The sequence below is a fragment of the Rutidosis leptorrhynchoides genome, chromosome 2 (genome assembly GCF_046630445.1).
Source record: "Rutidosis leptorrhynchoides isolate AG116_Rl617_1_P2 chromosome 2, CSIRO_AGI_Rlap_v1, whole genome shotgun sequence".
NCBI classification, from domain to species: Eukaryota; Viridiplantae; Streptophyta; class Magnoliopsida; order Asterales; family Asteraceae; genus Rutidosis; species Rutidosis leptorrhynchoides.
Genome location: NC_092334.1, coordinates 557,372,524 through 557,444,612, shown reverse-complemented (window position 1 = coordinate 557,444,612; position 72,089 = coordinate 557,372,524). Strand labels below are relative to the sequence as shown.

Below are 72,089 nucleotides of genomic sequence, written 5' to 3'. Positions count from 1 at the left end.
ATAGCTCACCAACATTCATGTTGACTTTTTAAGCATGTATTTCTCAGGTGCTTAGACATTGTTGCTTCCGCTATTAGACTTGCTGCCTTGGTGTTATAAACTTGCTGTTATAGACTTGCTGTTACGGACCTGCTGTGCTAGATTTCCGCTGCATTACTTAGAGATGTCTCATTCATGAAACTTTTCTTTTGCATTCGTAATTTATGTTATTTTCAAATAATGACTTTGTAACAACCTTTGTGTCACGTTATCTTTTGTAAACGCTATCTTTTTATGAATGCAAAACTGGTTTTCAAACAGCATATAGTGTTTGACCTTGTAATGATCCTGTTGTTGATGATCCGTACACGATGGTTTTGTACGGGGCATCACATTTGGTATCAGAGCATTGGTTGTAGAGAATTAGGTTGCATTAGTGAGTCTAGACCAGGTCGAGTAGGATTCGCTAATAGGACTAATCTACAACTTACTTGTTTACTTGTTTCTGCAGAACTTACTGCATGCTACTGTTTACTTTTACTGCTGTATGAACTTGCTGCATGCTACCGTTTCCTTTTATTGCTATGTAAACTTGTTCTATGCTTTTGCTTATTCTCGCTACTGCATGCTACTATCTGCTTTTTGCATGATACTTCTGTCCATACTGTTATTACTGCCATGCTATGTACTGCTGTAGACGATCTAGGCTGCTGTAGTTATTATGCCTGATTACGCTCTCGCTACCCGTCTGCTATCCGCTGTACCAACTTGGAAAAACTTATCTTTCCTAGTTCAGATGTTTTTCTGAACCCTTTTCCCACTCGTCTAACCCTAAGGACTAGTATTGTAATCCACCTGTTACCGTCATTCCACCATTTCAAAGATCGAAACATTACTTCACGCAATCTAGGAGGGGTACCCCTTGGATTACACGCCCACTAAAGTTGATCCTCGGAGGAGGAGATATGTGAGGACTTGTTGGAGTAACCGCACCCCGGAGCTCACTCTAATTGGCCACGTACAATGTATGAACAATAGAAGGTTGTTCAGTTTCTGCAAGATGACCCTTATCACGTACGCTTTCATGACCGTCACTTATCTCTTCCATTCTCCACCACTAATCGACGATCTAACGACACTTCTGGACTTAGGTCCCTAACACCCTTAGGCATTGGAGAAGTCGGGAGGACATCTCCTTTCACAAGGTCATAGTGTCTTCTACTGATGCTCAGCCATACCCAAAGACTTGAGAGTCGCCTCAAGATGTATCATATTACTACTTGCTACACGTACAACTCGACGCGAGACCCAGAAAGGAACCTAACGACGTTACCCGAACCCGAACATTTTGAAGAAATTTCGGGACAATTAGGCATTGATGCATGACCTAAGGAACCTACGCACCCACACCAAGAAACCGTGAGATTAATTATGTAGAATTTGTTTTGAGATAGCATAGCTAAAGCGCCGTTAGATGAAATTGAGTAGAACTGGAAGTGATCACGTTACATTGACCATATTGAGTGGTTGGAATGAACCTACGATTTAGTACAATATAATGATGCCAGGCCAGCGTGGTTATATTGAAGTAAATCATGCAGAAGCCCCAATGTTACTACATAAGGAATATGAAGCGATTCGGAGAAAATTTTGGTAGGAACCACTTGAGTATACGCATTATGGTCTGTTAGAGGTAGGAATAACCACTAAGCCCAAATACTGTACAAGAAGGGCCTTGATTGAAGAATTGATAACCCGAAAATCTGTTATAGATATAGACACCCTGGAAACTTAAGGAAAAAGTTCTCAAATAGGAAAGACTTTGGACTTACTTGCGATAGAGCAATTGTTATCTCGGCCATGGAGACTCGCATGGATCCTGATCATAATTAGGGTACGTTTCGTCACAATGATTTATTGTCTCGAAGTTGTTTAATACTAGAGCGATAGAAACCTTATATCTAAGAACCTTAGTGTTATGACTAATAAGCCATTAACAACCATGAGAGTTAAGTATTCTATAGGACAAGCTAATGGTAAGCTGGCAGAGATAGGGGAATAATTTAAGGTAGTACCTTAAAATTAACAGGTGGGTCATTTGGAGATGACCTCATGTCAACAAAACTTGGAAGTTTAAAGTAGTAGTTGGAAAGGACTAGTTACCTACGCACAAGCAGATGTTATCTGAGAAGATTGATAGAATTTTTTTTCACAGTAGTATAGTAAGATTTGGTTGGAATGAACCTTAAGATTAACCTAACACCCATCAATGTGGGAAGCTTGATGTAAAAGTTGGAATGGACTTAAGGGTTAACCTAATACTCATCAAGTTAGGAAGCCTTGATGAAACAGTTTGAATGGACTAGTTTTCAAGGATGAAAGCGAAAGTTATTTATAGTGAGAAGATTATTCGTATACCTCGCGAGAATGGTGAGCCAAAAACCATCTGGGTTACTTCAACGACCCGAGATCCCACAATGGAAATGGGAAGGGATGACAATGGATTTCATCCCGAAGCTACCAAAAATAGTAGGCAGTTATGACACTATCTGGGTTATCGTTGATCACCTCACCAAATCTGCTCACTTTTTAGCCATGAAGGAAACCGATACAATGGACAAACTTACACGACGATACATAAAGGAAATTGTATTCCGTCACTTCGGTAATTCAAATTCTATCTTAAGGACTAGCCAGGAATCTTATTTGATACTCATTCTTACGCGACTCTAAATCCTAACTTAATCCGAGAGATTTCTTATTTGATGATAATCACACCATCACCCTTCTTACGTCAATATTAGTCATACCAGTTCGAAATTTCCAAAATCAATAGGTAGTTAATTCTCATCCTCATACTCTCCCTTTCGTATCTCACTTATAAGCAACAACTTTACACTTAAGCATTTTTGGTCGAAGGACTTATGCCCTACTAATAACCATCAACCACATTTAAATTCAATAGTTTTCGTTACCTCAAATATCACTTGAAATTTTCAAAAATCTTTTACTCAATCCTCATCAATCTTTTTCCAACTTGTAACCTTCGAAATATGAAAATTTTGTCTGCCAAAATTTTTCACATACTATGTTACTGTACAAATTTTATTGCCAAAATTTTGTCTGTCAAAGTTTTATAAAAATAAATTTATTTTATTGCCATCCGTACAAATTTTAGAAATCGTATATGATAAAGTAAAAAATTACTATTTTTGACTAGTACATGTGAAATTTTACTTTCACCTTTAAAAATCAATTCTTTTAATCAAAAGATATTTTACTCAGAGTAAGTCTATATTTACTAAGAACTTTGTTTCTTTTCTTACATTGCCACCCTAACGATTTCTATATAATTTTCATTGCGTATTATATAAAATTATTCGTTGCTTATTCGTATCTAAGTCATCATGAAGACTTTACAACCGTCAAAATTGAGAGATTCATGTGTGTGTGTGTGATGAAGGTACTTACTACCACGTCATGCAGAGCTTTCTGCCACACCCGTTGGAGCGATGCTCTTTCTTACATAACTCTAAGTCCTGACTTATTCCAAGGGATTCTCATTTAGTGATATTAACACCACCAGTATTCTGACTTTAATATTAGTCATAACTTGTTTGGCATCTTGCAAAGTCAAGAAGTGATTAACTTCTCATCCTCATACTCTATCCTTCATACCTCACTTTTTTGCAACGTCTTCACACGTGAACATTTTTGTGCCAAAGACTTAAGTCCCTGATAATCATCAAAACTATATTTAATTCATTAGTTTTCATTACCTAGTAACATGTCAACCGATGATTCAAAGATTTTTCACTTTGACCTTTTTTTAACTCGTAACCTCCGAAATACGAAAAACTATGTTTATCAAAATTTTTACACGTTGATTTTTACACGTTGTTTATTTGTGCGGTCCTCACGAGATTTATGGACAAATGAAAGTAATAAAGTTTTTTTGTCGCTTATGCGTTTTATAAAATCATATATGTATGTATATAATGAAGTTAACAAATTTACCCTTACTTATTTTGGGTTAATACATACTAAGTTATACCTTCAAATTATTTAAAAATTGCTCCTTTATTGAGCTGTTTAACTTAAGTCAAATAGTTTTGTGCAAACTGGTACACGTTGTACATACTTCTAAATTTACTAGGAACTTCGTTCCGTTTAGGTTATCACCTCAAACGTTTAAAGGTTTTTCAAAACTTCTTTGGTTGATTTTATTAAAGGTTTTCGTATTAGACTGAAATGTCCCGTTCATATTGATTATAAATGTTTCATATTAATTGATTTCGTTGCGAGGTTTTGATCTCTATATGAGACATTTTTCAAAGACTGCATTCATTTTTAAAACAACCATAACCTTTATTTTATCAATAAAGGTTTTAAAAATATTACGTAGATTATCAAATAATGATAATCTAAAATATATTGTTTACACACGACCATTACATAATGATTTACAATAGAAATATATTACATCAACATATGTTTCTTGAATGCAGTTTTTACACAATATCATACAAACATGGACTCCAAATCTTGTCCTTATTTTAGTATGCAACAGCGGAAGCTCTTAGTATTCACCTAAGAATAAACATGCTTTAAACGTCAACAAAAATGTTGCTGAGTTATAGGTTTAACCTATATATATCAAATCGTAACAATAGACCACAAGATTTCATATTTCAATACACATCCCATACATAGAGATAAAAATCATTCATATGGTGAACACCTGGTAACCGACATTAACAAGATGCATATATAAGAATATCCCCATCATTCCGGGACACCCTTCGGATATGATATTAATTTCGAAGTACTAAAGCATCCGGTACTTTGGATGGGGTTTGTTAGGCCCAATAGATCTATCTTTAGGATTCGCGTCAATTAGGGTGTCTGTTCCCTAATTCTTAGATTACCAGACTTAATAAAAAGGGGCATATTCGATTTCGATAATTCAACCATAGAATGTAGTTTCACGAACTTGTGTCGATTTTGTAAATCATTTATAAAACCTGCATGTATTCTCATCCCAAAAATATTAGATTTTAAAAGTGGGACTATAACTTACTTTCACAGATATTTCCTTCCTCAAAAATAAGACTTGGCCACGGATCGATTCACGAACCTATACAAATATGTACATATATATCAAAGTATGATAAAAATATAATTACAACCATTTTTATTATGTTTTAAAGATTTGAGTGTATTAAGTCAGATGTCCTCGTTAATAACCTACAACTAGTTGTCCACAGTTAGATGTACAGAAATAAATCGATATATTATCTTGAATCAATCCACGACCCAGTGTATACATGTCTCAGGCTAGATCACAACTCAAAGTATATATATTTTTGGAATCAACCTCAACCCTGTATAGCTAACTCCAACATTACTGCATATAAAGTGTCTATGTTTGTTCCAAATAATATATATACATGGGTCGATATGATATGTCAAAACATTTGCATATGTGTCTATGGTATCCCAAGATTACATAATATATTAGAATACATGTATAATACAATATAAGTTAGCTAGGATATGATTTGTATAGATTTGTTAAACATTTCCCGTACCTAAAAAGATCAAAAATATCCAATCTTGTTTTACCCATAACTTCTTCATTTTAAATCCGTTTTGAGTGAATCAAATTGCTATGGTTTCATATTGAACTCTAATTTAAGAATCAAAAAAGAAAAAGTATAGGTTTAAAGTCCGAAATTTAAGTTACATGTCAATTACTAAAGAGGTAGTCATTTCCGTCGAAAGAACGACATCTTGATGACCATTTTGAAAAACATACTTTCACTTTGAGTTTAACTAAGATTTTTGGATATAGTTTCATGTTCATATGAAAAATCATTTTCCCAGAAGAACAACTTTTAAATCAAAGTTTATCATAGTTTTTAATTATCCAAACCAAAACAGCCCCCGGTTTCACTACGACGGCGCATATCCAATTTTATGGTGTTCATCGTGTTTCCAGGTTTTAAATCATTAAGTTAGAATATCATATAGATATAGAACATGTGTTTAGTTGATTTTAAAAGTAAAGTTAAAAGGATTAACTTTTGTTTGCGAACAAGTTTAGAATTAACTAAACTATGTTCTAGTGATTACAAGTTTAAACCTTCGAATAAGATAGATTTATATGTATGAATCGAATGATGTTATGAACATCATTACTACCTCAAGTTTTCTGGATAAAACTACTGGAAATGAAAAAAATGGATCTAGCTTCAAAGGATCCTTGGATGGCTTGAAAGTTCTTGAAGCAGAATCATGACACGAAAACAGTTCAAGTAAGATTTTCACTCGAAATAAGATTATTATAGTTGTAGAAATTCAATCAAAGTTTGAATATGAATATTGCCTTGAATTAGAAAGATAACCTACTGTAAATAACAAAGGTTCCTTGATCTTAGATAATTACTTGGAATGGATTAGAAAGCTTGGAAGTATACTTGCAAACTTGGAAGTATTCTTGATTTTTATGAAACTATACTTATGGAATTTATGAAGAACACTTAGAACTTGAAGATGGAACTTGAGAGAGATCAATTAGATGAAGAAAATTGAAGAATGAAAGTGTTTGTAGGTGTTTTTGGTCGTTGGTATATGGATTAGATATAAAGGATATGTAATTTTGTTTTCATGTAAATAAGTCATGAATGATTACTAATATTTTTGAAATTTTATGAGATATTTCATGCTAGTTGCCAAATGATGATTCCCACATGTGTTAGGTAACTCACATGGGCTGCTAAGAGCTGATCATTGGAGTGTATATACTAATAGTACATACATCTAAAAGCTGTGTATTGTACGAGTACGAATACGGGTGCATACGAGTAGAATTGTTGATGAAACTGAACGAGGATGTAATTGTAAGCATTTTTGTTAAGTAGAAGTATTTTGATAAGTGTCTTGAAGTCTTTCAAAAGTGTATGAATACATATTAAAACACTACATGTATATACATTTTAACTGAGTCGTTAAGTCATCGTTAGTCGTTACATGTAAATGTTGTTTTGAAACCTTTAGGTTAACGATCTTGTTAAATGTTGTTAACCCATTGTTTATTATATCAAATGAGATGTTAAATTGTTACATTATCATAATATTATGATATATAATATATCTTAGCATGATATATATACAGTTAAATGTCGTTACAACGATAATCGTTACATATATGTCTCGTTTCGAAATCATTAAGTTAGTAGTCTTATTTTTACATATGTAGTTCATTGTTAATACACTTAATGATATATTTACTTATAAGTTAACATAATTAACCAAGTGTATCAATATCTTAATATGATTCATATGTACCTAGTAAGACGTTGTTATAACGATAATCGTTATATATATCGTTTTCGAGTTTCTTAATTTAATAGTCTCATTTTTATGTATATAACACATTGTTAAAATACTTAATGAGATACCTACTTATAATAAAATCATGTTAACTATATATATAACCATATATATGTCATCGTATAGTTTTTACAAGTTTTAACGTTCGTGAATCACCGGTCAACTTAGGTGGTCAATTGTCTATATGAAACCTATTTCAATTAATCAAGTCTTAACAAGTTTGATTGCTTAACACGTTGGAAACATTTAGTCATGTAAATATCAACCTCAATTAATATATATAAACATGGAAAAGTTCGGGTCACTACAGTACCTACCCGTTAAATAAATTTCGTCCCGAAATTTTAAGCTGTTGAAGGTGTTGACGAATCTTCTGGAAATAGATGCGGGTATTTCTTCTTCATCTGATCTTCACGCTCCCAGGTTAACTCAGGTTCTCTACGAGCATTCCATCGAACCTTAACAATCAGTATCTTGTTTTGCTTAAGTCTCTTAACCTCACAATCCATTATTTCGACGGGTTCTTCAATGAACTGAAGTTTTTCATTGATTTGGATTTCGTCCAACGGAATAGTGAGATCTTCTTTAGCAAAACATTTCTTCAAATTCGAGACGTGGAAAGTGTTATGTACAGCTGCGAGTTGTTGAGGTAGCTCCAGTTGGTAAGCTACTGGTCCGACACGATCTATAATCTTGAATGGTCCAATGTACCTTGGATTTAGTTTCCCCCATTTACCAAATCGAACAACGCCTTTCCAAGGTGAAACCTTAAGCATGACCATTTCTCCAATTTCAAACTCTATATCTTTTCTTTTACTGTCCGCGTAGCTCTTTTGTCGACTCTGGGCGGTTTTCAATCGTTGTTGAATTTAGATGATTTTCTCGGTAGTTTCTTGTATTATCTCCGGACCCGTAATCTGTCTATCCCCCACTTCATTCCAACAAATCGAAGACCTGAAATTTCTACCATAAAGTGCCTCAAACGGCGCCATCTCAATACTAGAATGATAACTGTTGTTGTAGAAAAATTCTGCTAATGGTAGGTGTCGATCCCAACTGCTTCCGAAATCAATAACACATGCTCGTAGCATGTCTTCAAATGTTTGTATCATCCTTTCACTCTGCCCATCAGTTTGTAGATGATAGGCAGTACTCATGTCTAGACGAGTCCCTAATGCTTGTTGCAACGTCTGCCAGAACCTTGAAACAAATCTACCATACCTATCAGAGATAATAGAGACGGGTATTCCATGTCTGGAGACAACCTCCTTCAAATACAATCGCGCCAACTTCTCCATTTTGTCATCTTCTCTCATTGGCAGAAAGTGTGCTGACTTGGTGAGACGATCAACTATTACCCAAATAGTATCATAACCACTTGCAGTCCTTGGCAATTTAGTAATGAAATCCATGGTAATATTTTCCCATTTCCATTTCGGGATTTCAGGTTGTTGTAGTAGACCTGATGGTTTCTGATGTTCAGCTTTGACCTTAGAACACGTCAAACATTCTCCTACATATTTAGCAATATCGGCTTTCATACCCGGCCACCAAAAGTGTTTCTTGAGATCTTTATACATCTTCCCCGCTCCGGGATGTATTGAATATCTGGTTTTATGTGCTTCTTTAAGTACCATTTCTCTCACATCTCCAAACCTTGGTACCCAAATTCTATCAGCCCTATATCAGGTTCCGTCTTCCCGAATATTAATATGTTTCTCTGATCCTTTGGGTATCTCATTCTTCAACTTTCCTTCTTTTATAACCCCCTGTTGCGCCTCCTTTATTTAAGTAGTAAGGTTAGTACGAATAATTATATTCATAGCTTTTACCCGTATAGGTTCTCTGTCCTTTCTACTCAAAGCGTCGGCTACCACATTCGCCTTCCCCGGGTGGTATCGAATCTCAAAATCATAATCATTCAACAGTTCAATCCACCTGCGTTGTCTCATATTCAGTTGCTTCTGATTAAATATATGTTGGAGACTTTTGTGGTCGGTATATATAATACTTTTGACCCCATATAAATAATGCCTCCAAGTCTTTAATGCAAAAACAATGGCACCCAATTCCAAATCGTGAGTTGTATAATTTTGCTCGTGAATCTTCAATTGTCTAGACGCATAAGCAATCACCTTTGTTCGTTGCATTAATACACAACCGAGACCTTGCTTTGATGCATCACAATAAATCACAAAATCATCATTCCCTTCAGGCAATGACAATATAGGTGCCGTAGTTAGCTTTTTCTTCAATAACTGAAACGCCTTCTCTTGTTCATCCTTCCATTCAAATTTCTTCCCTTTATGCGTTAATGCAATCAAGGGTTTTGCTATTTTGGAGAAATCTTGGATGAATCTTCTGTAGTAACCAGCCAATCCTAAAAATTTACGTATATGCTTCGGAGTTTTTGGGGTTTCCCATTTTTCAACGGTTTCGATCTTTGCTGGGTCCACCTGGATACCTTCTTTGTTCACTATGTGACCGAGGAATTGAACTTCTTCCTACCAAAATGCACACTTTGAAAACTTAGCGTACAGTTTTTCTTTCCTCAATACTTCTAGCACTTTTCTCAAATGTTCTTTGTGTTCTTGATCATTCTTTGAGTAAATAAGTATGTCATCGATGAAAACAATGACAAACTTGTCAAGATATGGCCCACACACTCGGTTCATAAGGTCCATGAACACAGCTGGTGCGTTAGTCAATCCAAACGGCATAACCATAAACTCGTAATGACCATAACGCGTCCTAAAAGCAGTTTTTGGAATATCATCCTCCTTTACTCGCATTTGATGATATCCAGAACGTAAATTGATTTTCGAATAAATCGACGAGCCTTGTAGTTGATCAAATAAGTCGTCAATTCTCGGCAGTGGATAACGGTTTTTGATGGTAAGTTTATTCAACTCTCTGTAGCCAATACACAACCTAAATGTACCATCCTTCTTCTTGACAAACAAAATAGGAGCTCCCCATGGTGATGTGCTTGGTCGAATGAAACCACGTTCTAATAGTTCTTGCAGTTGGCTTTGCAGTTCTTTCATCTCGCTGGGTGCGAGTCTGTAAGGAGCACGAGCTATTGGTGCAGCTCCTGGTACAAGATCTATTTGAAATTCAATAGATCGATGTGGAGGTAGTCCCGGTAATTCTTTCGGAAATACATCGGGAAATTCTTTTGCGACGGGAACATCATTGATGCTCTTTTCTTCAGTTTGTACTTTCTCGACGTGTGCTAGAACAGCATAGCAATCTTTTCTTATTAGTTTTTGTGCCTTCAAATTACTAATAAGATGTAGCTTCGTGTTGCCCTTTTCTCCATACACCATTAAGGGTTCTCCTTCTTCTCGTACAATGCGAATTGCATTTTTGTAACATACGATCTCTGCTTTCATCTCCTTCATCCAGTCCATGCCAACTATTACATCAAAACTCCCTAACTCTACTGGTATCAAATCAATCTTAAATATTTCGCTACCTAGTTTAATTTCTCGATTTCGGCATATATAATCTGCTGAAATTAATTTACCGTTTGCTAATTCGAGTAAAATTTTACTATCCAACGGCGTCAATGGACAACTTAATTTAGCACAAAAATCTCTACTCATATAGCTTCTATCCGTACCCGAATCAAATAAAATGTAAGCAGATTTATTGTCAATAAGAAACGTACCCGTAACAAGCTCCGGGTCTTCCTGTGCCTCTGCCGCATTAATATTAAAAACTCTTCCGTGGCCTTGTCCATTCGTGTTCTCCTGGTTCGGGCAATTTCTAATAATGTGGCCCGGTTTTCCACATTTATAACAAACTACATTGGCATAACTTGCTCCGACACTACTTGCTCCGCCATTACTCTTTCCGACACCATTTGTTCCTTTCGTTCTGTTAACCGCTGGTCCGTAGACCTCACACTTCACCGCGCTATGACCATTTCATTTACACTTGTTGCAAAATTTGGTGCAGAACCCCGAGTGATACTTTTCACACCTTTGACATAGATGCTTCTGATTGTTGTTGTTGTTGCCGTTGTTATTGTTGTTGGGATGATTGTTGTAGTTGTTGTTGTTGTTGTTGTTGTGCCGTTTGTTGTAGTTGCGATTAATGTTGCGATTGTTGGGATAGTTGTTGTTGTATTGGTGACTCTTATCACCGTTTTCCTCCCACTTTCTTTTGACTAGCTTCACGTTGGCCTCTTCGGTCGCCTGTTCTTTAATTCTTCCCTCAATCTGGTTCACTAGTTTGTGAGCCATTCTACATGCCTTTTGTATGGAGGCAGGCTCGTGTGAACTTATATCTTCTTGGATTCTCTCCGGTAACCCTTTCACAAACGCGTCGATCTTCTCTTCCTCATCTTCGAATGCTATCGGACACAATAGGCACAATTCTGTGAATCGTCTTTCGTACGAAGTAATATTGAATCCCTATGTTCGTAACCCTCTAAGTTCTGACTTGAGCTTATTGACCTCGGTTCTGGGACGGTACTTCTCATTCATCAAGTGCTTGAATGCTGACCACGGTAGCGCGTAAGCAGCATCTTGTCCCACTTGCTCTAGATAGGTATTCCACCATGTTAACGCAATACATGTGAAGGTATGCGTAGCGTACTTCACTTTGTCTCCTTCAGCACACTTACTTATGGCAAACACCGATTCAACTTTCTCGGTCCACCGTTTCAATCCAATTGGTCCTTCGGTCCCATCAAATTCTGAAGGTTTGCAGGTAATGAATTTCTTGTAGGAGCATCCTACACTATTTCTTGCGCCGTTAGCTGTATTGCTAGATTCAGAGTTATTGTTGGTATGTAGCGCGGCCTGTACTGCGGCTATGTTTGAAGCAAGAAAGGCACGAAATTCCTCTTCGCTCATATTCAAGGTGTGTCGAGTAGTCGGTGCCATTTCCTTCAAAATAGTCAAATGAAACAATTTAATCATACAGAATATTAAGAGTAGTCAATACTATCTCGTAGCATAATATGAACTCATTTATAAAAGCTTTTTCTTCATATTAGCGTTTTATAAGTTTAAATTCGGGTACTACCTACCCGTTAAGTTCATACTTAGTAGCTAATATACAATTCAACTACTACAATTCCATATGAAAAACTGATTATAATAATATATCACATACAAATATTCTTTAAACTTACAACTTCGCTATATTACATATAACATGAAATATAGTACACTATGATACAGGACAGTTTTGAAGATAAATCTAGTTAATACGCAAGTTGTTCGGCAAAGGAAATAAAGACACGTAATTCATAAGTCCAGAAACAAGTCATGCATTCTGGTTTTACTAAGACGACTTCCCATCCTTAGTCTTGTGGAAAATAACCGTTATGACCATTAGCTAGGCAGCATGTTGTAATGTCATCAAAAGGACGAGGGTTTCGTAATGTCCAACAGCCCCGTAATAATCTAAAAACCTTGTTTCTCACCCCAACTACTGAATCCGTCACTTGTGGGAAAGTTTTATTTAAAAGCTGTAATCCGATGTTCTTTTTCTCACTTTGGTAAGAAGCGAACATCACTAACCCGTAAGCATAACATGCTTCTTTATGTTGCATGTTAGAAGCTCTTTCTAATTCATGAAATCCTATGTTGGGATATGTTGAGTCAAAATAGGTTCTTAACCCATAGCGTAAAATTGCATTTGGGTTCCCCGCATTTAACGCTTTAAAGAAAACACGGCGTAACTTAAAGTCTCCCCAATGTGATATACCCCACCTATCAAAGGAAATCCTTTTATAAACTAAGGCATTTCTGGAAAGTCTTTCAAATGTTTGACAAGTTAATTTCGCCATAACTAAATGTGCTGATGAATTCTGACCGACTCTAGACAAGATTTCCTCAATCATTTCCTCTGGTAGGTCTTCTAAAATATTCGGTTGTCTACCCTTAACGTCCATTTTGTTTTTATACTGTAAAATAGACAAGGATTAGATTCGTAAAAACAAACAATACAAGCAATTTTTACATAGAACATAAAAGTACAAGCACACTACAATACATTTATTACACAACATGCTCACACCCCTCTAATCTGAATCACTAGTTTCTTCTTCTTCGGACTTGGTTCTTTTTTCTAATCTTCTAGGGATATATGATGTTCCTCTAATACGAGTCGTTGTTTTCCATATTGGTTTAGAAAAACTTGGTGGTTTAGAGGGTTCCCGGGTTATTGTCACGATATTGAAAATACGGGTGTTGATGGTACATATAAAGTTCATCACGGTCGGAATCAGATTTCTCTATTTTGATACCTTTTCCCTTATTATTTTCTTTTGCCTCATTAAATTGGGTCGGGGTAATTTCTATAACATCATCGAAATCCTCATCAGGATCTGATTCATCGAAAAATTGGTAATTTTCCCAATATTTTGCATCCTTAGTGGAAACACCATTGACCATTATTAACTTTGGTCCATTGGTTGAGGATTTTCTTTTATGTAACCAGTTTTCTATGGTTCCTACTATTCTCCCCTCCGGAACCTCTTCTTCTTCCGGTTCCTCTTCTTCCGGTTCCTCTTCTTTCGGTTCCGTTTCCTCTTCTTCCGGTTCTTCGGGAACTTGTGAATCTTGCCAATATATATTCGACTCTTCGTTATTATTAGGTGAGTCAATGGGATTTGTGCTAGAGGTAGACATCTATCCCACAATATCAAACATGTTAAGAGATTAATATATCACATAATATTTACATGTTAATAATATATAGTTTCCAACAAAAATGTTTAGCAATCATTTTTAAAGAAAACACGTTCGAATTCCAGACTCACTAATGCATCCTAAAAAACTCAATAAGACACACTAATGAAAATTTTCTGGTTCTCTAAGACCAACGCTCGGATACCAACTAAAATGTCCCGTTCATATTGATTATAAATGTTCCATATTAATTGATTTCGTTGCGAGGTTTTGATCTCTATATGAGATGTTTTTCAAAGACTGCATTCATTTTTAAAACAACCATAACCTTTATTTTATCAATAAAGGTTTTAAAAACATTACGTAGATTATCAAATAATGATAATCTAAAATATACTGTTTACACACGACCATTACATAATGGTTTACAATAGAAATATATTACATCGACATATATTTCTTGAATGCAGTTTTTACACAATATCATACAAACATGGACTCCAAATCTTGTCCTTATTTTAGTATGCAACAGCGGAAGCTCTTAGTATTCACCTGAGAATAAACATGCTTTAAACGTCAACAAAAATGTTGGTGAGATATAGGTTTAACCTATATATATCAAATCGTAACAATAGACCACAAGATTTCATATTTCAATACACATCCCATACATAGAGATAAAAATCATTCATATGGTGAACACCTGGTAACCGACATTAACATGATGCATATATAAGAATATCCCCATCATTCTGGGACACCCTTCGGATATGATATAAATTTCGAAGTACTAAAGCATCCGGTACTTTGGATGGGGTTTGTTAGGCCCAATAGATCTATCTTTAGGATTCGCATCAATTAGGGTATCTTTTCCCTAATTCTTAGATTACCAGACTTAATAAAAAGGGGCATATTCGATTTCGATAATTCAACCATAGAATGTAGTTTCACGTACTTGTGTCTATTTTGTAAATCATTTATAAAACCTGCATGTATTCTCATCCCAAAAATATTAGATTTTAAAAGTGGGACTATAACTCACTTTCACAGATATTTCCTTCCTCGGAAATAAGACTTGGCCACGGATCGATTCACGAACCTAAACAAATATGTACATATATATCAAAGTATGATCAAAATATAATTACAACTATTTTTATTATGTTTTAAAGATTTGAGTCTATTAAGTCAGCTGTCCTCGTTAATAACCTACAACTAGTTGTCCACGGTTAGATGTACAGAAATAAATCGATATATTATCTTGAATCAATCCACGACCGAGTGTATACACATTTCAGGCTAGATCACAACTCAAAGTATATATATTTTTGAAATCAACCTCAATCATTCCTGTATAGCTAACTCCAACATTACTGCATATAGAGTGTATATGTTTGTTCCAAATAATATATATACATGGGTCGATATGATATGTCAAAACATTTACATACGTGTCTATGGTATCCCAAGATTACATAATATATTAGAATACATGTATAATACAATATAAGTTAGCTAGGAAATGATTTGTATAGATTTGTTAAACATTTCCCGTACCTAAAAAGATCAAAAATATCCAATCTTGTTTTACCCATAACTTCTTCATTTTAAATCCGTTTTGAGTGAATCAAATTGCTATGGTTTCATATTGAACTCTAATTTTAGAATCAAAATAGAAAAAGTATAGGTTTAAAGTCAGAAATTTAAGTTACATGTCAATTACTAAAGAGGTAGTCATTTCCGTCGAAAGAACGACATCTTGATGACCATTTTGAAAAACATACTTTCACTTTGAGTTTAACCAAGATTTTTGGATATAGTTTCATGTTCATATGAAAAATTATTTTCCCAGAAGAACAACTTTTAAATCAAAGTTTATCATAGTTTTTAATTATCCAAACCAAAACAGCCCCCGGTTTCACTACGACGGCGTATATCCGATTTTATGGTGTTCATCGTGTTTCCAGGTTTTAAATCATTAAGTTAGCATATCATATAGATATAGAACATGTGTTTAGTTTATTTTAAAAGTCAAGTTAGAAGGATTAACTTTTGTTTGCGAACAAGTTTAGAATTAACTAAACTATGTTCTAGTGATTACAAGTTTAAACTTTCGAATAAGATAGCTTTATATGTATGAATAGAATGATGTTATGAACATCATTACTACCTCAAGTTTTCTGGATAAAACTACTGGAAATGAGAAAAATGGATCTAGCTTCAAAGGATCCTTGGATGGCTTGAAAGTTCTTGAAGCAGAATCATGACACGAAAACAGTTCAAGTAAGATTTTTACTCGAAATAAGATTATTATAGTTGTAGAAATTGAATCAAAGTTTGAATATGAATATTACCTTGAATTAGAAAGATAACCTACTATAAATAACAAAGGTTCCTTGATCTTAGATGATTACTTGGAATGGATTAGAAAGCTTGGAAGTAGACTTGCAAACTTGGAAGTATTCTTGATTTTCATGAAACTATACTTATGGAATTTATGAAGAACACTTAGAACTTGAAGATGGAACTTGAGAGAGATCAATTAGATGAAGAAAATTGAAGAATGAAAGTGTTTGTAGGTGTTTTTGGTCGTTGGTATATGGATTAGATATAAAGGATATGTAATTTTGTTTTCATGTAAATAAGTCATGAATGATTACTAATATTTTTGTAATTTTATGAGATATTTCATGCTAGTTGCCAAATGATGATTCCCACATGTGTTAGGTGACTCACATGGGCTGCTAAGAGCTGATAATTGGAGTGTATATACCAATAGTACATACATCTAAAAGCTATGTATTGTACGAGTACGAATACGGGTGCATACGAGTAGAATTGTTGATGAAACTGAACGAGGATGTAATTGTAAGCATTTTTGTTAATTAGAAGTATTTTGATAAGTGTCTTGAATTCTTTCAAAAGTGTATGAATACATATTAAAACACTACATGTATATACATTTTAACTGAGTCATTAAGTCATCGTTAGTCGTTACATGTAAATGTTGTTTTGAAACCTTTAGGTTAACGATCTTGTTAAATGTTGTTAACCCATTGTTTATTATATCAAATGAGATGTTAAATTGTTACATTATCATAATATTATGATATATAATATATCTTAGTATGATATATATACAGTTAAATGTCATTACAACGATAATCCTTACATATATGTCTCGTTTCGAAATCATTAAGTTAGTAGTCTTATTTTTACATATGTAGTTCATTGTTAATACACTTAATGATATATTTACTTATCATTTAACATAATTAACCAAGTGTATCAATATCTTAATATGATTCATATGTACCTAGTAAGACGTTGTTATAACGATAATCGTTATATATATCGTTTTCGAGTTTCTTAATTTAATAGTCTCATTTTTATGTATATAACACATTATTAAAATACTTAATGAGATACCTACTTATAATAAAATCATGTTAACTATATATATAACCATATATATGTCATCGTATAGTTTTTACAAGTTTTAACGTTCGTGAATCACCGATCAACTTAGGTGGTCAATTGTCTATATGAAACCTATTTCAATTAATCAAGTCTTAACAAGTTGATTGCTTAACACGTTGGAAACATTTAGTCATGTAAATATCAACCTCAATTAATATATATAAACATGGAAAAGTTCGGGTCACTACATAGACTACACCATGTATGGACCACACTTTTTCTCGTCCTCTGTTAGGGATGAAACTGACCATCAGGATCTTTGTTAAAAACTCTTGAGCCACTTTGGATGGCAGATTTACAAAATTTGTTAGGAAGTCTCTGCGCTCGTAAAATGTTCCTTTTAAGGTTAGACAAGACAAAAATGCGGGTCGATAAATCAGTTTTCTGAGGTATACTTAGTGGTCACCTTATCATAGGAAAGGTACTAGGCGGGTTTCTACTCTCAATATTTCACGACTAATCACAACACCCTCGTAAACGTCATCTCTAGGATTCATTATTTTGAGGTACAAGAAATCATTTTTGGGGATTCTTTCCACTTGGAGTAAACCATTCTTTATGACCTAGGGTTCACATATCTTCTAATTCGCGCATCCCCTTAAGTATAAGGATAAATTCAGGACAAACCACTCGAAGAGTTCACTCTCGTTCAAAGATCACACCTTTCGTGCAATTTTCTTTCGGAAATGTAGTATAAAATACCTTAAGAATCTATGAATCTTGTTACCCTCTTGGAAGGGACTGCTTAAAATGTCTATAACACAGATGTGGTTACTCTACACATTCCTTCCTTTGTTGGTTGCAACTATATGTTTTTCTAGTTGATGTTAACCATAACTTTAACATGTAACTAAAAGGATAAATTTACGTTATGGAACTGTGCTTCCATTCCATCCAAGGATAAGTTCACACGTAGTATGTTGCGATCGCCATGTTTTCCACTCTATCTGTCAGCTTTGTATTGCAACATGAGCACTCAATGTTTTAGATGTGTTTAGAAACATTCATGATGTATTTCATGCATCCGGCTTACTGAAGATGCCTGTAGGGCTAAAAACATCATCTTTTCTTTTGTGGGTATATATATTCGGATGACATATTCGTGTTAGCAAGAAATGAAATCAATTTGTTGATCTCTTAGGACAAGAGACTTAATTAATAGCATATACCTATTCTTACTATTATACGCCCGAGTACCTTTCAAGGTAAATAGCTCACTTTTGAGCCCACGAATCTTTCAGAACTTTGATACGCTACTTCTTATTTAAATACGGTACCATTTTTAGTCACTCCTCAAATTTCGGGACGAAATTTCCATTAACAGGTGGGTAATGTAACGACCCGACTTTTTCGACTTGCTTTTGTGCCTTGTGTTTTTGCGACACTGCGTATTTGTGCGTACTATGCTATCTTATACTCTGAAATCTTAATACACGTGGTTTACTTTCATTTATATGTTAAAACGTGCCTTTGATTACGTAGGATACTTAACTTGATCACCAGAAGCCTTTATGACCGTTAGTGTCACTTGACGTTTCGAACAAACTGCGTACTACGTACACATTTAACTTTTGTCGTAATCGGAATATTATGACTACGAAATATTAATTGTTATTTTATAATAGCAATTACTTGGGTTTTTGGATGCTTAATTACGCTTAGTAATTTACTTATGCTTACTAGTTAGTCTTGTTGAACTTTCTACCTTGTTAGACTTTAGCCCACCCTATACTAGTTAGTGGACTATTTAATTAGCCAAATTATAAGTAACTAGTCACCCATTAATAAGTAAGACAAATGCCCATTTATTAGAGGGAACATGCTAGCATTTTTGTCAAGTATTATCCTTAATGTTGCATGGGTTCCTAACATAAGCACCAACTTTAGACAACCATTAACTAAAAAGCAAAAGTTTGTCTCCCTTGTCCCCCCTCCAAAATCACGACCAACTCACCCCTCCCACACCCTCATTCACCTATAAATATAAGCCTTATTCCATCCATTTTACACTTGCTTTCATTTGTAATTCACACACACTCACTCTCTAATTCTTTCTCTAAGTTCTTTCTCTCTCTAAAAAGTGTAAGTATTGATTTTTTTTCTTCTTCTTCTTCCTCTCTCTCACGAATTCATCATCATCATCATCATGGGTCTAGCTTTTTAAATTTTGATCTTGATTACATCTTGTAGATTCAAACATGGATTTGAATCCTTCAAGAACATGGAAGATTCAAGCTTTCTAGCTTTGAATCTTCACCTACTTTGTAGATCTATATCTTTTAACTTTAATCTTGCTATTTTGTTATAAAGATTCAAACTTGTGTTTGTAATCTTCATGTAACTTAAAGATCCAAGCTTTATGCTTCAAGGTCTTCAAGAACAACCAAGATGCAAGCTTTCTAGCTTGAATCTTCATATCTTTTGATGGATCTAAGTTTTCTAACTTATGATCTCATTACTTTGTTATAAAAATCAAAACTTGTGTTTATGGTCTTCATATAATTTAAAGATCTAAGCTTTATGCATCAAGTTCTTCAAGAACACTAAAGGTTCAAGCTTTCTAACTTTGTGACCATATAACTTGTGTGAAAAGGATCCAAGCTCTCTAGCTTAGGGTTCCATCACTTTATTTGACTTAGATTATGTTCATACTTGCTTGATTAAAGTAAAGTTTGTAGCTTTAGTTGTAAATGGAACTTGTAATTGTGTTAAGACTAAGGATATGATGTAACCTTGGTTCATCATCCATCTAAGACTCTTAAATGAGTTGTGTTCTTACTTAGTCTTAACATATTGTGTGTTGATGGTAGAATCTTGATCAAGGTGATGCTAACCCATCAACGAGTTGTACACTTGAAGGTACAAGCATCAAGGATGAGAACCGTGATGAGCATCAAGCACCAAGAACCCCACAGGAGCACTTGTTTACTGTTTTTCGGGATTTGATCAGATTCCTGGACTTCTGGAAAATTGATTTTCAGTTAGTTCATTTCGAGTAGATGACTTTTCGTTTAGGCCTTGTCTTAATCTGATATACGGTTTAGGATTTATAGCCCTCCGAAAGTCACTACGTCTTTGTAATGTTGTGCTGAAATTTATGACTTACTCGCACTTAAACCGTCGCCACTGTCAAATGAAGATGAGTTAGGTTCTGAAAATTGGTCAGCGGTTATAGGACTCATATACGGAGCCATAGCCACTGACTACGCATCTTCTCGTTTTGTATATAGGTCATAGCAGCTGACCGAAGTCAGCCTATTGTTTCGATCTCTATTCTTGTCAAACTTACTTAGCTTTTATGATGATGAATGATGATGATGATGACACTTAAACTTAATTTATTCACTTTTAACCTTTTGGAACAACATACTGACCTAGTGATCTTTGACTTAGGTTGACGACATTTTGGACCGACTTACTACTTGCATACTTTCATTATCGGCTTTACCGCTTTCATCACTGTGAGTTATAGCATCCCTTTTTACTTTAATTATTTTGGGACTGAGAATACATGCTTTTTTTACATTTTACATACTAGGCACGAGCACTTAAACTTTATATATGTGTGGGTTATACAATGGTATAAACTTTCCCTTAGCTCGATAACGTTTAGTCATTGGTTTTTGAACCGGTGAACGCGAATCTTAGATATGGATCCATAGGGTTTGACATCCCCACTCCGGCTAGTCGCGCTAGTATTTAACGGGTGTTTAATACTTCGTAAACTTATGCACTCGCCAAGTGTACTTTTAGGGAGTAATATTACGTTAAGTTAGTTACCGGGTGCCCACGGATAAGCATATACTTTATCATACTAATTTGAAATACTGATTTGAAATGCTAGTTTGAAGCACTGAAATCTCGTGGCCTACATTACATTACTGATTACAAACAAACTATAGCTCACCAACATTCGTGTTGACTTTTTAAGCATGTATTTCTCAGGTGCTTAGACTTTGTTGCTTCCGCTATTAGACTTACTGCCTTGGTGTTATAAACTTGCTGTTATAGACTTGCTGTTACGGACCTGCTGTGCTAGATTTCCGCTGCATTACTTAGAGATGTCTCAGTCATGGAACTTTTCTTTTTCATTCGTAATTTATGTTATTTTCAAATAATGACTTTGTAACAACCTTTGTGTCACGTTATCTTTTGTAAACGCGATCTTTTTATTAATGCAAAACTGGTTTTCAAATAGCATATAGTGTTTGACCTTGTAATGATCCTGTTGTTGATGATCCGTACACGATGGTTTTGTACAGGGCGTCACACTAATTTTAATAGGATATGGAATGCGACTTCGTTAATCAAAACTTATTGTTATGTTTAATTATATCATTAAACGAATGTGTGGAATAAATGTTGCAAATTGATGTGGTTTTTTAAAGCTTCAAATATAGCACTAACAGTAAGATTGCTACAGTATATGAACCGATTCGATTTAACCTGTTTATTGATGTAGTTTTTTAAAAATTCATATGTAACGATAACACTAACATTGACATCATCCATGAATTGATTGGATATAAGCATTGCCTTAATCGAATACGCTTGTTATGCTGCCATGAAAAATTGAAATAGAAGCTGTATACCAGATGAAAGTTGAATAAATACAATTAAGAGATAACCTGCGAAATCACAATACACTTACTCCAATCACTACGGAAACCAAATTGTCGTCGACATCCGGAAACCGATTAATTCACCGGAAAAGCTTCCATCGTCTGGCAGCAATTAAATCATTTTGGATTGCTATTTTTTTAAAGGATAGGTTTTACTGGTCGTCCTCCGCTGTTCGATTATCCAACGGTATAAGTTGCAAGAGAGATCAAATTAACTGAGTATATTACATAAGAATTATACCGTATGTGTATAAAATCGCGACAGATAAAGTACTGATACCTGCGGCCTCTATTACGGCGGATCTATGGTGATAATCTTCGGTACCAATTCTTTGGGGGTTTTCTTTTTTAATCGGTGGAGCAATCTGCAGATCTGAGTTGTTAATTTTGAAACCCTAATGCAGAATGCGCAGGAGCCCTAAAACTGCTAACGAAATTATGCGTTTTCAATCCTTCAGGCCACATGTAATTTTTTGTTGTTAATATAAACATATGTTGACAGATTGAATCAGTTCATGGATTATGGTTTGTAGCAGATAGAATGGTTTAGGAGATGAAACTGGTGAACAAATACTGTCTGAATTTTCCTTCAGCAATGATATGGCCACGTCGATTTTGAAGTGATTAATTAGTGCTAATTGTGATTAATTAGTTAATTACACCTCAGCAATCTTCATTAAGATGTAATTAGAGAGTAACACATAGGATTAATCTTCATGATTTATAAGATGTAATAGATATAATAGTTCAAAACCATTGCCTTATTGGATCTGTATAGTACACCATTATTGTCTAGTTATATTCTAAATTTATTTTGAAATGCATGTTGTCGGCATCACCCGGAGGAATATTAACCATCTTTGCGATCATTTACCATGCACGCAAGCAATCCAACGGTCTATTTGAGTTACCTATTGAGCTAGACCTGAATAATTTTGAACAAACAATAAATAACAATAAAATAAACAATTAGAACACTAAAATCGCGTCTTCACACAACAACCGAGTAATTCATCAAGAAGTAAATCATTGACTTGCACTTGATGGCGAGAACATTTGCTATTTGATGAAAACAAAAATAGCCTTAAATACTCTAGTCATCAATCTCACTTAACACCTAGACACGAAAATATGGGCGGATCACCATCAAAGATATTAAGATAGTCGAAACCCGAACCTCCAAACTGCTGTCAAGAATACTTATTCAAAATTAAAAGGGTCAAAAATCAAAGGAGTTCTCTTATAAGTCTCGGTCAGGTTAGGCGGTAACCGCTAGAAAGGTTGTTGGGAAGGTTTCATGATCGAGTTCCAGAGAAAAGAAGGCTTCCCTAACCGAGGATGCTCTTGGACGCCCTTGATGAGGTTCTGGTTGGTTTGTTGTGTTTGATTGTCTCTCAGTTCTCCTTTTCTGGTTATGGTGTTGTTTTGTAGGTTTGTCTAGGTCATTGGTTGTTTTTTGGTTGGTTGTATTTTTGTTCGGTTTTTATCTTGTTTGTTTACGTTGTTTGATTGCCCAGTTTTGTTTGTTTTGATCAGTTACTCACCCTTCGATGGTTGCAACTTGCAAGGTTTTGAGGTTTAGGTTTTCTTTCTAAAGGCAAGGCGCTCGTAGCTCTATATTGGTTATTGTTTGGTTCTTTCATTTTCTGATGGAAATACATGGTTATGATTGCCAAAAATTAATTATGTAAAAAATAACATTCATCCATTGAGAAATAAGGAGAAAAAAAACCTAGAAACTCGATTTTCACTTGAAGGACAAGCGGTGGGTACAAATGTACAGTTCCTTTTGGATCCCTTAGTAGTTTTCGGCAGTGGCGGAACTAGGAATGTTTTTCACCAAGGACAAAAAAATAATATAAAAACGTTAACATTCACTGTAAAAAATTTTCTTCCATGAAAATACAACCTTTTGGGGTCATGTATATTACGTCCGGGCAACTCATGAGGCTTTTGATAAAATACAACCTTTTGGGTCATGACTTTTGGGTTTGGGGCAGTATATGGAGGCGTTTGGATAAAATACGACATTTTTTCTACGAAGTAAAGAGAACAAAAATGAAAATTATGAAGGATTTTGGGTCATGGACTTTTAAGTTTGGGGCAAAATAAAAAAATCCAGAATTTTAAAATTAAAAATTTCAGATCCACCGTAGTCACTCACCCGCCAGGCCTACTCTATTTCTACCCCTGGCCGGGGTACATTTCCAAGAGTAAAATGCCTAAATCAAAAGCAACCCACTTATGGAACCTTTATTTTAAACACTAATTAAAGTATTGTGTCTTAGGTCTAGTCATTCTTGCTTTGAAGAAACATGGGGCTCTGATAGTGCTCTAAATGATCATATATTTATCCTTCCAATATGTAAAGTTTTTAGTTGTAATTGTTCTTGTAGTGACCCGTCCTAATCCATCTGGACGAATACATTACATTTTGTTACATCGCGAGGTACTTGACCTCTATATGTGTAACATCCCAGGTAAACGTTCCCCGTAGCATGATATTGTCCGCTTTGCCCGTAGATGCACGGATTTTTCTTGGCAACCACACACGACGAGCACTTTCCCAGGAGGTCACCCATCCTGGTAGTGCTCTCGCCTGAGCACGCTTAACTGCAGAGTTCTCATGAGATTTGATGCGCTTATGGTCCCAAAACGCGTCATGCTAGGAAAGGTTTCGACACCCTTATAAGGCATGCTTCGTTCCCCTCTCTAACCGATGTGGGACTGATGTAACACGGATGTTACAATCCTCCCCCTAATGGGACACAGCGTCCTCGCTGTGCACGTTTGGTCCGGGGCCAGGCTCTGATACCATTTGTAACATCCCAGGTAAACGTTCCCCGTAGCATGATATTGTCCGCTTTGCCCGTAGGTGCATGGATTTTTCTTGGCAACCACACACGATGAGCACTTTCCCAGGAGGTCACCCATCCTGGTAGTGCTCTCTCCTGAGCACGCTTAACTGCAGAGTTCTCATGAGATTTGATGCGCTTGTGGTCCCAAAACGCGTCATGCTAGGAAAGGTATCCACACCCTTATAAGGCATGCTTCATTCCCCCTCTCCAACCGATGTGGGACGGATGTAACACGGATGTTACAATATGATACATTTTACAAACATCGCATTCGTTTTTAAAAAGACAAACTTTCATTACATCGAAAGTTGACGGCATGCATACCATTTCATAATATATCCAACTATAATTGACTTAATAATAATCTTGATGAACTCAACGACTCGAATGCAACGTCTTTTGAAATATGTCATGAATGACTCCAAGTAATATCTCTAAAATGAGCAAATGTACAGCGGAAGATTTCTTTCATACCTGAGAATAAACATGCTTTAAAATGTCAACCAAAAGGTTGGTGAGTTCATTAGTTTATCATAATCGATCATTTCCATAATTTTTATAGACTACAAGATTTTCATTTTCATTTCTCATAAATATACGTCCCATACATAGAGACAAAAATCATTCATATGGATTGAACACCTGATAATCGACAATTACAAGATGCATATAGAATATCCCCATCATTTCGGGACTCCCTTCGGACATGATAAATTTCAAAGTACTAAAGCATCCGCAACAACGGATGGGGTTTGTTAGGCCCAATAGATCTATCTTTAGGATTCGCGTCAATTAGGGGCTCGGTTCCCTAATTTTTAGATTACCAGGCTAAAAGGGGAATATTCGGCTTCGATCCATTCAACCATATAATGTAGTTTCAATTACTTGTGTCTATTTTGTAAAACAGTTATAAAACAACGCATGTATTCTCAGTCCCAAAAATATATATTGCAAAAGCATTTAAAAATGGAGCAAATGAAACTCACAATACGATATTTTGTAGTAAAAATATGCATGCGAATGAACTGAACAATGCAAGGTTGGCCTCGGATTCACGAACCTATATCATTTATATATATATATTAATATCTATAATCGTAATTGAACAATTTCATATATTATAACTTATATTATATATATTTAATTTGTGTATATACATTTATAATGACTAATATTTATATAGTTATATTAATATATATTTGGTTAATATTATATTAAAAATACTTAATTTGTTATATATGAATATCTATATAAAATGTTAATGTGATTAATACTTACTTATATGTAATATTACTAAAAGTATATTTTTATATACGAAATGTTTATTTGGTAACATAATATCAGTAATAGTAATAAAAGTTGTTTTTGATTATAATGATAATACTACTAATAATAATAACTACAAAAATAATAATTTTACAAATAATAATAATACCAATATTTATTTTGATATCTATAATGATAATAATACTACTAATAATAATACTAGTACTTATGATAATAATAAAAATAATAATGATAATACTAATAATAATAATAATAATAATAATAATAATAATAATAATAATAATAATAATAATAATAATAATAATAATAATAATAATAATAATAATAATAATAATAATAATAATAATAATAATAATAATAATAATAATAATAATAATAATAATAATAATAATAATAATAATAATAATAATAATAATAATAATAATAATAATATAACTACCTCAATAATAAGCTTCCAAAAATAAAATCCACAGCCCGGGCTCGAACCCGCGACCTCACGCTAACACAAATCACCTCTTAACCATCCAACCATTCCTGTTTTTCTGAAAATATCCGAACCTGATATCTATATATCTAGTATCTTTCTGTTTTCATCTTCCTCTCCTAAAACCCATTTATTCTTCATCGTCATCATCATACTATCTTCATCGTTTCCTCTCATCACCATTATTATTCATTTCATAACAGTATCATCATACATCACAGTCTGCTATTCATCATCATCGTGTAATATCTTCACCTTCCTCGTTCGATTATCATAGCAGTCCACCAAAAAGTCATGAGTTGGGTTACGGCCCACTACTAACTTAAATAGCAATTCGGCCCAAGCACAAAAAGGGATCCCAGCCCAACATTTTACGGCTCAAATAAAGAAACAGAAACAATTTCACTAAATTTATATGCATCTGTTAGTGGTACATCCATGAGCCTCTTTTTTTTTAATTAATATATTCGACATATTAACTTTACATCTCATCTTATCTTATCATTACAACTAATATACCGTTTCATCATTTTCAATATTTATTTCTATCATCGATATCAATCAGAACCAGGAACAGAAATAAACGCGAGTTGTGGGTTTGTTTGATGGTTTTGGGTTACGTAAAAGGGGCAGCAATAGTGGGATTTAACGGTGGTGTCAAATGGTGTTTGCAGTTTGAAGGGAGTGGCGGTTACAGCAGGTGAGCAGAAAAAGTAAAACGGCAGTAATAGTTGAAACAGAAAACGTAAATGGAGGTGGTTGATCAAGCTCATAACCGAGACAGTAGCAGCTGAAACCGGTGGCTGTTGAGTGATTGTTCAAACAGAAAAGATAAGTGTAACATTAGCAAAGTGATCAACCCATAGTAGCAGTATATCGAGCAAGAGATGTGTTTTGTTATCGGATGAAAACAAACAGAATTATATTAGAGAAGTGTTCATGGTGGTTTGTGATGAATATGGTGATCGACTTAGTGGTAGTTCGTGGTGGATCAAGGATGGTGATTGTGGTGGTAATGGATTTCTTGCTTATCGAATTGATACAATATATATATATATATATATATATATATATATATATATATATATATATATATATATATATATATATATATATATACACACACACGTATAGATGATGACCGTGGTGGTGGTTGTTTGCAAAGTGGTGTTGGTATAGATTGAACCCGAAGCAATAGTACAAATGGGTTGATGATCTTGTGTGATTTTTGCTTGACGGGAAATAGATACAAATGAAATGGGTTATCAGTTGTTGAGGACGGTGAGTGTGGCGATTGGTTATTTAGTTCATGGTGTTTCTTGAATGATGGTGAAAGGTGGTGGTGTTTGGTTGTAGAAATATGTGTGAGAGAAATATATAGAGGCAGACGGCCGTTAGTAGTGTTGGCTCACGATTGTTGGTGGTTATGGTGATTCACGTAGGATGGTGGTGGATTAAGGTGGTAGTAGTGTTGTAGTGGTGGTCTCCGATGACCATCAAGGTGGTGGAGGTTAGATGGCATCGGGTTACAGAGATAACTCGAGGATATGTTGAGGTGATGAAGTAATACTATAATTGAGTTTGTGTGTGTGTGATTAACCATGTACTATGAATGTATCCATAAATAATTAGATTGGTTAGTTAACAAGAAAACAACAGTGACATAAATTAAATTCACGTGAGACTTACTTGTCTATATGTTACCGACAGAATTCCACGGATATTATATCATGCTCCATTGATAATTAGTGGCGGACAAAAAGGTCTCAGAAAATTCCCAAACTTTTAGATTAACTATATTTATTTATTTTGTTCATTATGGTATAAAATTCGATCTTTAATTTGTTAAATAAAAATTACATCAACTGTCCCTCTCAATTCTGGGTAAAATATAAAAAGTTCTAAAATTTAACAAACAGCTTCTAAATACATTCTTAATAAGTCTATAATTTATAGAACTTCACATAAGTCCAAATTTAACTTGCTTAATATCAATTGAATGACAATTGAGTGTTACAGTCGTTTACTAAATAGATTCGAAATCACAAAATATATATTCAATATACTTTATTTATATAGATGTATTTATAAATAATAATTATCATAATATCATATTTTTATTCTATTTTACATAATTAATTTTAATAACAACAACATATAATATTTTAAATTATATTTTCAATTATTATATATATATACACACATATCTATTTACAAATAGTTGTTCGTGAATCGTCGAAAATAGTCAAAGGGCAATTGAATAAATGAAACAGTTCAAAATTTTTTTGAGACTCAACATTACAGACTTTGCTTATCGTGTCGAAATCATATAAGAATAAAGTTTAAATTTGGTCGAAAATTTCCCGGTCGTCACAGTTCAATTTTTAAGTTGTAATCGTTTATATTAAATAAGTGCGAAGACGGAAGACGAAAATGACGATTTGAAGACGCAAATGACCAGAAAGCTCAAACGTACAAGTTAAACTCCAAGTGGTTCAATTTGTTGATGAATAACGTCTAAAAATTGACAAGAGTACTAGCCGCGAAACGTAAAGTACAAGATATTAAATCATACAAACAGACGTTCGAGAAACCGGAACCGAGACATAAACGGGGCGTAAATGTACGAGACAGCGGAGCTAAAATTACAAGTCAAATATGCACAAGAATATAATATTATATATATATATATATATATATATATATATATATATATATATATATATATATAATTAATAATAATATAATAATAATATTAAAAATAAATAAATGATACGTACTAGCATCACTTTCCAATTCAATAATTCATTCCAGTGGACAACAATTTCAACCAAGCAAGCTGGCACCAATCAATCAAATTACAAATAGTGATTCAAATGGCCTATAAATAACTTGAGCATTTTGTCGATCAAAACACACCTTCACCTACAACAATTCAATCTCAATCTCTCTGTCTCTATAATGTGAAATATATATATATATATATATATATATATATATATATATATATATATATATATAATATTTATAATATATATTAGTTTAGTTTTATATTAGTTAGTTTGGGTAATGTAACGGTTAGTTTACGGGTTTTAAAGTCGAAGTTCTGTCCGTGTAAAGCTACGCGATAAATAATCATTGTAAGTTATGTTCTCCTTTTTAAATTAATGTCTCGTAACTAAGTTATTATTATGCTTATTTGAGCCGAAGTAATCGTGATGTTGGGCTAAATATTAAGACGGGGTTATTGGACTTTGGACCATAATTAGGGTTTGGACAAAAGACCGACACTTGTGGAAATTAGACTATGGGTTATTAATGGACTTCATATTTGATTAATATAGAGATTTGCAATTTGAGGTATTTATAAATAGCCACATACGCTCGATCTGAAATGTCCCGTTTATATTGATTATAAACGTTCCATATTAATCGATTTTGTTGCGAGGTTTTGACTTCTATATGAGACGTTTTCAAAGACTGCATTCGTTTTTAAAACAAACCATAACCTTTATTTTATTGACAAGTTTAAAAAGACACCACCCAGATTATCCAGAAATGATAATCTAAAAATATCACACTTACACACTACCAATACATATTGGTTTACAATATTAATATGTTACAACAAAGTAAATCCCGAATGCAGTTTTAAACTATATTATACAAGCATGCTGACACCAAATCTTGTCCATATTTTAGCATGCAACAGCGGAAGCTCTTAATAATCACCTGAGAATAAACATGCTTTAAACGTCAACAAAAATGTTGGTGAGTTATAGGTTTAACCTATATATTTATCAAATCGTAATAATAGACCACAAGATTTCATATTTCAATATACATCCCATACATAGAGATAAAAATCTTTCATATGGTGAACACCTGGTAACCGACATTAACAAGATGCATATAAGAATATCCCTATCATTCCGGGAAATCCTTCGGACATGATAAAAACGAATTCGAAGTACTAAAGCATCCAGTACTTTGGATGGGGTTCGTTAGGCCCAATAGATCTATCTTTAGGATTCGCGTCAATTAGTAGATCGGTTTACTAATTCTTGGGCTACCAAGGAAAAAGGGGCATATTCAGCTTCGATCATTCACCCATATAATGTAGTTTCATTTACTTGTGTCTATTTCGTAAAACATTTATAAAACTGCATGTATTCTCATCCAAAAATATTAGATTTTAAAAGTGGGACTATAACTCACTTTCACAGATTTTTACTTCGTCGGGAAGTAAGACTTGGTCACTGGTCGATTCACGAACCTATAACAAATATGTACATATATATCAAAGTATGTTCAAAATATATTTACAACATTTTTAATACGTTTTACTGTTTTAAGTTTATTAAGTCAGCTGTCCTCGTTAGAAACCTACAACTAGTTGTCCACAGTTAGATGTACAGAAATAAATCGATATATATATTATATTGAATCAATCCACGACCCAGTGTATACACGTCTCAGGCTAGATCACAACTCAAAGTATATATATTTTTGAAATCAACCTCAACCCTGTATAGCTAACTCAAACATTACTGCGTATAGAGTGTCTATGGTTGTTCCAAATAATATGTATACATGGGTCGATATGATATGTCAAAACATTTGTATACGTGTCTATGGTATCCAAAGATTACACAATATATTAGAATACATGTATAATACAATATGAGTTAGCTAGGATATGATTAATATAGATTTGTTACCAATTTTCACGTAGCTACAACAAGCAAAATTATCCAATCTTGTTTTACCCATAACTTCTTCATTTTAAATCCGTTTTGAGGGATTCAAGTTGCTACGGTTTCATATTGAACTTAAGTTTATGAATCTAAATAGAAAAGTATAAGTTTATAGTCGGAAATAAAGGTTACAAGTCAATATTATAAGAGGTAGTCATTTCAGTCGAAAGAATGACGTCTTGATGACCATTTTGAAAAACATACTTTCACTTTGAGTTTAACCATGATTTTTGGATATAGTTTCATGTTCATAAGAAAAATCATTTTCAAAGTAGAACAACTTTTAAATAAAAGTTTAACATAGTTTTTAATTAACTAACCCAAAACAGCCCGCGGTGTTACTACGACGGCGTATATCCGGTTTTACGGTGTTTTTCGTGTTTTCAGGTTTTAAATCATTAAGTTAGCATATCATATAGATATAGAACATGTGTTTAGTTGATTTTAAAAGTCAAGTTATAAGGATTAACTTTTGTTTGCGAACAAGTTTAGAATTAACTAAACCATGTTCTAGTGATTACAAGTTTAAACCTTCGAATAAGGTAGTTTTATATATATGAATCAAATGATGTTATGAACATCATTACTACCTCAGGTTTTGTGGATAAACCTACTGGAAATGAGAAAAATAGATCTAGCTTCAAAGGATCCTTGGATGGCTTGAAAGTTCTTGAAGTAGAATCATGACACGAAAAAAAGTTCAAGTAAGATTTCCACTCGAAATAAGATTGTTAAAGTTATAGAAATTGAATCAAAGTTTGAATATGAGTATTACCTTGTATTAGAAAGATATCTTACTGTAAATAAGAAAGATTTCTTGAGGTTGGATGATCACTCTAAGTGAATTTGCAAGATTGGAAGTAAGCTAGCAAACTTGGAAGTGTTGTTGGTGTGTTCTTGAGTAGTTGTTTTATAACTTAGTTTATGTATGGATTTATGAACTAGATTGAGCTAGATTTTTATGAAGGTGATGAAGAACACTTAGAACAATGGAAGAACACTTGAGAGAGAGTAGTTTGATGCATGTAAGTTGCAAAATGAAAGTGTGTATGTGTGTGTTCATTCATGTGAATATGGTGTCACCATATTGTAACGACCCAACCCATATGCAATCGAAATATGCAAATAAATAAATAAATAAATATTTTTGTACAGCATAGTGGCGCGGCGCGCCAAAACGGCCTGTCCAACTTTCCTTTTTTTGCGAAAAAGATCTCATGCTTCCCGACACTTTTAGATCAAACGCTTTTCACAACATTTTATATTAGTTAAAACTAACACGTTCCAATAATAAAATGAGTTTTACGAGACCGGGCCCACATCGGCCGTTTTACGACTTTCGTACAAAATACAAGTTTTCAACCACGTGATTTTTAACACAAAATAAAGCCGAGCATGGCAATTGGGGATACGCTACCCAAATCCTAATCAAATCCAAAAGCAAGCCTTCTAAAGCAACTACGCGAGTCCACTAGTTCCCACGCTTACCCGAGCCGCCGCATCCATGCAATCTATAAAAAATGTCAACAACGAGAGGGTAAGCTAACGCTTAGTGAGTGAGAATATACTACATACATATATATGCATAAAATGGACACGACACACAAATAACCAAATACCGCATATCGGAGCATCCAAGCAAAAAGGCAAGCTAATCTAAGCATACCGTACGATCACTAAGCAATAAGCTAACAACACCAACAATATAGTAAGTTCGCAAACAACGTTGTGAACAATGCCAATAAGCTACAACCAGAAGGTTAGCTACATCACGACAATACAACATTATACGTATACAATATATATATATATATATATATATATATATATATATATATATATATATATATATATATATATATATATATAACAACGCGTAAAACATCCAAGGTTAACCATAACGCTATGCTGCTACCGGCTCGTGGTTCACACCATATGCATTTGAGTCATACTCTTTTATAGTGCTACCGGCTCGTGGTTCACACTCGATGCTACCGGCTCGTGGTTCACATCTTAGTTTATAGTGCTACCAGCTCGTGGTTCACACTCGATGCCACCGGCTCGTGGTTCACATCTTATCGCACACATGTTATGGCACTACCGGCTCGATGGTTCATACCATAACACCCACAAATAAATACGCCATATACACGTACGTATAAATACTCCACTCACAATATTAACCCTTCGCCATTGGGGTTATATAATCCACATCACACGCCCATGTGATAACGCACACACAAAGTGTGCACCTCGTCAAAGGTGGTTAACTAAAACGCACAACCGTGCCAATTAGACCTATACACAAGTCCATCAATCCACCTATATGTGAAGTGAGCTCTATGACCGAGAACCACCTCACCCGACCCGCACCCATCCTACACATACATATGCATATAGGATATTAACACTCACCTTGTCGCCTTAAAGAATGCCACCGAATAATCCGCAATCGCCGATGGAATGTACCTATTCCATTTATCACATAACAAGTAACACAATTAGGGTGGATATACAAATCAACCCAAATTGACTACTAGTGCAATTTCGACCCAGATGCACTTCCAAGCACAAATCGCGCCCAAATTAACCAATAATCACTAACACAAGTGAGAATGGTCCTAATACGCCAATTAAACCCAATCATAGGTGTTAAACACCTATCTTGCCCATAATGACACTTAAACCCTAATTTGACCCATAAGAAGTCAATATCACGCCATTAGCAAGTTTTGACACCAAAACATATTTAACTCGGTTCTATGCTTCAACTTAATCAATTTTAAGTTTATAAACCTTATTAAATCGGTAATTGAGTCATAATCATCAACAAACCCTAATTTTGACTCTAGTCAAAATTAGTCAACCACAAGAACCCTAATGGTTTCCAAAACATCAATAATCACTAATACTAGTGATTATACACCATTTACAAGTCTTAAACATGGTTAAATCATTAACCAACCCAAAACCCGCCAAATATCAAAATAGCAAGTTTCCATAAACTCTCTTCATCAACTAAGTGGGTTTTACAACTAACTATCTCAAACCCTAACATTGAATCTCAAATCAAACAATGAAATTCGGAGTTTGAACCTACCAATACCGCCAAAATGATGCCGTTGACGAGATGAACAACTTTAATATTTGAGACTTGACCCGAATCAAACTTCTTCTTCTCCAAATGGAGCTTTCTCTCACTTAAAATGGGTTTCTCACTCTAGGGTTTGATGAGTGAAATGTGATCCAAAATGATCAATGGATCAGTTTTGATGACCCCAAACCGACTCCAAGTGAAAAGACCAAAGTACCCCTCATTTAAACACTTTAAAAAAGCTGAAAATTGCATCAGACGGGATCGGAGCGCCGCTCCAACCTTCAGGTCAGTTTTCAGTTTCTTGTTTTGGCCATAACTTTTTTACCGTAGCTCCGTTTTCGATGAATCAAATATCGTTGGAAACGTAATAAGATTTTCTTTCCAATGGTAAGGCTTTGAAACATCAACTCAAACTTTATTTGGGGTTGAAAAGATACGTACACACCTTGTCACTTCAGACAACGTCCAGTTTCCTTCGACGTTCGAACAAGCAACAAGTACGTGCTTCGTATTCTTAATACACACATCGTACACCATAAATACATTATGTACAATAAATATTTGGGTCTTACACATATCATTGTTCATACCACTGTATCAAAATCACTGATGTATAAAGTGTGAGAATAAAAAAGTGATTCGAGTGAAGTGTGATTTAATTTCAAGTTTTGTATTGCTTGAGGACAAGCAACGTTCAAGTGTGGGGATATTTGATAGTACTCCAAATGATCATATATTTAGTAGTAATATCCTTCTAATATGTAAAGTTTTTAGTTATAATTGTTCTATTTTTAAGTTGTAATCGTTTATATTAAATAAGTGCGAAGACGGAAGACGAAAATGACGATTTGAAGACGCAAATGACCAGAAAGCTCAAACGTACAAGTTAAACTCCAAGTGGTTCAAGTTATTGATGAATAACGTCTAAAAATTGACATGAGTACAAGCCGCGAAACGTAAAGTACAAGATATTAAATCATACGAAAAGACATTCGAGAAACCGGAACCGAGACATAAACCGGGCGTAAATGTACGAGACAACGGAGCTAAAATTACAAGTCAACTATGCACAAGAATATATATATATATATATATATATATATATATATATATATATATATATATATATATATATATATATATATATATAATTAATAATAATATAATAATAATAATAATATTAAAAATAAATAAATGATACGTACTAGTATCATGTTTCAACTAGCATCACTTTCCAATTCAATAATTCATTCCAGTGGACAACAATTTCAACCAAGCAAGCTGGCACCAATCAATCAAATTACAAATAGTGATTCAAATGGCCTATAAATAACTTGAGCATTCTGTCGATCAAAACACACCTTCACCTACAACAATTCAATCTCAATCACTCTGTCTCTATAATGTGAAATATATATATATATATATATATATATATATATATATATATATATATATATATATATATATATATATATATATATATATATATATATATATATATATATATATATTAGTTTTATATTAGTTAGTTTGGGTAATGTAACGGTTATTTTACGGGTTTTAAAGTCGAAGTTCTGTCCGTGTAAAGCTACGCGATAAATAATCATTGTAAGTTATGTTCTCCTTTTTAAATTAATGTCTCGTAACTAAGTTATTATTATGCTTATTTGAGCCAAAGTACTCGTGATGTTGGACTAAATATTAAGACGGGTTATTGGACTTTGGACCATAATTAGAGTTTGGACAAAAGACCGACACTTGTGGAAATTGGACTATGGGTTATTAATGGACTTTATATTTAATTAATATAGAGATTTACAATTTGACGTATTTATAAATAGTCACATACGCTCGATCGGGTACGGTGGGCGGGATATTTATAAATACTAATAATTGTTCATTTGACCGGAGGCGGGGATGGATTAATAGTCAATCGACTCATTAAAACTGGGGTGAATTACATACAAGGGTAATTGGTGTAATTGTTAACAAAGTATTAAAACCTTGGATTACACGCAGTCGATAACCTAGTGTAATTATTAACAAAGTATTAAAACCTTGTTACAGTCCGAATCCCTAATTAGTTGGAATATTTGACTTCGGGTATAAGGTTAATTTGACGAGCATTTTATAATTATGACTGATGAACTATTATGGGCAAAAAAACCAGATAGGTATCAAATAAATCCAGGACAAAGGACAAGTAACCCAGAGAAATAAATTAAAATTAAAATGTCAAACATCATGATTACGGAAGTTTAATTAAGCATGATTATTTTATTTTTACATTTCCTCGTACTTTTAATTACATTTTATTTATTGTCATTTAATTATCGCCATTTAAATATTGTTATTTTAATTATCGTCATTTAAATTTACGCTTAAAATATAAAATCGACAAACCATTTATTAAACGGTAAAACCCCCCTTTTATAATAATAATAATAATTGTAATATATATATATATATATATATATATATATATATATATATATATATATATATATATATATATATATATATATATATATATATATATATATATATATTTGTACAAATATAGTTGTTTAAAATATAGTGTAAAATAAGTCGTCTCCTTGTAGAACGAACCGGACTTACTAAAAACTATTCTACTCTACGATTAGGTACACTGCCCATAGTGTTGTAGCAGAGTTTAGGTATATCTCATCTGTAAATAAATAAAATAAAACTTGTGTAATTTGTATCGTATTTAGTAATAAAAATATAGTATATTTCGTATACACTCCGCTGCATCATCAAGCTCGCAAACTTTTGGGTTATGTGAATAGCTACTAGTTTAAGTGCAGCTAATTAATAGGCTCTGCGAATGCGAATGGCCAGATGTAATTTATTAGTGCACAGACGAGCTAGGTAAAAAATTAGAAGATAATTTTTCCGTTTAGAAGGTTCTAGATGAACTTTTTTCGATATACAAGTTTTTCGTTTTTTTTGCAAAAAAGAAAAAATGAAGATAGAACAAAATGACTTGTTTTCCATTAATATACAAATAGAACTTTGTTTCATGTTAGTGACTTGTTCCGTATTAAAGAGATAACTTATGCGGCCACTCGAAAAGCCGACTAGTCGGTTTGATGACAAGCTCGTTCCATTTCGCTCAAAAACATCTAATTAATTGGTCAAACGCCAGGTCAAAGTTAGTCAGAGTCTGTCGGAGTTTAAGTCAATTAGGGGTGTGTACGGTTCGGGAAAAATCAATGAACTGAACTGAACTGAAAATAAGGAACCGAGTGAATCCCAAACCGAGCTATTTCGTTCCGGTCACCGATCAACATTTTGCAAGTTTTTCGATTTTCGGTCCAGACCCCGAAAATAACTGACGAAAAATATATGGTTCCGTCCTCGGTCCGTCATTTTACTACACAATGGGACCCTGGACAAAATTGAACTACTTTGGTCCGGTTCTATACCATGCACACCCCTAGTCAATCAAAGTCAAGTTGTGTCAAAGTTATGTCAAAATTATGCCTGGAAGAACGAGTCGGATTGGGTCGAAACGGGTCAGAATTTACATATACTAAAATTCAAAGTTTTACAGTTCGACCGGTTGGACCCATATACAAGACCCGTTGGACCCGCCTCTTTTTGTTGGACTGGGTGAATTTGAACCCGATCGACCCATTCTTATTTTTTGTCTAAGACCGAATGTGTTTTATAAAAATCTCATTAGACCAATTTTTAGGCATACGAATCTCAAAAACTAGAAACTTTACAACTCGACCCGTTTGACCTATGCAAGACCCATTAGATAGAGATGGCAATGGCCACCCGATCCGATGGATATCCACCCGATCCACCCGCTTCGTGATGGATATGCATGAACCTAAATGGATATGGATACGGATATGGATGAACCTTAACGGATATGGATATGGATATGGATGAAAAGTTTTTATCCATGGATATATCCATTACCACCCGAAATACATATACAAATATATAAATATGGATACATGCGTACATATTTATGATTACAAATTTATTTACCGTTAAATTTACATTTTTCTTTCAACCCATGATGAAATAACTATAATTTTTTTTTTAAAAGCAAGATAATTTTATTGATAAGGAAATGATACAAAGAGGATTACAACATAAGTAACACTAATTTGAGCGAAACTCGAGGACCTATACTAGATATAAAGAAGAAAACTAACAAGATGTAGAATACCCTAATTTCGGAGCAGTATTATCAAACTTAACATCAATCACCATCACCCTCATCATCTACTAATACATAAAAAGGATTGTTTGTTTCAATTCTATCTTTGGAATATATCTTATTATTACCTTCACCATCAATGCCCTTCCCTTTATCTCTTTTCCTTAAAACATTATGATTTCGACTTTTCTGGGACTCCACATTCCAATCTGTTTCCTCCACAGCAATATTGTCTTTAATACCATAATTATTCTTAACTGCATTTTGCTTGATACCTTTTGCTTCTGTTGACTGCCATTGACTTTTATTATTATCAAAATTCAACTTATGAAATACCCTTCCTTTCTTACCAACAACTTTAGAGCCGTCCTCAACACACTGGTTATTTAAATCAACTGTTTCACCATCATTGTTGATTTTCAAAGCGTCTTTTAACACTTGTGCAGATACTTCATCTTCTGTTTTAGGCCTAATTTTACAAGTATTAAACGAGTGCCCAAACACTTTGCAATGAGTGCATAAAGGCGGTTTCCATTGATAAGTCACCTCAAGTTTACCCACTTTGGCTGGAAAAGAACCAATCACAGGATAGGAAAATTCGACAAAGCTAGGAAGGTCATCAGCTGCATTGACTTCAGTCAAAACTCTAGCAAAACCTAGTCTTCCACTTTTACTCAAACATCTCTCTGAAGTAACTTTGTCCATCAACATAGGCCTACCAATACCACTAACAAGTTTACCTATACTTCTGCCACTCCATAGTTCAATGGGTATATTGTGAATGCAAATCCAAATTGGAACTTTTTCAAGTTCAATTTTTTCAAGCCAAACCCCAGGTTCCCACTGATGAAATAACTATAATATATTATAATAAAACATGTATATCTAATAAAGTAAACTTACAAATTTCATATTTAATTTTTCATAATCCATGATTTATATTAAAAATAAAAAAATTTATTATATCTTCGACAAAGATTACATTTTCTTATGGATAGATTTTAATTATGTCATGTCATATTTATTTTTTCTATAGTACGTTTTTATTTTAATCATATATTAGAAAATATTATAACATTTTTTGACATCCATTGGATATCCATTAACCCGCTAAATCCATTGGATATGGATATGGATATGGATGGATGACTTGAAACTAAATGGATATGGATCTGGATGAACAAAAACTAAATGAGTATGGATACGGCATCACCCGATCCATATTCGATCCATTGTCATCCCTACCATTAGACCTAAATTGAATACTTTGGGTTTGGTTGGATAGGTATAGTAAAAATATTAACATTTTTTATACTCAGATTTTGTGCACTACACACACGTTTAAAATATTTATGTATATATATATATATATATATATATATATATATATATATATATATATATATATATATATATATATATATATATATATATGGGCAGGATCAATGGCGAAGTAACCAATCGGGGGAAGCGGGGGGAAGCAAATTTTTTTTTGTTTTTTCGTTTTTTTGGAATTTTTTTTTTCCGGCATCAAGGTCACACAAAAATATGAACATTTAGAAGAGACACTTCGTGATGAATGTTATTATTTAGGCGGGAAAACGATCGACAAAAATAACATTCAAGATAATATTGTTCGTGAAGAATATGAACGTTTTTTTTCATGTTTTGTGAAGTAAAATTTAGCCCGATTTAGGGTTTAGGGTTTAGTGTTTTGGGTTTATTCCATAAACTCAAAACACCAAACCCTAAACCCTAAACCTAAACCCTAAACTTTAAACTCTAAACCGTTCGTGTTAAAAACTCAATCTAAATCCTAAATCTAAACCCTAAATCTAAACCCTAAACCCTAAATTTCTAAACCCTAATATCTAAACCCTATAAACCCTAATATCTAAACCCTAATATCTAAACCCCAATAGCTAAAACCTCAACATACGCTCGAAAAACACGATAATTGTTATATATTACTTCTTCGAGCGTTTTCCCGCCAAAATAAAAACATTTATCACAAAGTGTGTCTACTAAATGATCATATTTTCATCCCATCTATAATGTTCGTGAACAAAGTTTTTTCAAAAAACGAAAGAAAAAAAAAATTTTGCTTCCCCCTGATTGGTTACTTCCCTCTTGATCCTACCACTATATATATATATATATATATATATATATATATATATATATATATATATATATATATATATATATATATATATAGTCAACGTTAGTTAACGCACAACACGACCCCGACTAGACAAGTCAAATATGCAGAGACCTTTAATGCTAAATAAATGAGTCATAAATTGCATCCCTCTAAGTTTAACATCATCAAAACCACAAGAAGAGATGACCACTTAAACATGACACTATATATATTTAAACCTTTTGTTTCGAGTTTTTGTACATGTATCATATTGCACAGTTAATACAAGATACTTATTTTTGTTCAACCAAACCACAACTCCGAACAGGAAACCTTTAAACATTATCATCCTTCAAAAAAACAAAAACAACTATGACTCACTGGTAGAGACAACATCATCCTTATGCTTGACAACGCCCGAATCCACGAGAATTGGTATTTCTGCTGCAAGCCATGGTGCAAGTCCCAAACAAAGAGCATGCGCTATACCAAACCTAGGCCTGCAGTACACAAACATCTCCATTAGATAACACTCAAATTTGAGTAAAAAAGAACTCTAATCAATACAATCAAAGTGTCTAGCTAAAGGTGGTCAAATGGTCTCAAACAATTGGGTGAAAACAAATAAGAAGTAATAATAATATATAAATGGTTAGTGTATTAGGCAAGACTACCAAAACTATAGTATTTCAATAATTAGTTTTTTATTTCTTTTTAATATAAGGTTTTGTGCATTAGAAATACACTTGGACATCCTCGACTTGTTTGAAAAGCTTACTCCATAATTCTTCAATTGGTAGATGCACTACCAGAGGAGGACGGCGCCGGACGACGCGGACGACGACGACGACGACAAAACCCAATCCCACAAAAGTGGGGTATGAGAGAGGTAAGATGTAATCCTTCCCCTATTCTAGAATAAAGAGAAGTCATTTCTCCACCCAGAGCGAAACACCCTAAGAGTAGAGAAAGTCCTCCTCTCAATGTTCTATGGATAGAGAGATTGCTTCCGAATGGACCTCCGGCCAATAAGTAGGTTAAAATAATATATAAAAAAATGTGAGACGCCATGAAAATGGTAGAATCAAATTTTCATGGGTTTTAAACCTGCCTGAACTTCAATTTAGGCTCTAAACGACAAGTCGCCAATAAATCGACGCTTGTTGTTAACTCGATCAATAGAGCCATAATAAATAGGAAATAAATTATAAGTCGTTGATACCATCAACCAATTAGGTAAAAGGGTTATGGCTTGATTAGTTCTTAGTGTGGAATTTCATCCTTGTTTGAGTTGCGAATCGACTTTCATATTAAACATGATTACTATTACTATATATGAGCAAATAATTTACACAACAACAACAAAACTCAATACCACATAAGTGGTGTATGGGGAGGTGAGATGTAGACAATCCTTCCCCTATACGAGAATAAAGACAAGTCATTTCTCCACCCAGAGTGAAAACACTCTCAAAAGTAGAGAAAGTCATCCCTCTCTCTATTCGGCGGATAGAGAGATTGCTTCCGAGTGGACCTCCGGCCAATAAGTAAGAAAAAATTCTTAAAAAAAAAAAAAAAATTGAGACGCCATGAAAATGGTAAAATCAAATTTCCATGGGTTTTAAATCCTGCCTGAAATTTAATTTAGGATCTAAGAGTCAGTCAAGTCGCCAATAAATCGACGCTTGTTGTCGACTCAATAACTAGAGCCGATTGAGCAAATAATTTATTTATTTATTTATTACATGATGAATGAATGTATCTAGTAAAATTTGAAAAGAGGTGGAATTAATGGAAGATGCTTACGAGTTCTTGGCCCAGAGTGGCTTGAAATGCACAGTCAAGCAAATTTTCCCACCTCTATACATCTGCAACCACAAAATAAACAACAACTACGTAAATGCCAAACAATAATAATTTCATTTTGTAAACAACGGTACAATATAGACAAAACTAATAAAAAAAAGTATATACTTTCTCAGCTTTTCAACAAAATTGTAGTCGGAACAACGAGATTTTGTTGTTAAATAGGTATGTCTAGCATTCATTTTAACCAGATACAGGTATGTCTAGCAACAACTAATAATCATGATCTCCCTATTGATCAATAAACAGCCAAAACCATCTAAACAGGGAACATGTGTACCTCTTACATATCAAGTTTTCAAATTTTACATGTCACTGAAACTTTGAAGAATATTTAAAAGTCAAAGCAACAAGTAAGTTGTTTATTTTGGTACATGCGTCATCGTTTAGTCAAAACACAGTCTTTTCACTTGGATATGCATTATTCAAGGAAGCATTCTTAGGCAGGTTGAATAGTTTGAAAATGAATCGCAGCCCAACAATTCAATCTCGCGTTTTACTACTAGTTTAAAACTTTGATGAAAATCGGCCTAAATAGAGTTAAAAAGTCGGTCAACAAGTCAATCTCGGTCAAAATCCGATTTATTTGGTTAAAGTTTGGATTTTTTGGTCAAGTCAGGTAAAAAAAGTCAAAGTCAAAATTGGTCAACATTTTAGTATGGCTTAATATTTGGGTTTTGCAAGTCCATTTGAACACTGCTGGGCCACTACTTTTCTTCTGTTGTCTGTTGTCTATTGTCTGAGATACCATACCTGGGTATCTTATCTACACAATTATGTTTATGTATGTGTATATGTATATGATATAAAACATTAAGTTTCACTGGAGCCAACTAAATTAGCCTACATATTGACGAGATCCTGGCTTATTAGTTCCTGCCTAGAATTTTACAACCTTGGTTTCAATAATCAAATGCAGGACCCATAACTGAAGTTTCAATTCTACCTCAAGTCCATAATACTACTACTGAGCAAGAAAATCTGCTTTTCCTAAAGATGTTATTGGCATATTTGCTATTTAACATTTGCTACTACTAAGGGTACCCACCTACTGATCAAGTTTTTATTCCTATTTAATTAATTAAAAGCAATAAAAAAAACTCAATAATACTTCTCTTTTAGAAGGTTGATGCTTATAACAAAAGCAAATCTTTTAAGCAAAAATAAAAGTTACAAGGTTTTCCCTGTTCGGGTTACCTGGGAGGGCAAGTATTGACCTCATACTCTGGCGTGCGCACGGATTACACCGTGGCCTCCCACAAGATTCGGACCTGAAACCTTTTGCATGGTTTGACACACGGAGTCATGTAGGGCCGATCATAAATACTGTGTCTCGAAAGGATATTATTCAAGCCGGTTTTAATATGAAGTTCATGGGTGTGATCTTGTTCAACGTCTTGGTAACAGTTTGCCTATTGGATGGTATCAAAAGTATCCCATGTTACCAGGTCTTATTTTGCCTAGTCTAACTGATGCAAGTGATAAAGTTGGATGGGTTGGTTTTGATCAGAATATTCATGATGTATCGGTGAGGATCATTTGGGATACTATTCGGCCGTGCGATGTTCGTGTTCCATGGGTTGACGTGGTATGGTATTCTCAGTGTATTCCACGCCATGCCTTCTTGTTATGGTTGTTAATGGGCGAGCGGCTAAAAACTCAAGACAAGCTAAAACCATGAGATATTCGCCCAAATCAGCCTATGGTGTGTTTCGTATGTTCTAATGGTATGGATTGACACTCATTTAGTTTTTGAGTGTGTATATTCTCGTCGCATATGCCAGCTGATTCTGGTTTTTATTCGCATCCCTCTTGGAAGTTATGAATGGCGTTCAATTGTGGGGCCGATTGTGCCTGTTGCTAGGCGCAACTCTTCAAGGGTTATTGTTGCTAAGCTTTGTCTGGCGGTTTCGGTGTACTATATTTGGCAAGAAAGAAATACCCCGTTGACAAAACAAGCTCCTCGCACAGCGACTCAGTTTTTTCAGCTTATCATCTCGAATGTCCGTTTAAAATTATGAGTCTGAGAATTAAACCTTCAAGGCTAGTGGATCAGTTAAAGATTGATTGGCACCTTGGATAAAGAGTTGTTTGTTTTCCTTGCTTGTTATAGTTTGTGTCTGTAATAGGTGTGGTTTGCTGATTGTTTTGTTTTGGTTGTTTTTGCCTGGCTTCAAGGCTTGCTTGAAGCAGTTGCTCTTCATAGTATCATTCATTTAATATTTTTAATAAAATAATATTTGCCAGAGTAACCCTTTACCAAAAAGAAAGGACCCCAACCACTGGGATAAAGAGTTGTTTGTTTTCCTTGCTTGTTATAGTTTGTGTCTGTAATAGGTGTGGTTTGCTGATTGTTTTGTTTTGGTTGTTTTTGCCTGGCTTCAAGGCTTGCTTGAAGCAGTTGCTCTTCATAGTATCATTCATTTAATATTTTTAATAAAATAATATTTGCCAGAGTAACCCTTTACCAAAAAGAAAGGACCCCAACCACTGGGATAAAGAGTTGTTTGTTTTCCTTGCTTGTTATAGTTTGTGTCTGTAATAGGTGTGGTTTGCTGATTGTTTTGTTTTGGTTGTTTTTGCCTGGCTTCAAGGCTTGCTTGAAGCAGTTGCTCTTCATAGTATCATTCATTTAATATTTTTAATAAAATAATATTTGCCAGAGTAACCCTTTACCAAAAAGAAAGGACCCCAACCACTGGGCTATCTTGTGATGGTTCTTTTAGGATGAAATGTAATCCCAAACACCCTCTAGGCCCTAGGCCATAAAAGCTGAGATCATTTTCCCAAAATTGGTTATTCTTTTTATCACACTTCATTTATCCTGAGTACCGATTGAAACAATCTAAACCTTGCAACGGCTATAATCTACCCCAACTTTGAATTGAAAGCTTAAAACTATGCAACCTACCACTTTCTTTTTAAATTATAAACAACAAATTTCATAGAAGAAATACTTGATCTTAAATCAATATACAGCAACAATATTTAAATACATTATACATGTATATCATATCATATTATCATATAAAAAAGAGCATATTGCCAACAAAGGTAACCAAAGAACCCTAATTTAACATGTATAGTGAGTGATTTTCTCTTAAATGTCAACTTCAGGAAGAAGAAAATAGAGAAATTTAAGCAAAAGAAAACTATTTCTAATCCTTAAACAAAAATTACTCTTTCACTCTTTACTTTAGGGATGGCATCGGGTAGGGTTTGGTCGGGTATAGGCAATACCAAACCCAAACCCGATTAAGAAACTCACTCCCAAACCCGGTACTATACCTGGCGGGTAACCATTAACTAATTAACCGTCGGGTAACGGATTTCCCCACGGATAATCGGGTAACCATTTAATTCAAATCAAATTAAATTAAATGTTAAAGAATTTACAAACTACATTACTAACTGAGATTAAAATGTTAAAGAATTAAATGTTAAAGAATCTTGTTGTGCAGCTTGTTCATAGTAGCATCCAATGATTAATCTCAGTTACATGTCTGTACTCGGATGTAATGTATGCATGTTTTTCTTGTCCATTTTGGTGGGCCTTATGAAGTGGGCTAGTAGGATATAAGCTCAGGTTAGTATTTATTTGTAACTTTCAATGTAATATATAGAATAAACTTATCGGGTATATGGGTCGGGCATACGGGTCGGGTATATGAGTTTTTATTTAAAACCAAACCCGAACCCGCGAAAAAAAGTAAACCTATACCCATACCCGACCCTAAACCCATATACCCGAACCAAACCCGGACCAATAATATCGGGTTTCGGGTTTACCCATCGAGTACGGGTATTTTTGCCATCCCTACTTTACTTGTGCCAAAATTTAATTTTTTAACTCCTACACATGTAAAAATTGAAAATTACTCTTACCACATTGTGAAAATGGTAACTCTATTCACCTTTTACAATTCTAAGCAAATTACCCCAAAATTGATCACAAAACATAATAATAAAGATCATCAATTTAGCTTTCAATTCAATAAACTATAATAAGCTAATTAAAAACCTAACAATAACAATTAAAATCATGAAATTACGGTTTTTTATAACCAACCTTGTGAGTCTGGCCATCAAGTTGTGGCAATTCAAGTTCAGGAGCAGTAGCAGGGTAAGTAACTGGAATATCAAACTGCAGATCAAATTCATATTTATGCAAATTATGAACATACCAACATTTTCCAGTCCACCTTGTTCCTTCTGGATTTGCAGCTGAAATTCGAAACCAATCGTTATCTTTTGATTTGTTCATAGATGTGTATGCGATCAAAGCTTTGTACTCTTCCTTCAGACGTTGTGTCCAAACGGCGCCGTCTCGTGGACCGGCTTTGACTGTTAAAAGAGGGATTTGGGTTAGTGTTGATTTTGTTGTTGGATCCCATCCCTCCATTGTTTATTATTAGTTACTGTATTATTTTGAAGTCCTAATAACCTAGCAGAGGAAGAGGATAGATAATAAATCAGTTCTTACAGAAACGGCCCCTAACCCAATAAAAGAAAATTATGCCTTTCTGACATACGCACTAGGTTAAGCACTTAAGCATAAGAAAATATTGCGTGTATACAAGGTTGTAAAATTTAGTATTCCGCGACTTTTGAAGGGAGGAATCGAAAATTTGGAGATAAATCCGGGATTAATCGCATTCTACTTTATACATTTAAATATTAAATTTTAAAAATTATAGGTGTAAATATAAAAGTAAATCATAAACATAAACATAAATTTTAACATAATTGTCTAAAATTGTTTATTAGTTCAAAAGCTTTAAAGCTCTAGTTTAAATTCATGTTATGATGTTAACCAATTTTGACTTTGACCGACTTTGATTAACAAATTCGATTTTGACCTATCAAACGACGTTGACCGATTAATTAAACGAATTTTGAAAAGTTATAACGGACTGCTCTTAAAAATGAGTGATCGGGAAAAAACGGGAAGTATGGGTTTTTTACAACAGAGCGTGTATAAATACTTCATTCTTCCGATAAAAAGAGTTAACATAATAATAATAATAATAATAATAATAATAATAATAATAATAATAATAATAATAATAATAATAATAATAATAATAATAATAACTAGCAAAAGGTCGGCCGCGCGATGCTGCGGCAGTAGCACCTTTTTTTAACGTAGCGTTATGTATTTACAAAATTAAAAACGCGTTACTACGGGAGTGTTTGGAGACACGTGGTTAGTACCTAGTGTACCTAATGGAATCGCGTTTTTAACGAAAAGAAAATTCGCGTAAAAAAAAGGGGAGAACCATCAATATGATGCGGTTAATTTGGGTTGATTATTATACTTCTATGTATATGTATGAGAGATAGCCCGAAAAATTTAACGTTTTCTAAAATGTGTCCATTTTGCGTATAGTTAGTTGCGTTGTGTTCGTAAGATTATTCCGAGTTGAACGGTGGTGTCGGAAAAATTTAAGTCGTCGCGAGCGGGAAGATATGCCCCATTAAAAATGTGAGTGAAGTTTATGTAAGTGTTTTTATTAAAATATTGATGTTACATTTGACCCCCTATTTTGAGGGGTGAAAGTGTATGTTAGTTAAAGTTTGGGGGTGGAGTTGTTTTTGTTTTGTAGTGTCGGTTGGACAGCTCATTTGATTAAAAACGACAAAGAAGACATGTTTTGTAGAATGTAGGGAAAATAGTAATAACAATAACAATATTATTATTATTATTATTATTATTATTATTATTATTATTTACAAAATAAATATTTTTTATATAAAATAGTGGGAAATTATTATTATTTTTATATACAAAATAAATATCTTTTATATAAAATATTGAAAATTGACCAAGATACATTTTTTTGAAAGTCTTCAAACAATAAACATTTTTTATAAAAAAATTTGATAATATACATCATTGGGTCGACCATCATTTCGATAGACCACTTTACAATGATGTGAAACAACCCAACCCGTATTCCATACGATAAATTTTTTTTTTTTTTTAAATAAGAAGCCATTAGCGCCCAATTAAACGGTTACATGTAACCCATTCAAATAATATCACAATTAAATGTTTACAAACGGCACGAAGGCCCTTAACCAATGTAATACAAGTTTGACCCATTCACAACGGTAGTTTTAATCCAAACAACACCTCGAGCATGGTTTGGGGCTAAACTACCCAAAACACTAGGCCAACTTCAAAAGCTTCAACAAGCATCACCAAAGAACACCTAGTGCCCAACAACCCCTTTTCCCGTATCCGCACCTACATCTAAAAAGATAAACAACGAGAGGGGTAAGCTAATGCTTAGTGAGTGCAACAATTATACGAATACATATACAACCTACTTACTTGCAATCACTTACGCATTTACCGCATACATGTTAGCAATATAAATAATCATATCATCACAAGTATAATAACTAAACTTCCAACCACACAAGCTAGCATAACGTTAGCATATAACTCGAACAATATAATATGCTACAATACAACGCACAACCATAGTTAACCAATCGAACGAGGGAACGGTAGTTAAAAGACCGTCGGAGTTCATAACAACCATTAGTGCACTTAACACGTCGTACACTAACCCCACGGGTGGCATCTTAACATGTCGATACTTCACCCCGGGTGGTGCCTTAACACGTCGACACTTCACCCCGAGTGGTGTCTTAACACATCGACACTTCACTCGTTACATCTCTCGGAGTGGCATCTTAACACGTCAATGCTTCACTCCCGAGTGGTGTCTTAACACGCCGACACTTCACTCGCCACGTGAGAAGTGGTGTCTTAACACATCGACACTTTACGACTCATACCACACAAATAAATACATCATATATGCACGCATATAATTATTCCACTCACCTTATCACTTCGGTGGTGATTTATTACTCCCGAATGCTTCAAGCAATGTATCTAATACATAAGTACACATTCAATACACAACAAGTGGAATTAACCACCTTACTCACTCTTGAGCATTTAATGTGTTGTGACCCAAACTTTTCCATGTTTATATATATTAAATGAAATTGATATTTATATGATTAAGTGTTTCCAACATGTTAAGCAATCAAACTTGTTAAGACTTGATTAATTGAAATAGGTTTTATATAGACAATTGACCACCCAAGTTGACCGGTGATTCACGAACGTTAAAACTTGTAAAAACTATATGATGTCATATATATGGATATATATATAGTTAACATGGTATTATGATAAGTAAACATATCATTAAGTATATTAACAATGAACTACATATGTAAAAACAAGACTACTAACTTAAGGATTTCGAAACGAGGCATATATGTAACGACATTTAATTGTATATATATATCATATTAAGATATATTAATACATCATAATATCATGATAATGTAATAATTTAACATCTCATTTGATATAATAAACAATGGGTTAACAACACTTAACAGGATCGTTAACCTAAAGGCTTCAAAACAACATTTACATGTAACGACTAACGATGACTTAACGACTCAGTTAAAATGTATATACATGTAGTGTTTTAATATGTATTCATACACTTTTGAAAGACTTCAAGACACTTATCAAAATACTTCTACTTAACAAAACTGCTTACAAGTACATCCTCGTTCAGTTTCATCAACAATTCTACTCGTATGCACCCGTATTCATACTCGTACAATACACAACTTTTAGATGTATGTACTATTGGTATATACACTCCAATGATCAGCTCTTAGCAGCCCATTTGAGTCACCTAACACATATGGGAACCATCATTTGGCAACTAGCATGAAATATCTCATAAAATTACAAAAATATTAGTAATCATTCATGACTTATTTACATGTAAACAAAATTATACATCCTTTATATCTAATCCATATACCAACGACCAAAAACACCTACAAACACTTTAATTCTTCAATTTTATTCATCTAATTGATCTCTCTCAAGTTCTATCTTCAATTTCTAAGTGTTCTTCATAAATTCTATAAGTTCTAGTTTCATAAAATCAAGAATACTTCCAAGTTTGCTAGCTTACTTCCAATCTTGTAAAGTGATCATCCTGTAGTGACCCGAACTTTTCCGTGTTTATATATATTAATTGAGATTGATATTTACATGATTAAATGTTTCCAACATGTTAAGCAATCAAACTTGTTAAGACTTGATTAATTGAAATATGTTTCATATAGACAATTGACCACCCAAGTTGACCGGCGATTCACGAACGTTAAAACTTGTAAAAACGACATGACGATATATATATGGATATACATATGGTTAACATGAGATTATGATAAGTAAGTATCTCCATAAGTATATTAACAATGAGTTATATACATATAAACAAGACTACTAACTTAAGGATTTCGAAACGAGACATATATGTAACGATTATCGTTGTAACGACATTTAAATGTATATATATCATATTAAGATATATTAATATATCATAATATCATGATAATATAATAATTTAACATCTCATTAGATATAATAAACAATGGGTTAACAACATTAATTGAGATCGTTAACTTAAAGGTTTCAAAACAACACTTACATGTAACGACTAACGATGACTTAACGACTCAGTTAAAATGTATATACATGTAGTGTATTTAGATGTATTAAAATACTTTTGGAAGACTTCAAGACATATATCAAAACACTCATACTTAACGAAAATGGTTACAGTTACTTTCCCATTCTTTTCTTTCATCAAGAATTCTAGTCGTATTCTTACCCGTATTATACACAGCTTCAAAACGTACTTACTATGGGTATATACCAATAGGAACTAGCATGGGATTCCACTCTTGATTATGTCATGTATTACTAATCAATTTTAACTTCTACCATGAGCTAGTCAACTAACTAGAACTCCTTTTAACCCCACTCACCACTCACCACTCACCAATTACCACTCATCATTCACTCCATTTCACTTCCAATTCTCTTTCTAATTCTCTCTCAACACACACACACTATTATGAACGTATTTTTCTAGTAGTTAATCATCATCTTCATCAAAAATCACTTCAAGAATCAAGCTATAATCATCATAGGAAGAACACTTCAAGAACACTTCAAAAATCCCTTCAAGTTTACTAATTTACTTCCAAGCTTTCTAATCCATTCCAAGTAATCATCTAAGATCAAGAAACCTTTGTTATATACAGTAGGTTATCTTTCTTATTCAAGGTAATATTCATATTCAAACTTTTATTCAATTTCTATAACTATAAACTATCTTAATTCGAGTAAAAATCTTACTTGAACTTGTTTTTGTGTCATGATCCTACTTCAAGAACTTCCAAGCCATCCAAGATCCTTTGAAGCTAGATCATTTCATGTCACTTCCAGTAGGTTTACCTACTAAACTTGAGGTAGTAATGATGTTCATAACATCATTCGATTCATATATATAAAACTATCTTATTCGAAGGTTTAAACTCGTAATCACTAGAACATAGTTTAGTTAATTCTAAACTTGTTCGCAAACAAAAGTTAATCCTTCTAACATGACTTTTAAAATCAACTAAACACATGTTCTATATCTATATGATATGCTAACTTAATGATTTAAAACCTGGAAACACGAAAAACACCGTAAAACCGGATTTACGCCGTCGTAGTAACACCGCGGGCTGTTTTGGGTTAGTTAATTAAAAACTATGATAAACTTTGATTTAAAAGTTGTTATTCTGAGAAAATAATTTTTATTATGAACATGAAACTATATCCAAAAATTATGGTTAAACTCAAAGTGGAAGTATGTTTTCTAAAAAGGTCATCTAGACGTCGTTCTTTCGACTGAAATGACTACCTTTACAAAAACTACTTGTAACTTATTTTTCCGACTATAAACCTATACTTTTTCTGTTTAGATTCATAAAATAGAGTTCAATATGAAACCATAGCAATTTGATTCACTCAAAACGGATTTAAAATGAAGAAGTTATGGGTAAAACAAGATTGGATAATTTTTCTCATTTTAGCTACGTGAAAATTGGTAACAAATCTATTCCAACCATAACTTAATCAACTTGTATCGTATATTATGTAATCTTGAGATACCATAGACACGTATACAATGTTTCGACCTATAATGTCGACACATCTATATATATTTCGGAACAACCATAGACACTCTATATGTGAATGTTGGAGTTAGCTATACAGGGTTGAGGTTGATTCCAAAATATATATAGTTTGAGTTGTGATCAATACTGAGATACGTATACACTGGGTCGTGGATTGATTCAAGATAATATTTATCGATTTATTTCTGTACATCTAACTGTGGACAACTAGTTGTAGGTTACTAACGAGGACAGCTGACTTAATAAACTTAAAACATCAAAATATATTAAAAGTATTGTAAATATATTTTGAACATACTTTGATATATATGTATATATTGTTATAGGTTCGTGAATCAACCAGTGGCCAAGTCTTACTTCCCGACGAAGTAAAAATCTGTGAAAGTGAGTTATAGTCCCACTTTTAAAATCTAATATTTTTGGGATGAGAATACATGCAGGTTTTATAAATAATTTACAAAATAGACACAAGTACGTGAAACTACATTCTATGGTTGAATTATCGAAATCGAATATGCCCCTTTTTATTAAGTCTGGTAATCTAAGAATTAGGGAACAGACACCCTAATTGACGCGAATCCTAAAGATAGATCTATTGGGCCTAACAAACCCCATCCAAAGTACCGGATGCTTTAGTACTTCGAAATTTATATCATATCCGAAGGGTGTCCCGGAATGATGGGGATATTCTTATATATGCATCTTGTTAATGTCGGTTACCAGGTGTTCACCATATGAATGATTTTTATCTCTATGTATGGGATGTGTATTGAAATATGAAATCTTGTGGTCTATTGTTACGATTTGATATATATATAGGTTAAACCTATAACTCACCAACATTTTTGTTGACGTTTAAAGCATGTTTATTCTCAGGTGAATATTAAGAGCTTCCGCTGTTGCATACTAAAATAAGGACAAGATTTGGAGTCCATGTTTGTATGATATTGGGTAAAAACTGCATTCAAGAAACTGATTTCGATGTAACATATTTGTATTGTAAACCATTATGTAATGGTCGTGTGTAAACAGGATATTTTAGATTATCACTATTTGTGACGATCGCTCCAAATCCATATGGACGAACACGTCATTCATTGATTTCATTGTGAGGTATTTGACCTCTATATGATACGTTTTGTAAACATTGCATTCTTTTGAAAAGGCACACCATAAATGTATATTTAAATCAAAGGTATTCGACATCTGATGATTTCTACATATAGACAATCACCGTATATAATAGTTTACAATAGTACTTTCGTTGACAATGCAGTCAAAATAAGGTACATGGTGATGATTTGGTGAATGCAACGTTTTCTTGAAAAATATGCCATGTAAGACTCCATGCACATAGCTTGTATATCATAATGGCAAACAGCGGAAGACTTTTAGGGAACCTGAGAATAAACATGCTAACAAGTGTCAACACAAAGGTTGGTGAGTTCATAGTTTGTATGTTTCGCATAATCTGTATATAAAGATGGATCACAAGATTTCAGTTGTTTCATCCAGAAACGTTTATCAAAATATTCTACGAAATTGAGCACCCTGGTAACTAAACTTAACGTATATATAATTTGTACCCTTTGTATAATCATCTTAATAATACACGCAAACCAACGTGTACGCTTCTCAAATAGCATACGTCCGTTAAAAGGCTAGTGCTCTAGCTCGGACGGGGATATCAAGCCCTATGGATCCATATACTACTACTCGCGCCCACCAGTTCTTATAACCGGCAGTTACTAGTTACCAAAGCTAAGGGATTTTCGGTTCAAACTCGGTGTAGAATTAAGTATGTACTTGTATCCATTGCGTTTAAAATAAATTGCATGTATTCTCAGCCCAAAAATATATATTGCAAAAGCAATTAAAAAGGGAGCAATGAAACTCACCTTAGCAGCACATAAAGTTGTTCATCGTAATGTGACCGAAACTCGAAATATCAAATAATCGTAGATCTCAACCTAGAGAACATATGTTGGTCAATAAATGTCTATTAAGCTAGGTCAGGTCATAGTGTATCACAATCCTAATGCTCGAGATCGACATACAAAAGTTATCCAAAGTCGTTTCAAAAAGTCAATTTTGACAATAGTTCAATAAAACGAGATGTACCTTGTATAAGGATTCATTTACTCGGTTGGTAATATTCAAAAATCCATTTTATCAATCTCGTAAACAAGTTGTTTAAATCTTAATTATAGATTCAAAAGCAATTTCAATTAACGTCAGTCATAATTCAGTTGATCATATCTTTTAATTCGTTCATCGAAACTATTCGATATCTAAATAAAAAGTTATTGATTTTTCGTTAGCTTTCCAAAAACATGCATATCATATACCTTTTACCAGTAATATATGTATTTAATTCATGATTCATTATAAACTGTTTAACGACGAAATTTAGCATACTAGCATGTATAAATATATAAACTCGAGCACTAGACATGGATACACTATTAATTTATAAAAGATAAAATATAAATGCTTACATATCAGTATTGAGATTCAATATTTCAGAAAAGTACGTAGACGCAACAGAGATGATAAACACTAGGTTTGATTCATAAATATATCCCCGAACATTACCTATAACCTCCTTGGCAATAACCCATAATTTCCTTAGCTCTATCCCGCTCGTAAAACTCATTTTTAAAATGACACGCTCATGACCTCGTCGTAGTATTTTATGTATATATACTACTAATAATAATATTAGGATTAATAATAATATTAATCTTTATAATAATAATAATAATAATAATAATAATAATAATAATAATAATAATAATAATAATATAAATTATAAGTTACAGAGAAAAGAAAAAGAAATGTGGAAGTGTGTGAGAGTGTCGAGCAAACTGGCCAATTTATAGTATCTTTCTGAATCCTGACTGCCATGCGATCGCATGGGTTTTATGCCTATTTCTCATGCGATCGCATGGCCCCAAAATCCAGCTCACAAATTTTTGTTGTTTTGTTTGTCGACATAATTAATAATAATATATATAATTTAAATAATTAATTATATATTATATTAAATTTATGTGCATAGTTGACTTGTAATTTTTGTTTCGATAAGTCGTATGTCGTCACTTGACTTACGTCCCGGTTCCGGTTTTTCGAACGTCCTTTCGTACGCTGAGAAAACTTGCATTTTACGTTTTGGGATACGTACCTTTGTCAAAATATAGCCATAAATTATCCCTAAACTATATCACTCGAAATATAATTTATACATTTGAGTGTTTTGGTCATTTACTTCTATAAATCATTGTCTCGTTATTTATTAATATAATAATATTTATCAAACGTTTCATAACCAAGTTAATATCTATTCTCAATATTTATAAACACGTTTTAAAATACATATCGCAAGTTATTCATATAATTAATTCTTAACAATTAATATTCTAATTATTGTATGTGTCCAAATTACGTTATTTAAACAAACACTTTATCATTTATTCCGAATACCGTTAAAAAGGAATAATTTCTCAAATCAGTGTGGTCCTCACAACAGAGACCCGTAACAATATCATAATCATTAAGAGACTTAATAAATATCTTTTCATTCAATCGTTTGGCATAATCTTTTACTCCGTAGTTAAATATATCAATCAGATAATCAAACCAATAAGGTTAATGTACAATATCGTTTTCATAACACTTTGTTACGTTTTCAAGTTATAATATATGTATCTATTTACTTATAATTGTTCGTGCATCATCGTGAATAAACGAAGGGTAATTGAATATTTCAAAAGTTTGAGATTTAACTTCATAGACTTTGTTTATCATGTCGGAAACGTTAATCATACAAGATTAAGTTTAAGTTTGGTCAGAAATTTCCGGGTCATCACAGTACCTACCCGTTAAAGAAATTTCGTCCCGAAATTTGAGTGAGGTCGTCATGGCTAACAATAAAAATGTTTTAATGATGAATATGAGTTGATAATAGAGTTTTATCTATGTTTGAATAATATGGATAAAATAATCCAATTACTCGAAGCGTATGAGAGAATTTATCGTAATAAAGTGAAATGGAGAATAGAGATGCGTCTTATCTCTTGATGTAGTAACGATTGATTTCCGGATTTTAAGGAATAGAAAATCTTCATAATTTAAATAAGATTTGATTTTTCGGAATTTGCGGAAATTAGGATTTTCTTTGATTAAATGCGTAATCTGCCTCTATTGCTGCGTCCAATATTTTGCTATAAATTGACCTCTTTCGTTTCATTATTTTCACTACTCCTACATCTTCTTCCTCATTTCATACTTTCAAAAGATTGTGAAATGCTTCATCCAGTTCTGATTCTTAATATACTCCTAACTTTCATATCTGTCATTCTTCTTTTTCATCTACCACCAGAGGAAGTTATTTTATTCTACCATTACCTTGGGGTTATAGTGTTTTTCATTCTCCCGTGTCTTTATATTGCTATACGCATTGATATACACGGTTTGTAATTTATGTGTTGTCATCGGACTTTATATCTTTCCTTATTTTTCAGAGTCCCTACTTCTGTCTTTTTATAATCATTGACATCCACAGTTAATGCTCCCTCCTATTTGCTGCGATTTATACTCCAATTTCTATTTCAGAGCTTTGTCCCTTCGTTTCTTCTTCTTGCGATTAGACATCTCTTGTAATGGTCCAGAATTCGTAGGTATGGAGTTTTGGATGAACATAGTTAATGTTCTGAGAAGGTAATCGTAATGGCACGATCTTGATTTTTCAAATTACCAGAATATCCGGAAAAGACCGAATCATTAAGAAAAATATTTTCTTGATATGTTTAGAGGTTAAATAGAATAAAAGAGTTATGTAACATGGGTCATGATGAGGGTGTGATCTGCGAACATTTATCAAGTTCCATTAGAAACTCAGCATGACTTACTGTAATATAATCACGTTGATCAAGTGTCATTATATTATACTAATTCATGCTTCAGTTCCCAACATTACTTTAAAACATTCATAATTTGAGTTCGAATTTTTCTGAATTTAGAAACTAAAACAGTTTCTTTTATGACGTAATACGGATAGCGTGAAGGAATGAATAATTTCAGATAGTTACGAAATTATCCTCAGAAACATTGAGGATATTTATAATGAAAGATATGATGATATCTTAGAATATTTAAGATAATGATGATGATGAAGAATATTGTCCGTAGAGGTTTAGGAGTAAGGAGCAAGGTATTTGCTAAAGATTTCAGCAGATACTGAATTATTTGGACTCTTTGAAGGCAGGTTCAGTCTTTGTGATTTATCCACAGCCTCCTTCATACTTTGCTCAATCCGTTTTCCAGTTCCAAACCTTCTCTTTTTCTCAGCTTTACCACCATACCATTCTTTATCATCAAACTTTTGATTGTTAAAGTCGTTTACAGTTTTTGCTGCTTCATCAGCATTTTTCCAAAGTTCGGAGGGCTAGTTCACAGTTTGGGATGTTTTTCAGAAACTTCACATTCGAAGTATGTAAGTCTGGGAGATAGACATTATATGTGTATATATAACTGTTGGCATAGAATTGCTGCGAAATTCGAAATACTGATTGCTAATTCCCGGTGGTTGGTATGACAATTATTGTTACAAGATATGGATGAGTACATGATAGGGTTTCAATGAGTATAAGGATTTTTCGAAAGGTCAAAGATCAATGAAGTTGTTGGTAAATTTACTGCTAATGTGGTGGAACATGAAAGGTTCCCCAGTAACGAAAACGTATATGCCAAAATTACAAGTCTGAAAGGTCGTCGTTGACTGGTTGAATGGTTGATAATACTGGATACTTTGAAAAGGAATTGCAAGATTATTTTCGATATTAACAACGCTAAAGGATCTTGCACAGTTTTGAAGTCAAAGTATAGCTTTGAAAGATGTAGAGATCTAAGAATGATGTTACTGGTTCAGAGTTATGACTTGGATTCTGATTCGTCAATATCAGAATATGTAATTGAACTTGTATGAAAATGATTATATATCGTTGTGAAGATAGTGAGTATAGTTAATGATTTTTGAATCAAAATTGAAGAATGTACAATGTAACATATTAATTGTGAACTTATATATTTTACGAGTATTACCTACCCGTTAAAGATTTCACAATTAATATTTTGTACAAAAGAATTTTCATTACAGTCTTTATGAAAATATCTGTATGTATATTTTCTTCGGATGTAATTCGGATTTAACGAGTTAATATCATATTAAGCTCATTTGATTTTTGGCTTGAATTAGAAATGAATAATCTCTAAGACATTAGAGATTACATAATCTTCGCTGAGTATTTCCCTAATGAAATCAATACTTCATTATTTATTCTTATTGATATTCCTTGGTAAAGGATGTTGTTGCTCGTGGAATTCTTGCGAACTTTGCAAGGTACCAATGATATTTTCTGGAAAGTTTCGAGTATATCGAAAACGAAAATGTAAAATCAATTATGTAATTGAATAATATACTTGATTTATTATGAAATGAAATTCATTGAATTGAAATAGAGATTGTAGTTAACGATGATTAAGTTGCTAACGAAGAATGTACATCATAGCATATTAGTAATATGAATTAACCGAGTAGTTAAATTCCATACATAATAGCTTAGTACAGAAAGATTTATTATGGTTTAAAAATTTATATATATAAGATATACATATAAATTCTTCAGTGGGAATGAGTTAATATTTCAAAACTCGTTGATACAAATATACGCGTTGTTGACTTGTAATAATATCCACAGTGCTTTCTTGAACTGACGGAGTTTGTGATGTTAGAGATGCTGACGATTCTAACGATGTTTACAGCACTGATTGTGTTGGTGAAGCTAAGGGAACTGATGATGCTGTTGGTAGAACAAGTCTATCTTGTACATCATACACCATTCTGATCAGGGTTTATAATTTATCTGATTTATGGTTAGAACTGGGATAAATAATCTCTAGACTTTAGAAATTACATAATCGCCGTAGAATGTTTCTCCGATGAAGTTATGAATTAATACTTCATCATTTGTTGTTGTTGATACTCCTTGGTATCTATGGTGTGTATGATGTTGATATCCGAGGTACAAATTGTGATATTGAGGCGTGTGATGCGGATGTGGTTGTTGGTGGTGGTAATGATCCTGTTGGTGTTGATGATGATGGTACTGGTTATGCTGCTGGTGCCGCTGCTGATGTTTGTAACCTTCGCACCATATTCTCCAAAGCCACTACCCGAGCACGAAGCTCGTTGACTTCTTCTATTATACCGGGATGATCGGTGGTTCGGACGATCGGGTAAATAAGATCCGAAATTTGAGATAGTATATAGTCATGATGAGAAACTCTGGAAATGAGAGAGAAAATGGTATTACGAACAGGTTCACCGGTAAGTGCTTCAGGTTCTTCGCCAAGAGGAAAATTTGGTGGATGGAAAGGATCACCTTCTTCTTCTCTCCAATGATTAAGTAGGCTACGAACTCATCCCCAATTCATCCAGAATAGATGATGGCTAATTGGTTGATACATTCCGGTTACGCTGTTTCCGGAGCTTGAGTGGAAATCCATATCGGAATAGCTGTCGGCATTTGAGGAATTCGAACTAGATGCGGAATTCATCTTACACGGCTTGGATAAAGGATTTTTGACATGAAATAATTTTTGGATATCGGATGATATTCTAATTACATAGAATACTTATATAGAACAAGGAATCCGCAAATTACGGAGGAACTTTCGAAAGCTGTCAGGAAAAGTTTATAGTAACAGATATTCTAAGATATGAATTTTGTCTATACACTATCTATGCAATCAATGCAGTAAAACATGTCTTGATTAGAAATGATAAGCAGGTAATTTCCAACAAGAAATAATAAGTAAAACTTATGACATGCAGACACAGTCGAAGTCCAGACTTACGAATGCATCCTAACATCTATCAGTTAGACACATTAATGCAAGACCTGATTCACTAAGACCAACGCTCTGATACCAACTGTGACGATCGCTCCAAATCCATATGGACGAACACGTCATTCATTGATTTCATTGCGAGGTATTTGACCTCTATATGATACGTTTTGTAAACATTGCATTCTTTTGAAAAGGCACACCATAAATGTATATTTAAATCAAAGGTATTCGACATCTGATGATTTCTACATATAGACAATCACCGTATATAATAGTTTACAATAGTACTTTCGTTGACAATGCAGTCAAAATAAGGTACATGGTGATGATTTGGTGAATGCAACGTTTTCTTGAAAAATATGCCATGTAAGACTCCATGCACATAGCTTGTATATCATAATGGCAAATAGCGGAAGACTTTTAGGGAACCTGAGAATAAACATGCTAACAAGTGTCAACACAAAGGTTGGTGAGTTCATAGTTTGTATGTTTCGCATAATCTGTATATAAAGATGGATCACAAGATTTCAGTTGTTTCATCCAGAAATGTTTATCAAAATATTCTACAAAATTGAGCACCCTGGTAACTAAACTTAACGTATATATAATTTATACCCTTTGTATAATCATCTTAATAATACACGCAAACCAACGTGTACGCTTCTCAAATAGCATACGTCCGTTAAAAGGCTAGTGCTCTAGCTCGGACGGGGATATCAAGCCCTATGGATCCATATACTACTACTCGCGCCCACCAGTTCTTATAACCGGCAGTTACTAGTTACCAAAGCTAAGGGATTTTCGGTTCAAACTCGGTGTAGAATTAAGTATGTACTTGTATCCATTGCGTTTAAAATAAATTGCATGTATTCTCAGCCCAAAAATATATATTGCAAAAGCAATCAAAAAGGGAGCAATGAAACTCACCTTAGCAGCACATAAAGTTGTTCATCGTAATGTGACCGAAACTCGGAATATCAAATAATCGTAGATCTTAACCTAGAGAACATATGTTGGTCAATAAATGTCTATCAAGCTAGGTCAGGTCATAGTGTATCACAATCTTAATGCTCGTGATCGACATACAAAAGTTATCCAAAGTCGTTTCAAAAAGTCAATTTTGACAATAGTTCAATAAAACGAGATGTACCTTGTATAAGGATTCATTTACTCGGTTGGTAATATTCAAAAATCCATTTTATCAATCTCGTAAACAAGTTGTTTAAATCTTAATTATAGATTCAAAAACAATTTCAATTAACGTCAGTCATAATTCAGTTGATCATATCTTTTAATTCATTCATCGAAACTATTCGATATCTAAATAAAAAGTTATTGATTTTTCGTTAGCTTTCCAAAAACATGCATATCATATACCTTTTACCAGTAATATATGTATTTAATTCATGATTCATTATAAACTGTTTAACGACGAAATTTAGCATACTAGCATGTATAAATATATAAACTCGAGCACTAGACATGGATACACTATTAATTTATAAAAGATAAAATATAAATGCTTACGTATCAGTATTGAGATTCAATATTTCAGAAAAGTACGTAGACGCAACAGAGATGATAAACACTAGGTTTGATTCATAAATATACCCCCGAACATTACCTATAACCTCCTTGGCAATAACCCATAATTTCCTTAGCTCTATCCCGCTCGTAAAACTCATTTTTAAAATGACACGCTCATGACCTCGTCGTAGTATTTTATGTATATATACTACTAATAATAATATTATGATTAATAATAATATTAATCTTAATAATAATAATAATAATAATAATAATAATAATAATAATAATAATAATAATAATAATATAAATTATAAGTTACAGAGAAAAGAAAAAGAAATGTGGAAGTGTGTGAGAGTGTCGAGCAAACTGGCCAATTTATAGTATCTTTCTGAATCCTGACTGCCATGCGATCGCATGGGTTTTATGCCTATTTCTCATGCGATCGCATGGCCCTAAAATCCAGCTCACAAATTTTTGTTGTTTTGTTTGTCGACATAATTAATAATAATATATATAATATATATAATTTAAATAATTAATTATATATTATATTAAATTCATGTGCATAGTTGACTTGTAATTTTTGTTCCGATAAGTCGTATGTCGTCACTTGACTTACGTCCCAGTTCCGGTTTTTCGAACGTCCTTTCGTACGCTGAGTAAACTTGCATTTTACGTTTTGGGATACGTACCTTTGTCAAAATATAGCCTTAAATTATCCCTAAACTATATCACTTGAAATATAATTTATACATTTGAGTGTTTTGGTCATTTACTTCTATAAATCATTGTCTCGTTATTTATTAATATAATAATATTTATCAAACGTTTCATAGCCAAGTTAATATCTATTCTCAATATTTATAAACACGTTTTAAAATACATATCACAAGTTATTCATATAATTAATTCTTAAGAATTAATATTCTAATTATTGTATGTGTCCAAATTACGTTATTTAAACAAACACTTTATCATTTATTCCGAATACCGTTAAAAAGGATTAATTTCTCAAATCAGTGTGGTCCTCACAACAGAGACCCGTAACAATATCATAATCATTAAGAGACTTAATAAATATCTTTTCATTCAATCATTTGGCATAATCTTTTACTCCGTAGTTAAATATATCAATCAGATAATCAAACCAATAAGGTTAATGTACAGTATCGTTTTCATAACACTTTGTTACGTTTTCAAGTTATAATATATGTATCTATTTACATATAATTGTTCGTGCATCATCGTGAATAAACGAAGGGTAATTGAATATTTCAAAAGTTTGAGATTTAACTTCATAGACTTTGTTTATCGTGTCGGAAACGTTAATCATACAAGATTAAGTTTAAGTTTGGTCAGAAATTTCCGGGTCATCACACTATTTGATAATCTACGTAAAGCTTTTTAAACCTTTATTTATGAAATTAAGGTTATGGTTTGTTTTAAAAATGAATGCAGTCTTTGAAAAACGTCTCATATAGAGGTCAAAACCTCGCAACGAAATCAATTAATATGGAACGTTTTTAATCAATAAGAACGGGACATTTCACATCCAACCTCAAGAAATCTTTCTTATTTATAGTAAGATATCTTTCTAATACAAGGTAATACTCATATTCAAACTTTGATTCAATTTCTATAACTATAACAATCTTATTTCGAGTGGAAATCTTACTTGAACTTGTTTGCGTGTCATGATTCTGCTTCAAGAACTTTCAAGCCATCCAATGATCCTTTGAAGCTAGATCTATTTTTCTCATTTCCAGTAGATTTATCCACAAAACCTGAGGTAGTAATGATGTTCATAACATCATACGATTCATATATATAAAACTACCTTATTCGAAGGTTTAAACTTGAAATCACTAGAACATAGTTTAGTTAATTCTAAACTTGTTAGCAAACAAAAGTTTATCCTTCTAACTTGAATTTTAAAATCAACTAGACACATGTTCTATATCTATATGATATGCTAACTTAATGATTTAAAACCTGAAAACACGAAAAACACCGTAAAACTGGATATACGCCATCGTAGTAACACCGCGGGCTGTTTTGGGTTAGTTAATTAAAAACTATGATAAACTTTGATTTAAAAGTTGTTCTTCTGGGAAAATGATTTTTCTTATGAACATGAAACTATATCCAAAAATCATGGTTAAACTCAAAGTGAAAGTATGTTTTCCAAAATGGTCATCTAGACGTCGTTCTTTTAACTGAAATGACTACCTTTACAAAAATGACTTGTAACATGTATTTCTGATTATAAACTTATAATTTTTATGTATATATTCATAAACTTAAGTTCAATATGAAACCATAGCAATTGGATTCACTCAAAATGGATTTAAAACGAAGAAGTTATGGGTAAAACAAGATTGGATATTTTTGCTTGTTGTAGCTACGTGAAAATTGGTAACAAATCTATATTAATCATATCCTAGCTAACTTGTATTGTATTATACATGTATTCTAATATATTATGCAAATGTTTTGACATATCATATCGACCCATCTATATATATTATTTGGAACAACCATAGACACTCTATATGCAGTAATGTTGGAGTTAGCTATACAGGATTGAGGTTGATTCCAAAAATATATATACTTTGAGTTGTGATCTAGCCTGAGACTTGTATACACTGGGTCGTGAATTAGGTCAAGATAATATATATCAATTTATTTTCTGTACATCTAATTATGGACAACTAGTTGTAGGTTACTAACGAGGACAGCTGACTTAATAAACTTAAAACATTAAAACGTATTAAAAATGTTGTAAATATATTTTGAACATACTTTGATATATATGTACATATTTGTTATAGGTTCGTGAATCGACCAGTGGCCAAGTCTTACTTCCCGACGAAGTAAAAATCTGTGAAAGTGAGTTATAGTCCCACTTTTAAAATCTAATATTTTGGGATGAGAATACATGCAAATTTATAAATATTTTACGAAAGAGACACAAGTAAATGAAACTACTTTATATGGGTGAATGATCGAAGCCGAATATGCCCCTTTTTAGCTTAGTAGCCTAAGAATTTGGGAACAGACCCCCAAATTGACGCGAATCCTAAAGATAGATCTATCGGGCCCAACAAGCCCCATTTTGGAATTTGGAATGCTTTAGTACTTCGAAATTATCATGTCCGATGGGTGTCCCGGAATGATGGGGATATTCTATATGCATCTTGTTAATGTCGATTACCAAGTGTTCACAGTATGAATGATTTTTATCTCTATGTATGGGATGTATTGAAATATGAAATCTTGTGGTCTATTATTTCGATTGATAAATATATAGGTTAAACCTATAACTCACCAACATTTTTGTTGACGTTTAAAGCATGTTTATTCTCAGGTGATTATTAAGAGCTTCCGCTGTTGCATACTAAAATAAGGACAAGATTTGGAGTCCATGCTTGTATGATATTATGTAAAAACTGCATTCAAGAAACTTATTTTTGATGTAATATATTCTTATTGTAAACCATTATGTAATGGTCGTGTGTAAACGGTATATTTTAGATTATCATTATTTGATAATCTACGTAATGTTTTTTTAAACCTTTATCGATAAAATAAAGGTTATGGTTGTTTTAAAAATGAATGCAGTCTTTGAAAAACGTCTCATATAGAGGTCAAAACCTCGTGACGAAATCAATTAATATGGAATGTTTATAATCAATATGAACGGGACATTTCAGTTGGTATCAGAGCGTTGGTCTTAGAGAACCAGAAATTTGCATTAGTGTGTCTTATCGAGTTTGTTAGGATACATTAGCGAGCCTGGACTTCGATCGTGTTTTCTTTAAAAACAATTGCTTAACACTTTTGTTGGAAACTATATATTATTAACATGCAAATATTATGTGATATATTAACCTCTTAATGTGTTTGATATTGAAATGTCCCGTTCTTATTGATTAAAAACGTTCCATATTAATTGATTTCGTTGCGAGGTTTTGACCTCTATATGAGACGTTTTTCAAAGACTGCATTCATTTTAAAACAAACCATAACCTTTATTTCATCAATAAAGGTTTAAAAAGCTTTACGTAGATTATCAAATAATGATAATCTAAAATATCCTGTTTACACACGACCATTAGATAATGGTTTACAATACAAATATGTTACAACAAAATAAGTTTCTTGAATGCAGTTTATACACAATATCATACAAGCATGGACTCCAAATCTCGTCCTTATTTAAGTATGGGACAGCGGAAGCTCTTAATAATCACCCGAGAATAAACATGCTTAAAACGTCAACAAAAATGTTGTCGAGTTATAGGTTTAACCTATATATATCAAATCATAATAATAGACCACAAGATTTCATATTTCAATACACATCCCATACATAGAGATAAAAATCATTCATATGGTGAACACCTGGTAACCGACATTAACAAGATGCATATATAAGAATATCTCCATCATTCCGGGACACCCTTCGGATATGATATAAATTTCGAAGTACTAAAGCATCCGGTACTTTGGATGGGGTTTGTTAAGCCCAATAGATCTATCTTTAGGATTCGCGTCAATTAGGGTGTCTGTTCCCTAATTCTTAGATTACCAGACTTAATAAAAAGGGGCATATTCGATTTCGATAATTCAACCATAGAATGTAGTTTCACGTACTTGTGTCTATTTTGTAAATCATTTATAAAACCTGCATGTATTCTCATCCCAAAAATATTAGATTTTAAAAGTGGGACTATAACTCACTTTCACAGATTTTTACTTCGTCGGGAAGTAAGACTTGGCCACTGGTTGATTCACGAACCTATAACAATATATACATATAAATCAAAGTATGTTCAAAATATATTTACAACACTTTTAATATATTTTGATGTTTTAAGTTTATTAAGTCAGCTGTCCTTGTTAGTAACCAACAACTAGTTGTCCACAGTTAGATGTACAGAAATAAATCGATAAATATTATCTTGAATCAATCCACGACCCAGTGTATACGTATCTCAGTATTGATCACAACTCAAACTATATATATTTTGGAATTAACCTCAACCCTGTATAGCTAACTCCAACATTCACATATAGAGTGTCTATGGTTGTTCCGAAATATATATAGATGTGTCGACATGATAGGTCGAAACATTGTATACGTGTCTATGGTATCTCAAGATTACATAATATACAATACAAGTTGATTAAGTTATGGTTGGAATAGATTTGTTACCAATTTTCACGTAGCTAAAATGAGAAAAATTATCCAATCTTGTTTTACCCATAACTTCTTCATTTTAAATCCGTTTTGAGTGAATCAAATTGCTATGGTTTCATATTGAACTCTATTTTATGAATATAAACAGAAAAAGTATAGGTTTATAGTCGTAAAAATAAGTTACAAGTCGTTTTTGTAAAGGTAGTCATTTCAGTCGAAAGAACGACGTCTAGATGACCATTTTAGAAAACATACTTCCACTTTGAGTTTAACCATAATTTTTGGATATAGTTTCATGTTCATAATAAAAATCATTTTCTCAGAATAACAACTTTTAAATCAAAGTTTATCATAGTTTTTAATTAACTAACCCAAAACAGCCCGCGGTGTTACTACGACGGCGTAAATCTGGTTTTACGGTGTTTTTCGTGTCTCCCGGTTTTAAATAATTAAGTTAGCATATCATATAGATATAGAACATGTGTTTAGTTGATTTTAAAAGTCAAGTTAGAAGGATTAACTTTTGTTTGCGAACAAGTTTAGAATTAACTAAACTATGTTCTAGTGATTACAAGTTTAAACCTTCGAATAAGATAGCTTTATATGTATGAATCGAATGATGTTATGAACATCATTACTACCTTAAGTTCCTTGAACCTACTGGAAAATAGAAAAATGGATCTAGCTTCAACGGATCCTTGGATGGCTCGAAGTTCTTGAAGCAGAATCATGACACGAAAACAAGTTCAAGTAAGATCATCACTTGAAATAAGATTGTTATAGTTATAGAAATTGAACCAAAGTTTGAATATGATTATTACCTTGTATTAGAATGATAACCTACTGTAAGAAACAAAGATTTATTGAGGTTGGATGATCACCTTACAAGATTGGAAGTGAGCTAGCAAGGTTGAAAGTATTCTTGATTTTATGTAACTAGAACTTGTAGAATATATGAAGAACACTTAGAACTTGAAGATAGAACTTGAGAGAGATCAATTAGATGAAGAAAATTGAAGAATGAAAGTGTTTGTAGGTGTTTTTAGTCGTTGGTGTATGGATTAGATGTAAAGGATATGTAATTTTGTTTTCATGTAAATAAGTCATGAATGATTACTCATATTTTTGTAATTTTATGAGATATTTCATGCTAGTTGCCAAATGAAGGTTCCCACATGTGTTAGGTGACTCACATGGGCTGCTAAGAGCTGATCATTGGAGTGTATATACCAATAGTACATACATCTAAAAGCTGTGTATTGTACGAGTACGAATACGGGTGCATACGAGTAGAATTGTTGATGAAACTGAACGAGGATGTAATTGTAAGCATTTTTGTTAAGTAGAAGTATTTTGATAAGTGTATTGAAGTCTTTCAAAAGTGTATAAATACATATTAAAACACTACATGTATATACATTTTAACTGAGTCGTTAAGTCATCGTTAGTCGTTACATGTAAGTGTTGTTTTGAAACCTTTAGGTTAACGATCTTGTTAAATATTGTTAACCCAATGTTTATAATATCAAATGAGATTTTAAATTATTATATTATCATGATATTATCATGTATGAATATCTCTTAATATGATATATATACATTAAATGTCTTTACAACGATAATCGTTACATATATGTCTCGTTTAAAAATCATTAAGATAGTAGTCTTGTTTTTACATATTTAGTTCATTGTTAATATACTTAATGATATGTTTACTTATCATAGTATCATGTTAACTATATATATATCCATATATATGTCATCATATAGTTTTTACAAGTTTTAACGTTCGTGAATCACCGGTCAACTTGGGTGGTCAATTGTCTATATGAAACATATTTCAATTAATCAAGTCTTAACAAGTTTGATTGCTTAACATGTTGGAAACATTTAATCATGTAAATATCAATCTCAATTAATATATATAAACATGGAAAAGTTCGGGTCACTACAGTACCTACCCGTTAAATAAATTTCATCCCGAAATTTTAAGCTGTTGAAGGTGTTGACGAATCTTCTGGAAATAGATGCGGGTATTTCTTCTTCATCTAATCTTTACGCTCCCAGGTGAACTCGGGTCCTCTACGAGCATTCCATCGAACCTTAACAATTGGTATCTTGTTTTGCTTAAGTCTTTTAACCTCACGATCCATTATTTCGACGGGTTCTTCGATGAATTGAAGTTTTTCGTTGATTTGGATTTCATCTAACGGAATAGTGAGATCTTCTTTAGCAAAACATTTCTTCAAATTCGAGACGTGGAAAGTGTTATGTACAGCCGCGAGTTGTTGAGGTAACTCAAGTCGGTAAGCTACTGGTCCGACACGATCAATAATCTTGAATGGTCCAATATACCTTGGATTTAATTTCCCTCGTTTACCAAATCGAACAACGCCTTTCCAAGGTGCAACTTTAAGCATGACCATCTCTCCAATTTCAAATTCTATATCTTTTCTTTTAATGTCAGCGTAGCTCTTTTGTCGACTTTGGGCGGTTTTCAACCGTTGTTGAATTTGGATGATCTTCTCGGTAGTTTCTTGTATAATCTCCGGACCCGTAATCTGTCTATCCCCCACTTCACTCCAATAAATCAGAGACCTGCACTTTCTACCATAAAGTGCTTCAAACGGCGCCATCTCAATGCTTGAATGGTAGCTGTTGTTGTAGGAAAATTCTGCTAACGGTAGATGTCGATCCCAACTGTTTCCGAAATCAATAACACATGCTCGTAGCATGTCTTCAAGCGTTTGTATCGTCCTTTCGCTCTGCCCATCAGTTTGTGGATGATAGGCAGTACTCATGTCTAGACGAGTTCCTAATGCTTGCTGTAATGTCTGCCAGAATCTTGAAATAAATCTGCCATCCCTATCAGAGATAATAGAGATTGGTATTCCATGTCTGGAGACGACTTCCTTCAAATACAGTCGTGCTAACTTCTCCATCTTGTCATCTTCTCTTATTGGCAGGAAGTGTGCTGATTTGGTGAGACGATCAACTATTACCCAAATAGTATCAAAACCACTTGCAGTCCTTGGCAATTTAGTGATGAAATCCATGGTAATGTTTTCCCATTTCCATTCTGGGATTTCGGGTTGTTGAAGTAGACCTGATGATTTCTGATGCTCAGCTTTGACCTTAGAACACGTCAAACATTCTCCTACGTGTTTAGCAACATCGACTTTCATACCCGGCCACCAAAAATGTTTCTTGAGATCCTTGTACATCTTCCCCGTTCCAGGATGTATTGAGTATCTGGTTTTATGAGCTTCTCTAAGTACCATTTCTCTCATATCTCCAAATTTTGGTACCCAAATCATTTCAGCCCTATACCGGGTTCCGTCTTCCCGAATATTAAGATGCTTCTCCGATCCTTTGGGTATTTCATCCTTTAAATTTCCCTCTTTTAAAACTCCTTGTTGCGCCTCTTTTATTTGAGTAGTAAGGTTATTATGAATCATTATATTCATAGATTTTACTCGAATGGGTTCTCTGTCCTTCCTGCTCAAGGCATCAGCTACCACATTTGCCTTCCCCGGGTGGTAACGAATCTCAAAGTCGTAATCATTCAACAATTCAATCCACCTACGCTGCCTCATATTCAGTTGTTTCTGATTAAATATGTGTTGAAGACTTTTGTGGTCGGTATATATAATACTTTTGACCCCATATAAGTAGTGCCTCCAAGTCTTTAATGCAAAAACAACCGCGCCTAATTCCAAATCATGCGTCGTATAATTTTGCTCGTGAATCTTCAATTGTCTAGAGGCATAAGCAATCACCTTCGTTCGTTGCATTAATACACAACCGAGACCTTGCTTTGATGCGTCACAATAAATCACAAAATCATCATTCCCTTCAGGCAATGACAATATAGGTGCCGTAGTTAGCTTTTTCTTCAATAACTGAAACGCTTTCTCTTGTTCATCCTTCCATTCAAATTTCTTCCCTTTATACGTTAATGCAGTCAAGGGTTTTGCTATTCTGGAAAAGTCTTGGATGAACCTTCTGTAGTAACCAGCTAGTCCTAAAAACTGGCGTATGTGTTTCGGAGTTTTCGGGGTTTCCCACTTTTCAACAGTTTCTATCTTTGCCGGATCCACCTTAATACCTTCTTTGTTCATTATGTGACCGAAGAATTGAACTTCTTCCAACCAAAATGCACACTTTGAAAACTTAGCGTACAATTCTTCCTTCCTCAATACTTCTAACACCTTTCTCAAATGTTCACCGTGTTCTTGGTCATTCTTTGAGTAAATAAGTATGTCATCAATGAAAACAATGACAAACTTGTCAAGGTATGGTCCACACACTCGGTTCATAAGGTCCATGAACACAGCTGGTGCATTAGTTAAACCAAACGGCATGACCATAAACTCGTAATGACCGTAACGTGTTCTGAAAGCAGTCTTTGGAATATCATCTTCTTTCACCCGCATTTGATGATACCCGGAACATAAGTCAATCTTTGAATAAACAGACGAGCCTTGTAGTTGATCAAATAAGTCGTCGATTCTCGGTAGTGGGTAGCGGT

The 72,089-nt window shown here is 33.4% G+C and overlaps 1 protein-coding gene across 1 annotated transcript; it reads right to left on the bottom strand.

The window, feature by feature from the left end:
* Positions 1-41,160: 41,160 nt before the first annotated feature.
* LOC139893098 (ubiquitin-fold modifier-conjugating enzyme 1-like) lies at positions 41,161-47,348 on the bottom strand. The gene is made up of 3 exons (XM_071876235.1): positions 46,892-47,348; positions 42,763-42,824; positions 41,161-41,456 (listed from the first exon to the last, which is right to left on the bottom strand). The coding sequence occupies exons 1-3, from the start codon at positions 47,222-47,224 to the stop codon at positions 41,327-41,329; spliced, it is 525 nt and encodes a 174-aa protein (XP_071732336.1). The 5' UTR covers positions 47,225-47,348; the 3' UTR covers positions 41,161-41,326.
* Positions 47,349-72,089: the final 24,741 nt, after the last annotated feature.

What these genes read in the sequence shown, in the direction of transcription:
- LOC139893098 (XM_071876235.1), bottom strand. Translation starts at nt 47,224, where the DNA reads ATGGAGGGATGGGATCCAACAACAAAATCAACACTAACCCAAATCCCT. An exon ending in TTGATGGCCAGACTCACAAG is followed by an intron (nt 42,825 to 46,891) that starts GTTGGTTATAAA and finishes TTGTGGTTGCAG; the next exon opens with ATGTATAGAGGTGGGAAAAT. An exon ending in CCACTCTGGGCCAAGAACTC is followed by an intron (nt 41,457 to 42,762) that starts GTAAGCATCTTC and finishes TGTGTACTGCAG; the next exon opens with GCCTAGGTTTGGTATAGCGC.